This window comes from Impatiens glandulifera, chromosome 2 (assembly GCF_907164915.1).
Source record: "Impatiens glandulifera chromosome 2, dImpGla2.1, whole genome shotgun sequence".
NCBI lineage: Eukaryota > Viridiplantae > Streptophyta > Magnoliopsida > Ericales > Balsaminaceae > Impatiens > Impatiens glandulifera.
In genome coordinates, this window is record NC_061863.1 from 29483322 (window position 1) to 29555410 (window position 72089).

General features: G+C 32.3%; 3 protein-coding genes across 3 annotated transcripts in view; all 3 read left to right on the forward strand.

Annotated features, from left to right (window-relative positions):
• LOC124924555 overlaps positions 1-306 on the forward strand; it is a 1660-nt gene extending 1354 nt beyond the window's left edge. The window contains exon 2 of the mRNA XM_047464575.1: positions 1-306. This exon is cut by the window's left edge and continues 366 nt beyond it. Within this exon, the coding sequence (XP_047320531.1) occupies positions 1-306 (306 nt within the window).
• A 38667-nt stretch (positions 307-38973) lies between these two features.
• LOC124924556 (keratin, type I cytoskeletal 9-like) lies at positions 38974-39690 on the forward strand. The gene has a single exon (XM_047464576.1). The coding sequence runs from the start codon at positions 38974-38976 to the stop codon at positions 39688-39690; it is 717 nt and encodes a 238-aa protein (XP_047320532.1).
• Positions 39691-42115: 2425 nt separating this feature from the next.
• LOC124924557 (protein SHI RELATED SEQUENCE 3-like) lies at positions 42116-45800 on the forward strand. Its single transcript, XM_047464577.1, has 2 exons — positions 42116-42359; positions 45364-45800. The coding sequence occupies exons 1-2, from the start codon at positions 42116-42118 to the stop codon at positions 45798-45800; spliced, it is 681 nt and encodes a 226-aa protein (XP_047320533.1).
• Positions 45801-72089: the final 26289 nt, after the last annotated feature.

Sequence of the window (72089 nt, forward strand, 5' to 3'; positions counted from 1 at the left end):
ATTCCATATATATTCGCCAAAACAATCACTCCCGGTGAGAGGGTAAGGTATCCTAATTTCAACTTCGAAGGCCCCCTCCAACCAATGACATACAAACGGTTTCCACACCCCAAAGTGAAAACCGCTGCTGCTAAGGTTGGAGAAGTCCCGCGGGCAACAGAGAGCGGGGACTGTGGGGTCTTCACGCTAATGTACATGGAACACTTGACCGCTAATCAACCCGTGCATAATGTGACCTCAGAAAATATGGGATTTTTTAGGCAGAAGATGGCTGTCCGGTTATTCCATCAGATTATGGAACCTTAAACATTATTATTTGTAAATTGGATAACTTATTTTGATGTATTGTAAACCTTGATGAATATGTTGGAAGTTGGATTATGTATTGTAAATTATTTTGTGTAAATTGATGTATTGTAAATTCGCAAAGTACTCTTCGTTTCGCAAAGTACTCTTCGTTTCGCTAAGTCCATCCCGTTTCGTTAAGTCCCTCCCGTTTCGCAAAGTACTCTACGTTTCGCTAAGTGCCCTCCCATCAGATTGATTATATTTTCCATCTGTTTCTTTAGCAACCTTAATTCATTTCTCAATTGAGATTGGTTTGGTCGGTGGATGGATATATTTGAAATCAAGATTGAACAATTTTGTAATTTGTTAAGGTTGAATTCAAAGATTTATAACGATGGGATTAAGTAGAACAAGGATTATATAATGCCAATTGACAATATTTTAAACAAGCATTAAACCTCAATTAACAACATACCAGTACCATAGTTCAATTAACAACATATATTACAACATAGTATCTATCAAGCTAAAGGTTCATATTGTTGAGATGATGAGTCATGCTGCTTAGATGATGAGTCATGCTGCTTAGATGATGAAGCTCGTGCAGTAGATGGTGCAGGCATCACTGCTTTGCACGTTGCCCTATTATGTCCAAGCCCATCACATGAGCTGCATCGTCTCGGGATCTTACGGACCTCACCCTGGGATGACCTACGCTTTGTTTGTGGCCTGCCTTTCTTAACCTTCACATTTGGTTTAAGACATGAACGTTGCTTGATATTTTCGGGAACATCCCAATTTTCTTCATCACCGGGAGGATAACATGTCTCGGCATATGAATTTATCCAACACTCAGTTGTGTAATACCTGTGTGTAGGGAAAATATAACGAATTATTAATTGGTTAAACAGAATGAACACGTGAGCTAGATATTAATACCTTGAACAGAAGTCATAAGAAACCAAATTCCGACTACGGGCAGCAGCCATTGCATGCGTACAAGGAAGACCCGAAACTTCGAATACTCTACAAGTGCAGTTCATGTCTTTCAAATTGACTTTGAAATGGGACTGATTGTCATGCACATAAAACTCGAATCGGTTAAGCGATTGGACTGTATAGAATCTGGCCTTCTCGAATCCCTCACGTAACACCTTCTCATAATTTGGAGATAAAACTTCTTCGTGATTAGACGCTCTTTCTCTTCTATCGTTAAACCATTGTTGTATTGTGAATCTTAAATACTCAGCCATTTCTGAAATGGGATACTTTCTGGCTTCCCTGCTCTGACTATTGAAACTCTCAGCATAATTGCTTGTCAGTTGATTGTATCGCTTACCGGGAAAAAATGCTCTACTCCATCTTGGGAACCCAATTTCTTCCAAATAGGCAGCAATCCTGTGATCTTTAACCTTGATTTTCTCAAACCACCGATTAAATTCGTGGACAGTGTATGCCCTTGAAGCCGAATCAAACTCCGCATGACACTTATCACTTTTAAATTTGGCCACAATATTCATCTTTATGTGATATGTGCACGCGCCGTGGTCTGCTTCTGGGAAAACAGCGCACAAGGCATTAGCGATGCTTGGGTGTCTGTCGGATACGAAGACGAGATCATCAACTAATCCAATTGCGTCTCTCAGTTTTTGCATGAAATAAGTCCAGGAGTTATTATTCTCTGAATCAACAACGCCGAATGCGACAGGATATAGTTGCTCATTCGCATCCAATGCAATAGCCACCAATAATTGACCACCCACCTTGTGCTTAAGAAAACTAGCATCAACACATAATACAGGACGGCAAAAGGATTTGAAACCCCTAATTGAGAGGCCTAGGGACATGAACATATACTTGAAGTGACCGAGCTCGTCTGTCTGTATGTCGGTTATGGTACCAGGATTACACTTCTCCAACATGTAAAGGTATGATGGCAGTATTCCATAAGAATCCTCTACCGTTCCTCGCACCGCTATTAAAGCATTTTCCCTTGCCCTCCATGCCTTATTATAAGTCAAAAATATCCCATAAGTTGTCTGCATGTCTTCAATTATTTTCTTAGGCAAGTGGTTATGATGATGGTCCATGTACTTGCTCTTCACGCACTGCCCAATAACCCATGCTGGTGTTTGCATTTTTTTCTTGGGCCTCGACAAAGTTGAGCATGAGTGTTGATGCTCAAATGTCCGGATCTCAAACATCTTAGAAAACTTACCTTTCACAGCCCGCAAGCTCCACTTGCATGTCTCATCCAAACATTTGAGTTCCCAAAGATTTTTCCTTGACTTCTCCACTTTGAATTCAAAATGATTGGCCATCGCATATTTATATAGAGCAAGTTGAAGTTCTTTTTTATTTTCAAAGAACAAACCGACTTCCAATACGGTTTCACTAGTTAATGCCATCGCAAATGTGGGGTCTGGCGGTGATGTGTCTGTCGGGTCTGTCGATGGTGTACCCATTGAAGATCTTCTTGCACTAGATGGTGTACCCATTGATGATCTTCTTGCACTTGTTGGTGTACCATTTGATGCCTTTCTTGCACTAGTTGGTGTACCCAATGATGATCTTCTTGCACTTGGTTGTATAGGTATTGATGCTTTCTCACCACTATTAACATGCAAGTCCTGAGTAAGTGGGATGTGAGGCAAAGAGGTTTCTCCGGCTTCATTTTGACTTTCAACAAAGAATTCCAAGGGTACAACAGGTGGAACAAATTTCTGAGTAAGTTGTGGTGGTAGTATACTTTCTTGAGTTGGGTATGTAAGTAGTGGTATCTTTTCTTTAGTAAACGCTGACTTCTCCACTACAGATACACACAATGGTGACACTGTTCGACCCAAAATCAAGCGTGATAGATATGTGTTCAAATCCCCATCATTATCAATAAAAACAGGTTTTGGATTTCTGATATTCGGAATATCATACTTCACTTGGAGCACTAAATCGTATGCTGATAACTGGAGATTAAGTCTATCGTAGAGTATATCAAGTAATTCAGCATAACGAGTATTTTGGGGTAGATCAAATGTTTTGATTGAAGATGCATCAAAATACAGTATTCCATCAGCATCAAGTTTCCACTCTCCATTATAGAAAACGAAAACTTCAGCTGCAATATAAAAACATGATTTGATTTAGAGACGTATAATTAATACTTCGCGAATCGAAAGGCACTTAGCGAAACGGGAAGGGCTTCGCGAATCGTAAGGCACTTAGCGAAACGGGAAGGGCTTCGCGAATCGTAAGGCACTTAGCGAAACGGGAAGGGCTTCGCGAATCGTAAGGCACTTAGCGAAACGGGAGGTAAACCCTAACCAATCTCAGAAACCGAACATCAATAAAACATGCTTCAAATAGACGTACCTATTGGAACAGTGCTCGTGCACGTCGTCGAGCTCATAGTGGATTTCGAATGAACTTCGCCGCCGAGATCTCCGCCGAGTTCGTCGCCGCCGCCGGAGATTAGAGAGAAGGAGGAGAAGAGCGGGAAGAGAGAGAAGGAGAAGAAAAGAAATGAAAAAAAGTACGGAGGTTATATTAAATAGTAAGGGCAATCTGGACATTTCACATATCGTCACTTCGCGAAACGCTAAGTGACTTAGCGTTTCGCGACGAGGGCAAAATCGTCCAAAAAAAATAAAATCACCACGAGCGCAATTAAATTATCAAAATTCCACCAGGTCAAATAACCCGGTTTGCAAGGTCAATTCGTCAAATTTCCCCAAGGATGGACAGGTTTCTAAAACAGTAATATGTTGTAAGACCAAAAATAATCAATTTTCATAAAACTATTAATCCAATAGAATTAATATTATTTAATATTCTCTACACATTACGGGAAACTCATATCTATTTTTACATTAGTTTATATTTGAGAATTGTCTCTAAAGTGCGTTACTGCTTTGTAATCACTATTTTTATATTCAATGGACAGCCTATTTTATAATAAAAATTAATTTGATATTAAATGGAAAAAAAAGCTACGTAGCTCTTTCCAATACATAAAACAAATGACCTCAAGGTTGCTAACCCCATGTTTGATTTGTTTTAAATATTGGTCAAATGTGTAATATCTAGATGACTCTATAAAGAAGGATCGACATTAATATTTATAGGTATGCAAAGAGGAGTTTTTCCGACAGAAGTGTAACAGGAAAAACCCTTAGTTACGTTTAAAATGAAAAAAAAGAAAAACCCTAGTTCCTAGTTAGGCTAAAAATTACTCTCTCATGTCACTTTCTAAGTCACAGCCCAAAACCCTGTTGAGAGAAAATGTATTTATATACTTAATATCTTCGCCAAGTGTTAACTCATGTAAACCAATGATCCTCTCCATTAACGTTTTCTTTGTCCTTCCCTTTGTTAATTAATTATGATAATATTATGGAGTTATGATTGGATCTGTGATAGAAGAGTATAGCTAGATGTTTACTGTATCTCTCTTGAACTTGTCATAAATTCCTCCCGCATTTTCTGTCTGAAATTAGGGTATGCACTGTTCTTCGTGATGAGGGAGATCATGTTTTCTTTGCAAAACTTTTATAAAATTAAACACTATAAAAAAACATTCTCTCACCTTGTTTATTAATTTATTTGTGTTCCAGAATTATAGAAACTTATTGTTTTTTTTTTTGTTTTTTTTATAACCAATGTAATTTATAAACTTTTTGTTTTATTTTAAAACCAATTATGTTAGTATTCATTCGTTTTGAGGATTCCAATGACGATCAGTAGTGTTCTTCTTTTGGTGGCTTTTACTCTCAATTCTCGTTCTCTCTCTAGTGTGATCTGGAAATTTGTCATATGGCTAACCATGCCTAAAATGAATAGGTAAAGTCTTTAAATAACCTTGTGCAAGGGAATTCTTGGAAGGTTGAGATTCAGGAACTAGTAACTCCTTAAATGAGTTAGACATGTCTAATTTTCTCCACTCATTCGAATATTGGCTGAGTTCTAACTTGTATGTAACCGACCATTCTACACATTGATCATTGAATCATGAAAAATGGAAGTTTAGTCCAAGTTACACATTTTTAAAGTCAAGCCTTTTTTTTATATTGGTTTTCAGTTGTTGTTCAAACTGAGACTTAAAATGGCTATAACTTTTGACTCATATTACCATTAAGGCTGAGAAATGGTGCATTGGAAATGTATTAAGGTTGGCTAAATATTTCGTTTTCCCCAAGAAGTTCGAGATAGGACGCAAGTTCATGAAATTCGCGATGGCACATCATTCGTCTTGAAATGAACAGTTTTTCATACGGGCAACCTAGTGTGGGTTGTAAATTGAGCCGTGAGTTTTACTTGTTATCAATAGAAATTCAAATCAAAGAAATTTCTAATGATAGCTCACTAGCACCAAATGCTCAAGTGAGTCAAAAGATATAAATTTTCAAAGTAACATTAAACTTTAGTTCGCTCTAGGATTGAAGTTGGTGCACTATGACATCAATTTTATTTTATTTATACTTTAAAATTTTTTTATAAATAAATGATTATGTAACATTTAGTTTTAATATTTTGTATTTTTTTACTTTTTTAAATGTTCTTAAAAATATATTCGATTTAACCATTGGAATTAAATTGTATATCCATTTTTTTTTTCTAAAAGGTCAAATTTATTTATATTTTGAGTCAATTAAATATAATTTTATTAATAATATCAAATGTAAATAGAAGTAATACGAGATTAAATAAAATCTTTAGATAAATAATATAATAAATTAATTATTAAATAATACATTTATAATCTTTAGGTTTAAAATTAATGTATAAATGATTTTGCAGGTTCAAAATCAAACAAGACACTGGTTAAGATAACTAAAGCCAACGGGATGCAATTTGTTCATATTTCCCTGTTGGCCGAAATCGAATAGAAGAGATGACATACTATCTCCGTCTCTTAGAGTACCTAAGTTAGGAGGGGAGCAAAAGATGTACGTTGTCACCTTGAATAATCAAAATCGAAAGAACTATTGATTTCGGGAAGCAAAATCGAAGATAGATTGTAGAGAGAAGAGGATAGTGTGGGAACTGAGAATGAAAGTTCGCGGCTAGGTTGGAGTAGAGCGGCTATGATGATTTCCCATACGGTAACTCTAGATTTAGAATATAATTTGTAACTCATCTCTAATCATTGAATGATCTATGGTTCAATTTAATTTAAGTGTACTTTAATTGATTATATGTTCCAAATTCTACTTGTTATTTTGATTCATATTTTTCGATTTTAAATTGACGAAAGACACTGTATTCGTTAACCAAGCCAAAGTTAATCTTACAGTTTGTCATTGTTATGTTCTTAATTTTGGTTCACTATAGGGTCTGAGATGTATAATTTTAGGTCATTATATGACTATCTAATTAAGAAATTTCTGAAATTTCATATATAATATATAACATTTAGATTGAATTTATCAATGTATTTATAATTTTGATGTAATTGACTCAACAAGTCTATGTCGTCCAGGCCGCCTACAAAGAAGCCTACAAAGAAGAATATGATTGAGGCTGAAGCAAAAAAATTTGAGTTCTACTTACTTGGATAATCTGCTACCACCGAATGATTTGGTGCCTGCGGTAGCACTTCTTGAGGCGCGCTCCCTCTTGAGCAGAAGCTAATATGGTTGAGGATGAAACATGTGTACTCGTTTTTTTACGGTCCACATATGCTACTTCTTTTTTGATTTTCCAATTATGATTTCCATTTAATTATTTTTAGAAGGCACCGTAATTAAGGGAGGTTCGCAACACATAAATTATAGTCTTTTTAATTAACCTGCACAAGTTTTAGGTTGACACACACGAATGTATCGACATAAAGAAACTAGGAATAAATAATAGTATTTGTTTTAAAGGTTTGGTGCTTGGTTGAAAATAGGAAAGGACCTTAGTGTTATATCTCATGTGCCCACCACAAATGATAGTTTCTACTACAAATATTTAGTCATTTATTATTACAAGATTTTTGTTAAGTCAAAATCATTAATCAAGTTAGTGTTAATTAACTATCAGCATAAAAACTTAATTGTGTCAATTTAATCCTGTGCAGATTAAAGAAAACCAGAAAGAAAAAGCTTCCGATATTTTACAAGATCGTCATTTTGTATTTTTTTAAATCGGTATTTTGTGAGGACGCGTCCGGTTATTTGCAAGTTCAGTTTTATACTGAAGCGTATCCGGTAGTTTATGAATTCAGTATTTTCTTGTAAGCACAAGTCCAGTTCTATCTTCCGTTATTATATAACTTCGGTTACATAAGAAGCACGTCCGGTATTTTATTGAAATTGGTTTTTCAATAAAATTGGTATTTCATTGGAGCGCGTCCGGTACTTTACCTTTTCGGTGATACATTAGAACGCTTTGGTATTATCAGAAGACAACTTTACATGTCTCCAGTATTTGTTTCTATTTTTGTGCAAAGACTGATGAAGATGTTTTTGAAGCAGCAGAGCTATGCTAAAAGAACCAAAGACAAGTCAAAACTTATGAGATATACGTTCCTCGGAAATCATAATTCCATTAATAAACATCTTGACTTATTATCATCCAAGTACAGACAAGATCAAAGAGGATCCTCCCTGATGTAATTTTCTAGAACTCAACCAATCAAGATTAAGACATATGTCTTACGAAGTAGATATATCCGCTGAGCAGCAAATATGTCCATTGACATCTTTCTACTTAAGAAGAAAAATGACAACCGGATTAACATTACTTTTGAGATAACAAGCTTTACGAATCCTTGAACTATCAAATGTTATTCACAACTCTCTCAGGCTCTCAAAGTTTCACAAGCTTTCAAGTGTTTTAGAGTGTCAAAAGTGTATTACAATACTAGTTATTCTATGTGAATTGGTTAGCATTGTAAGTTGACAGAATTTGTTTCTGTTTAACAGAATGTGTGTGCTAGGAGTTCGTAAATAGGTAGTAACTAAGTCCTAGTTGTTCAACTAGGTTTTTACAAGTGTTGTATTGAACCAAATCTTCTAGTGAATATCCTTCTCAAGGTTGAGAAGAAAGGTGACGTAGGAGCTTTTACTCCGAACATCCATAAATATCTTTTATATCATGTGTTCCTTTCTATCGCACCATTTTCATTCCATTGTGTTGCATCAAGTTGAAAACAAACATTTTCGCACTTGAACCCCGTTCAAGAGTTTGTGACGACTTACGAAGAATAGAAACTAATATTAACTTCTAACAGAGTTAATATCAAACAAAGTGTGTGTAAGCGTTCACCATAGTTAGACCCTAGTCTCTGTCGTTGATCCCGATACAGTTTTGATCAATTGTTGATTTTGATAGTTTTAGGTTAAAACAATCAAAAAAGGAGAAATTGCTAAGAAATAAATAACGGGCTTTGATAATTTATTCTAAACAATCAAAGAGGGAGAAATTGTTAGATTAAAGTAGCTAATTAACTTAGGATAATTAGCCAACGATTATAAAATTACCATGTTTTGAATATTTAGTTTTAATAATCAAAAAGGAAGAAATTGTTAAGTCAAAATAGTTAATCAATTGTTAGTATTAATTAACTATCATCATATAAATAAGAACTTAATTTTGTCAATTTAATCCTGTGCAGATTAAAGAAAACCGAAAAGAAAAAGCTTCCGGTATTTTACAAGATCAACATTTTGTATTTTTGCAAATTGGCATTTTATGAGGACGCGTCTGGTTATTTGTAGGTTCAGTTTTATACTGAAGCGTATCCGGTAGTTTATGAATTCGTTATTTTCTTGTAAGCACGAGTCCGATTTTATCTTCCGGTATTATATAACTTCGGTTATATAAGAAGCGCGTCCGGTATTTTATTGAAATCGTTTTTTCAATAAAATCGGTATTTCATTGGAGAGCATCCGATACTTTATATTAGGATCGGGATCGTCGAAGGAGACTGGGGTCTCGCTAGGGTGAACGCTTACACAACACGCCGATTGATACTAATATTTTTAGAGGTTAATATCAGTCTCAATACTACACAAGTTGTCACAAACTCTTGAACCGAGTTCTAGTGCAGAACTGTTTGTTTCAACTTGAAGCAACACAAGAACGGTTTAGACAGAAATAAGAGGACACGAAGTAAAAGAAAAACACAACACAAGATTTATGGATGTTCAGAGATAAAGCTCCTACGTCACCCCTTCTTCTCAAACTTTGAGAAGGATATTCACTCAGAATATTCAACCAGTTTACAATACGTCGAAAAACTGAGGCTTATTTACTGCTCGTTTTCGACTTCTTACTACGCTCACTCTGTTGAACATAAACATATTCTGTCAACTTACAACACTTACTACTTACACAGAATAGATGAACTTGTAATACACGTGAGATTCTAATACACACTGATTTGAAAGTTTAAGCAATATGTGAGCAAAGATGGTTCGAAAGTTCTTACAAAGTCTTAGTTTAAGAGGTTCTTGTAAGATTGTAGCGTTGTCAAATGTGGTTTTCCAGTTTAGCTGAGTTCTCTTAAATAAGTATATGATAACGGTCATATTCTTCTTCTTCAACGAATATATTTCCTTGATGGTACATCATCTCTTGGATCTGATTGGTTCAGGATCGTTGTGGTACATTCTTGGGACATCTTCTGATCTTGTTTGATAATAAGTCAACATAGCCATTAAATGAGTTAATGATTTCCGAGGAGTAGATCATCATGCAGATTTGTCTTCTAATGATTTGGATATATGGGGTAATGTGAGGGATATCTGCTCTAAAAAGGTTGTGTTGGACTTATACCAAAATGGCAATCTGATATTCTATTTCCTAAAAGTATTTCATCAAACTTATATTAAAATGGCAATGGAGCAGTTTGATCATGTGAAGGCAGCATTCTATAATTACCAGAAATATTCTGTGTTGCACTAAAAGGGAAACTGCCGATTGCTCTTAGAATAGATCTTTCTTAGCATAAAACCGGTTCCGCCTCCTAGGATCTGACTGATTAAATTACCGATCATTTTACTAATTTACCCTTTTAGTAAAATGGCCGGTTAAGTTACCTTTGCATAGATATTACCGATTCCCCTTCTCAAGGTAGAAACCAGTTGAATAACCGATATTTGTGTCTTGTATAATAATCGAGATTTTTATCGAAATATTTACCGGATAGATATTTTACCGAAATAATTACCGGACAGATATTTTATCGAAATAATTACCGGACAAATATTTTACCGAAATAATTACCAGACAAATATTTTACCGAAATAATTACCGGACATATATTTTACCGAAATAATTACCAGACAGATATTTTACCGAAATAATTACTAGATAAATTACCGGTTATTCTTTAAGAGTAATTGATCGATTTTACCGATCTTACTGAGCGGTGAAACCGAATTCTTCTATCTAATCGATCATGTAGCCGATTAAAGAATTGATTGCGCAGCCTTTGTGAAACCGAAGATATTACTAGTTAAACTGCTGGTAGTTTTACCGATTCCGCTTCATAAAGTATATTCGATATTTTTACTGGTCAGTTGATTGAGCGGTAAAACTGATTTCTCATTACCGAACCGAACATGCTATTGATTCTGTTTCTTGTATAGAAGGCCGAATATAAATCCAATTCGATATAACCAATTTGCGCCGTCTTTATAACATCGATCAACCGAGCTGAGCGGTAAAACCAATTTCCATTACCGAACCGAGCATGTAACCAATTGTTCCTCTTTGACAAATATCCGAGCATCATACAGATTTGTAAGAACAAAGGAGTAGAATTCCGGTTTCGATTTTACCGATTTATGAACTTCTTGATTTTCCGGTTTCTTTTTATCCTACACAAATGATGAATTTGGTTAAGTTATTTAAATAGTTAATTACCTACTAATTGACTATCTAATATATCTAACAATTTCTCTCTTTTTGATTATTTAAGTTAAATATTTAAAACCTTGTAATTGTTGGGCGCTTAAATTAATTTTTCTTTCTAACACTTTACCATTTCAGTGATACATTAGAACGCTTCTGGTATTATCAGAAGACAATTTTACATGTCTCCAGTATTTGTTTTAAGTTTTGTGCAAAGACCGATGAAGATCTTTTGACGGCAGTAGAACTATGCTAAAAGAACCAAAGACAAGTCAAAACTTTTGAGATATACGTTCCTCGAAAATCATAATTCCATAAATGAACATCTTGACTTATTATCATCAAATTCATACAAGATGAAAGAGGATCCTCCCTAATGTACTTTTCTGGAACTCAACCAATCAAGATTAAGATAAATCTATTACAAAGAAGATATATTCGTTGAGCAGCAAATATGTCCGATGACATCTGCCTACATAAGAAGAAAAAGGACAACCGGATTAACATCACTTTTGAGACAACAAGCTTTACGAATCATTGAACTATCAATTGTTATTCAAAACTCTCTCAAGCTCTCAAAGTTTCACAAGCTTTCAAGTGTGTTAGAGTGTCAAAAGTGTATTACAACATTAGTTATTCTGTGTGAGTTTGTTACATTGTAAGCTGGCATAAGTTGTTTTTGTTCAACAGAGTGTGTGTGCTAGGAGTTTGAAAACAGGCAGTAACTAAGTCATGATTGTTCGACTGAGTTTGTACAAGTGTTGTATTGAACCAAATTTTCTAGTGAATATCATTCTCAAGGTTGAGAAGAATGGGTGACGTAGGAGCTTTTACTCCGAACATCCATAAACATCTTTTGTATCATGTGTTCCTTTCTATCGCACCATTTTAATCCTGTTGTTTTTCTTCAAGTCGAAAACAAACATTTCCGCACTTGAACCTCGTTCAAGAGTTTGTAATAACTTCCAAAGAATAGAAACGGATATTAACTTCTAACAGAGTTAATATCAAACGAAGAGTGTGTAAGCGTTCAACATAGTTAGACCCTATTCTCTATCGTTGATCCCGATACTAACCACTTTTAATTAATGAAGGGTTATCATCTTATCCACATGTGACTTAGTTTGCTATATATTCCTTACATGAAATATATCGGATTGTTCTCCGATTTGTTTCTAGGACATTCGTCTACATTATAGTCATGTTGCCTAAATTAAATCGTAGATACGACGGAATAGGTTAAACCTCGAACAATTCTTAAAATTTAGATGAATACACAAAAATGTAAAGGTTTAATTTTAAGATCTTGTATAGATTTTGTTTATAATTTTTATAACTACCAAACAGAAGTGTTACATATCCTACAAGTGGGTAAAAATAATAAAATTTCGTCAAATAGGTCTAAATATTAATATTTCTTTCCAACCTGTAGAGAAAAATATGGTGAGTCGTTTTATATTTTTTTTTACAATTTAATAAATACCTAGAAACTTTAAATATTCAAAAGAAGCAAAATAAAATAAAAAATTAAACAAATTGGTCCTATATTTCTAATCAAATTAAATAGCTGGACAATGTAGTTAAAGTTGAATTAGGCAGGGCCACACGAGTTGATGATTTAGAAAAGTCTCACAAGGTTTGGATCCAATCACAAGACTTACATTACATGTATAAATATTTTCGTTTCCTCTCCTTGTAGTATGTAGAAAATCTTACAACTGGAGGGTCATTTAATGATTCCTCTCCCCACCATTGTCAAACTAATTTTATTTTTTTTACTTTCTCTGTTTTCTTACAACCTATTTTCTTTACTGGTAACCAATATAACATAAGCATCCTACATGGCATGTGAATTCCTAAAATCAAAATATATTGCACACATCTAATTCTTGTTACAAATTCAGTGAATCAATTCTCGGACTCATTATTGTTAGGGGTGTGCAAATGGGTTCAACCTAAATTAAATCTGGTCAACTCATTATCCAACCCATATTAATGAATAATATGGGTTTGGTAACCCAAACTTATAAATTTTAGTTTGTAACACATTTCTTTACGTTTTTTACTCGTTTAATATTTACCACATTTTTGTCCTAGTTAACACATTTTGATCCATTAAACAATTATTGATTCGTTTCACCTAATTTAATACGTTTTTGACTTATTCAATACGTTTTTAACTCGTTTAACTAATATTAATTCGTTTGACCTATTTTGACTCGCTTAATACGTTTTTATTTTTAATAAGTATATAACTTGTTTTAATCAATTTCACACGTTTTTGGCACGTTTAACACGTTTTTGCACGCTTAACACGTTTTTGCACGCTTAACACGTTTTAATACGTTTAACACGTGTTTAACATATTTAATACATTTTTAACATGTTTAAATTGTTTTTTACATGTTTAATAAGTTTTTCATGTTTTGGCACGTTTAACGCATTTTTGACATTTTTAACACATTTTGGCACGTTTAACACGTTTTTGACACGTTTAACACGTTTTGAACGTTTAACACGTTTTGCACGTTTAACTCGTTTTGGCACGTTCAACACTTTTTTTATAAGTTTAACACGTTTAACACATTTTTGACACGTTTAACACATTTTGGTAAATTAATCATGTTTTGGCACATTCAACACGATTTATCACGTTTGACACATTTTGGCATGTTTAACACACTTTTGTCCGTATAACACATTTGTGACATCTTTAACATTTTCGGTCCGTTTAATTTGTTTTTTCCTCTATCTAATATGTCTTTGATATTATTATACGTTTTTTTCATCCGTTTAACATAATTTTTGATTTTTTTTAAATTCTTTATTATTTTAATTACTAAATTAGTTGAAAAAATAATAGGTGAGATTAATATGAATTATTTAAATAATATTTAAATTATTCATTTAAATAATGTCTTGAATATGGTAAATACTATTAATTTCCAAAAACAAATTAATTCATTAAAATAATAGTGATATGTTAGTTTTGTATGGCTATATTATAATTAATAAATATATTATTAATGAGAATTAATTTTTTAAATTATTTTCCATTTGACTGTAATAGAGATTAACGTAGTAAAATCAAAAGAATATATTAGAGATGAAATATGGTTAATTTATATTGGACTGATAAGAGAAAATTAAATTAAATTTATTTAATTTGGGTAATTTGGATAACTTTAATCTAACTCAAATTAAACCCAACTCATACTCAATTCAACCCAAATTAACTTACTCAAATTAATATTTTGATTTTGGGTTAAGGTTAAGGTTCGGGTTTGGGTCAACCCAAGATATGCTTGCCCTAATTATCGAGGAAATTTGATGAAATGACCCTGATAATGGGTGTAATTCGAAAAAAGGCTCACGCCTCATAAATCTTGCAAAAATGCCTTTTTGCCCTACGAAATGTCCATCTTGCCCCTCTCGCGCCCACTTACTGCTGATGAACGTGAATTACCACATACGCGCTTCATCTAAAATGCGTGAGTTTATAAACGTGTTTTAGATGAATCGTGTTTGTGGTAATTTGCGTAAATTCATTATACGCATTTTACCACAATCTCGTTTAATGTAAAACGCGTTTATGAACTCACGCGTTTTTTATGAAACGCGATAGTGGTAATTCGCGTATTTCATTGTATATAAACTTAATTTTACCTAATTTAAAAAAAACATTTTTATTCACGACTTCCCCTCTCTCTCTCCACGACTCTACTCTCCAACCCACGAAACCATATCCCTTCCGCACGCTCCTTTTGACACGACCACGACCAGCAGCTGAAGACCCACGACTCTTTGTTCTCAAATGGGTATGTTTATTTTATGTTATTTGATTTGATGATTTCTTTGTTAGTGATTATGAACACTAGGTTGGTTATAGTATAACTAAGTTATATTCTTAGTTACTGATTCGATAACTCCTGAATGTGAATGAATATTATATGATGAACAAAGACATATATCACTCACACATATTTTGCTCACTCACGCGTCATACTCACTAAGGAGGAGTTTCCTATTAGTTGTCATAGAAATACATTGTGCCAAGAATTGTCCACAATTTTGTTTCAATGGACCTATTGGATAGGGGGTTTCTGTCTATTAGATCCATTACAACAAACTTCTAGGAAAGTTGCTGCATTGGATTTCCATGAAACCCTAGCAGGAAACTCCTCAATTATGGTTTACGCCATCTTAAAAAAGTAACAACCGAAGTAAGTAAAAATCGTGTGTGAAACAACAACATAACATTACAATACGCGTATATTTATTGTTGAACTGTTTTCAATTGTAGCTCAAGTAATTCTTTACATTGATGGAGAGTGGAAAATTATTGATGGTGTTACTCATTTTGTTCCAAAGTCAAACAGAGGTTTGAATGTTCCCCGAAATTCTACATATGCCCAATTAGTTGATATAATATATTATGCTACTAATGTTGATAAATCTAGATATGATTTATTGCTTCAAGACAAGTATAATACTCCGGATATGGATTTCAAATTTTATTATATAACTGATATCAAACAAGATATGGATGTGGACTTATTTTTACATGAAGAAATGCCAGTCCACAATCGCACTCCACTATGTGTATCTTTACTAGAGAATTCACTACCTATAAACCCAACAAACCCAACTCTAGAAAGTGTAGTGGTTCCAAAAATTGATGATCCTGACATTTTCCCGAAGTTTCAGCAGTAGGAGGTTATCTTTGAAACTCAAAATGACATTGAAGAAGAACCATGTTTGCGTCTGAATGAGGGGTTGATGACTGGGTTCCTATTACCCAACCAAGAAGTGCTTGAGTTGCTAGTACCAATCCAAGAAGTTTTTGGTTTCCTAGTACCAATCCAAGCAATGCGTGGGTTACTAGGACCTGACCAAGCGACAGTGATTGGGTTGCTAGTAACATACCAAGCAGTGAAAATCCGATACCTGAGACATTAACTTGCGAAATCAAAGTCAGTTCGTTATTTGAGAATAAAAAAGAATTTCAACTTAGGTTACATAAATATGCGATGCTAATCATTTTGAATTCAATGTGTAGAAGTCAAAAAAAGATATTTGGTATGTGAAATATTTGGATCAGAATAGCAAGTGGAGATTGCATGATGTGAAAGAAAAATCGTCGGAAATGTTTGAGATTTAGAAATTTAAAAAATATCTTACATGTTCAATTGTGACGAGGCGAGAGAATGAAAGGCAAGCACCATCATGGGTTATTGGGGAATGCATGAAGAGCAAGTACATGGGCCATCACCATGACCACATACCTAAGAAAATAATCGAAGACATTCAGATCAGTTATGGAATAAAATGAGTTATAATAAGGCTCGGAGGTCCAAGGAAAAGGCCTCAATGGTAGTGCAAGAAACTGTAGAAGATTCCTATGGTAAATTGCTATCATACATGTACATGTTGGAGATGAATAATCTGGGTATCATAACAGATATCCAGACGGATGAGCACGACCATTCCAAGTATATGTTTATGTCCCTAGGCCTCTCAATTAGGAGTTTCAGAATCTGTTGTCGTCATGTATTGTGCGTCGATATCAGTTTTCTTCAGCACAAGGTTGGAGGTCAACTATTAGTGGCTATAGCATTGGATGCAAATGAGAAACTATATATTGTTTCTTTTGGCGTCGTTGATTTAGAGAATAATAACTCTTGGACATATTTAATGCAACAACTAAGAGTGTCAATTGGATTAGTCCCGGATCTCATCTTCTTATCCGATAGACACCCAAGTATTGCCAATGCATTGTACTTAATTTTTCCAGAAGCATATCATGGTGCATGCACATACCTTATCAAGATTAATATTATGGCCAATTTTAAAACTGATCACTACCACAAAGAGTTTGAATTGGCTTCTCATGCATACACCGTCTCAATGTTTAATCTGTATTTTAACAAGATCATGATTAAGGACCCTCGTATAGATGTTTATTTGGTAGATATTGGAATGGAGAGATAGAGTCGTGTCTTTTTCCCCGGGAAACGATACAATCAAATGACAAGCAATTAGGTCGAGAGATTTAATCGTCAGATCATGGAAGTTAGAAAGTATCACATAACAACATTAGTTGAATATTTAAGATTCACAATACAAGAATTGTTTCATAATAAAAGAGTAAAAGCGGACAATCATAAAGAACGTTTATCTCAATATTATGAAAAGTTCTTACGTGAGCAAGCTAAGAAGTCCAGACTGTATAACGTCAATCCACTTAACTAATTCGAGTTTTATGTGCATGACAGTGAATCTGATTTTAAAGTTTACTTACACAAAATGACTTTTAGTTGTAGGGTATTTGATGTATCTGGTCTTCCTTATACTCATGCCCTGGTTGCTGCCCTTACCCGAAAATTGGATCCCTATGACTTCTACTCAAGGTAACAATTAATCACATGTTTAATCATTATCTTTAATCTATCTAATAATTTCTCACATGTTTAATCGTTATCTTTTTAAGGTATTACTCAGCTGAAATTTGGTTGAATGCATATGGGGAGACATGTTATACAGATTTTCATCAAAACGCTTGGGATCTTCCTGAAAATATCAAGAAACGAGTGTGCCTAAACCACATGTTAAGGTGAAAAAAGGGAGGCCAACAACAAATTGTATGTCATCCCAAGGTGAGCCTCGTAAGGTCCGGAGACGATGTAGCTCATGTGGTGGTCAAGGTCATAACAAGGCAACACACAAATTAGTGATGCTTGAACCATCTAATACAATATTATCATCTAAGAAGAATCAACCCTCATCTCAGGAAGCATGTTGAATAATTATATTTTCTTGTGTGGCATTTCCCTAAAAAAAGGTTGTATGAATAATTGTGTTGTATGAAATTAATGCCGTTGAATAATTGTATTGTATGAAACATGATAATTATATTTTCATGTGTCACATTTCCTTAAGATAATGAATTGTAATCTATAATGAAGAATACCTCATCAGTGAGCCACTTAGCTTTCATCAGCATTTTATCGAAGAATCTATAGCTTGTAGTGCTAGTAGTGAGCACCAGATTTTTATATTTACTTCTTTTCCACAACTCTTTCATCACCTCTTCTATAGTTTCCGGGTCAAATTTCACCATAGGATCAACCTTGATTGGATCTTTGACTCAATTTTTTCCAGCAAGGTCGGTGTAAAGACTAAGTAGTATTCTTGACCTCGACTTCTTTCTCTTATATGGGACCTTGATTGGATCGTTCACTTTCACCACATCATCCTCCACCTTCTTCTTGTCCTTATTCTACACTTGTCTTCCTTCTTGTCAACCTTATTCTTTTCCAAATTCTCCACAAACACATCATCCTCCACCTTCATCTTCTGCACATTCTCCACATCATCCTCAACCTGCTTCTTCTACACCTTCTCCAAATTCTTCATCTACACCACCACATCCACCTTCTTCTGCACTTTCTCTAAATTCTTCACAAACACATCATCCTCCACGTACTTCTTTTGCACCTTATTCAAATTCTTCTTTTGCACCACCACATCCACCTTCTTCTTCTACACATTCTCCAAATTCTCCACAAACACATCATCCTCCACCTTCTACTTGTCTTCCTTTTTTTTCCACCTTCTCATTCACCACAAACACAACATTCTTCACACCATACTTGAATTATACAAAATGCTTGAATTAAACAAAATGTTTGAATTATACAAAATGTTTAAATTATACATAATGCTTGAATTATACAAAATGTGTGAATTATACATACCTCATTCTTCTCACCATCACATCATCCTCAACCTTCTACTTGTCTTCCTTATTCTCCACCTTCTCATTCACCACAAACACATCATCATTCTCACCATTCTCATTCTTGAATTAGACAAAAAGTTTGATTATATAAAATACTTGAATTAGACAAAATGCTTGAATTAGACCAAAAAATTGAATTATAATAAATGCTTGAATTAAACAAAATGCTTGAATTAGACAAAATGCTTGAACTATAAAAAATGCTTGAATTAGACAAAAAGCTTGAATTAGACAAAAGGTTTGAATTATATAAAACGCATGAATTGTACATACCTCATTCTTCTCACCATTAAGCATATCATTATCCACATCCTCATTAAACTTTTGCACATCATCAGTCTCATCCTTGAATTATACAAAATGCATACAAAATGCTTGAATTATACAAAATGCGTGAACTGTAAATACCTCATTCTTCTCACAATTAAACACATCATCCTCATCCTTATCTTTATCATTCACCTTATCCTTGAATTATACGTAATGCTTGAATTAGACAAAATGGTTGAATTATACAAAATGTTTGAATTAGACAAAATCCGTGAATTATACCTACCTCATTCTTCAGCACATCCTCCACCATATCATTCAACTTTTGCACATCCCCCCTCCACCACATCATTCAATTTCTGCACATCCTCCTCCACATCATTCAACTTTTTCACATCCACCACTACATCATTCAACTTCATCAGATCCTCCTCCACATCCTCAATCTTCTCATTCAACTTCTGTACATCATCAATACAATATTAAAAATTTTAAAAAAATGCGTGAATTAGACAAAATACGTGAATAGTACATACCTCATTCTTATCACCATTCACATCTTCCTCCTCCCTCATCTCATTCACCAGACAATCAACACATTCACCTTCTCCAAATCTTCCTCATTCACCAGATCCTCATCCTTGTCCACATTTACCTTCTCCAAATCTTCCTCATCCTCCACATCCTCATTCACCTTCTTGTCGTTCTTCTTTTTCTCCACGAGAAAATCCAATTCCATGTCTACCTCCTCAATCTTATGTGAATTGTACAAAAAATTAGACATAAAGATTTAACCTAGTGTGGCTCCTGCTCTATTCCTCTTCCTACTCTGTTTCACATTCTTCTTCTTTTTCTTATTCAATCTTCTCCTGCTCTGTCACTCCTCTAGTGTGGATGATAATATGTTAAAATATTCTTGTATTTGGTTCAAAACCTCTTTTGTGAGATTTATTTAAGTTTTTAGTTCATTTACCTCCTTCGTTAGTTGATCCAATCTACATTCATTCCAAGGAACCGTTGATGTTAAAATCATTTGAGGGTCATAATCATCATGGAGATCTGTTGATGCTTGAGTCATTTGAGAGCCATCATCATCTACTTGAGTCCCGATGGCGCTCTCGATAGAATAAAAGTTGTTGGGGGTAGGGATAATGGTTCTTTTCTTCTTGGAAGGTTTTGTAGGAACAGAATGAGTGCTGGGGTGAGTAATTTGTCTTTTCTTCCTCATGGCAGGTTTAGGAGTACTACATCTTCAATCTCTTTATGTTTCCTCCTTCTGGAATCAAATTCAAATAAGAAATCATACAAATTACCTCCCATATCTTCAAACTCTTCCCCATCATATAAGATCTTATCCTCTCTAGATAATTCCATCTTCTTGACAATCTTACTTTACAGGGCAGTGTGAAGATTAGAGGCAGTTCTCTTCCTGCTAGATTTGTATTGTATTAACCTTGGGAAGACAGGCTCATGCGCTTGCAACATCATATTCCTTGCAATTTTGGGGACAAACGTTTTGATAACCTCATAGGTCCACACTTGTAAGGCTAGTGCGAACCCACATACAGTATAAGAAATATGGACCTTCTTGTATTTCTTCTTCTTCCCCATGGCTTTCTTCTTGTCCAGATATATCGACCTGAAGTGTTCTAGGTCACGACCTGAAGTGTTATAGGTCCCTGTTCAAACCCTTCAGGGTTGCTCTCAAGGACAACTTTCCCCATGGAAATTGGAGGAAAGTGTCAATATCCTCGACCATGCGGAGGAGTTTAATATTTATTATCCTCCTTGGGTCAAGGGCGAAAAGATAATGACAAACTAGGTATACCAGCCCCAATTTCCATGTATTTTCCTTATCAGAGTAGGACACAAATCTTGAGTGAATGTCTCCTGTTCTAACAATCATATTACTTTTAAAATATTTTACAACCAAAGGTGGACATTCTTCAAATTGATTGAAAATGGTTTTCACTTCAAGGAATCTCCCAAAATTGAGGCCTATGACCAAGGTAAACTCCTTCATCCCGAAGCACACCTCCTCTCCATTCATGAGGAACTTCATCTGCATAGAATTTGAGTTGCTCTTCTTAAGGAGCATCTGATGTATTATCGTTCCTTAGAACCATAGTGACGTGGATCATTTGAATACAAATTGAAATTGGGTTTGATTAGTCTTTTCCATTAGATCCATTGCAGCAAACTTGGTGGCAATATATCAATGGTAACAGAGAGAGGATGATCAGATAAATTTGGAAATTGTATTACGGTTGAGTACATGATTTACAAGTGACATATTGAGCTCTTAAAAGACCTAGACAATGTTATATTTTTCCTAAGCAAGCCGAAACAAACCTCCGAGCTTCTCCCTAGTAGAGGTTGAAGACGCCAATGGCGGTTTTCTAAAGACCAGATCTTAGAAGTTGTAATCTCTCCCTAGAGTAGGTATTGGACCAAACTATGCTATGGTTAAAACCTTGGCTTCTATAGTACAGACTAAGAATAGTTATTTAACTGCAATCAAAATAAAAGGACACTTTTGGGAGCTGGTTAGATCTACTTGTGGTGACTGACCAAAATTCGTTACCACAGTTGCCAATCTATGGTTATAGACTTCAACTTGATAGGTAGTTCATCACATATGATTCATTGTAGGCAAAGTTCTTGATAGTTAAAGTTTTAGTTCATTTAGCTAGGCCAGCAAGTAGTCAAGCGCATTTCTAGGGTTAATGGAGAAGAGTGACGTGATTTGGTTTGTGTTGGCCTGTAGCTTAGTCTCTAGTGGTTCTTTTGATATATCATGAGCCTCAGTTGGTGTCCTATACGTCGTGATCGATTTGGTCGAATGTGTTCGAAAGATGCTTGTTGGGATTATTTGAAAATAAAATGGAAATTACATACTGCTTGTATATCAAATGGAATAATAATAGCATGCCAATTAGTGATCCAAGACATTTGATGATTCCTAGGGCTCTTTTGGTTATTGACTTTGCAATATATGTGGTTAGCTCCAAGGATCGAACCCAGGATTTAGGGTTGCGGGGCTTAAAAAAAATTAAAATTCTGAATAAAACAACTAAATAAAGATAAGTTTTTACCATTTTTTTATAAAGATAAATAAAACAGTGAATTTTATTAAAAATTTAAACAAATTAACGGTATTGTAAAATTTGAAAAAAAAAAATCAAAACACAAAAATATTAATATTAAAAAATATTTTATTATTAATAATAATATAATTACATATATATATATTGTTTATTTTTATATTATTATTATTATTTTATACATATATATTTGATTATTATTATATCATATATATATATATATAATAAAGTGCAATTGCGACAGTATTTACTGTCGCTATTGGTTTGATTACTGTCACTAAAGGTCAATAGCCACAGGAAATGCACCTGTGGCTAAGTGTCGCTATTGATTCCGTAGCTAAAATATGGCTACAGGAATAAGTACTGTGGCTAAAGGATTGGCCACAGATATAAATTACTGTGGCTAAAAAGTGGCTAAGGGAATAAATTACTGTCGCTAAAAAATGGCTAAGGGCATAATTTACTGTGGCTAAAAGGGTAGAATCATCCCCATATATATATTAATACTCGTTTTTAACAAATTTATTATGAACCTGAATAAGAATAAATAAAATTAATACTAAAATAGATCATTTATAATATCAAAACAAACAAATATAACATTTTAATCAAATACAAATATTATTTATCAATCTTAAAAATGCATACAAAATATATCAAATATAAATTTGAACTCATAGAACATAAAACTCTCAAACGTTTATCAAAATATCATTTTATTAAAACCATCCAAGTAGTCCCTGTCAAAGAAAATAAATCATAATATAAATTAGTTCATACTCATTCATCAATTTAATGTGCAAATGAAATGGACCAGCTTTTCATCAATGTCTTTAACTTGAATGAATTATATTTAACTAATAGGCTCAATCTAGTTAAGGAAGTCAAGTAATTGACATTCACTATATATTATTTTATGTCTCTCTAAATGCATGAAGGTTGGTGTTGTTCTTGCAATTGATCAACATGTCACAAATAAACAAAGCAATGAAGGACATGTGCAAGTCTCAAATTCTAATTGAACAATTTGCAAGTTTTCTAGGTACTCTAACTCGTTCATGTGATTGCGACAAAAGATTAAATTGTTTTTTATTTAAATTGCAACTATAATATTAACCATGAGATACTACTAAAAACTGGAATCTCAACATTAACATGTCATACAACAAGCCATACAACTGAAGACTATCACTATATTAACCTTAAGAGACAAAGAGAATTTGTCTGAAACCAGTTAAAAATTTTGGAAGCCAGCTCAAGGAAATGATAGAAATATGAAGTTAGAAACAAATGAAAGATACATTACCTTCTACAATAGCTTTTTCCTCTTGATGATGATGATAGCTGTATCATTTCACTGTCCATAACTACAAGACAATAACACAAATTTGTAAATATGAACCTTCATTATCCAGTTTCTTAATAAACCAGACACCAATCAATAACCCCATTGAATTTCAGAAATCCATGTTTGAAACTTGCAATTATACAAAATAACTAAAATAAAAGCGAGAAGTGTCTATAACTAGTAATAAACATGATTTAAATGTTGTTGGTAGTAAGTTAGATAATTGTCTATGGTCTATAAGAGGTAACATCAAACTAGTAGAAGATTGAAAAATGAAATTATCTAGACTTAGAGGAAAAAAAACAGTCTCGAATTATGCAATTGTTTTATCTTGGTTATTTTAAATTATTAATGACAGTCTTAGTTGACATTAATCAAGAATCCTTAGTTAATAATGAATCAAATTTAATGATTGTTTAATAAGTCAAGTCACATAAAAAAATAATAGCTAGCCAATATGTTAAAGAGAAGAAGAAGATGACCAAAAGTTAGATAATAAGAGTTAAAAAAATACATACTGGATGTGTGCAGGGTAATATCAATTCCAATGATTCCTTTGAGTAAAATAGAATACCAATGAGACTTTGAAACTTGAGTTTAGCTCCAACAGTCAATTGCAGCTTGTGAATATGCAAAACAAAAACATTGAGATAAGTTTTTTTAGATAACAACTAATTGTATTAATCACAACTCAACATTAGCTATAATAGAGAAATAAATGAATTTAGTAGGTTTGTTACAAATTAATAACTATTATTCTAGAATTTCAACAACTAAATTTAATTCACTAGTCTAGATTATATCAATAAATTATATTTCCAATAATAAAATTATAGTATCAAATTTCTATAAATAAATTTAAAATAAGAACTTTAACAATTTAAAATTTTTACTATAAATAAATGATATTTATATATACAGAAGGAAGGTTTACTATTAAGTATATATTATTAATTAGCATAATTGAACCTAAATTATAAATAAAAAAGTTAATGATAACATCAATGATTTGAATGCAACTGTAAATGTACCAGCGATTAAGAATTCATATCAAAATTATTAACAACTATATATAAAGAATGTAATTACTGTTTCGAAATTAAGCATAACAAAAATAACAGAATTACTATCAAATAAAGTTCATTTTAAGTTATTCTAAGTTTGGATTTTAAAAGCCTCCAAATTTTAATCTAAAAAGATAATACAATAACATATTATGTTAATTAAGAAAATATATCTTTTGTACATAATCATGTTGTCTATCAAAAACAACTTTAAATAAGTAAGTAGTAGCTACTGAGACAACAAATCCTAATCCTAAACCCTCTCTATATTATATTAAAGCTATAATTATTGTGCTAACCATGGAATGATGATAGGTAAATTGAGAATTTAGTCAAGGGTACAACACATACAAGTAAATAGACACCAACTAAATAACATCTTCAAATAAGTATTCAAATTGAACAAACTTTGTTTCTTACAAAGACCCTAATGAAATCAAGTCTACCAGTACTAACAAATAATAACATATAACAATTGTTAAGTGTAATTGAACTAACTGAAAGACAAATATGATTGAGTAAAGATTGTTTATACCAAAACCCTATATATACCCAACTTTATACTCTATCAAGTTCAAAATTTATCATCATTGTTAATAAATAAGCCAATGTTCAATATATAAGAAACAAGTCATAGAAGTACAGGGGTAGGATTTGATGATAAACAATTTCAGATATTCTTCTTCCTTTCAATTCAATTCATTTCTTCTGTCTGAATCTTTCATCTCTCTGTCTTACTCTCTTAGTAATGATAACTAAGGTCTCGTTTGATCTTTGGGTTTTTGGGATAAAACCCAGGTTTTATCTCAAAACCCAACAATCCCATCATAAATCAAATCAATCATTTTATTAATTAAAATACCTAAATTACCCTTACTTAAATATTTTATTTTATATTAATAAAAAATAATATATATATATATATATCTTATTCTATTTTATTACATTATAAAATTTATTTTCATATAAATTAAATTAATAAATTATTTCATTTAAAAAAATTATATTAAATATAAATAAAATTATAACCTACTATATTATCTAAAATACCATTAAAATTTTAAATAGTTTAAATAAATAATTATATTAGAAAATAAAGTGAAATATATTTAAATAAAAATATTAATTAATTTATAAATATATTTCATTTAAATTAAATATTTATAAAGAAATTTATTTAATTTTTTTAATATAAACTAACTTTAAATTATTATTCTAAATAAATATTCGAATATACTTGTTTGAATTTTAGATATTATCTCATAACATTAATTTAATGTAAAAATTTTATATTAATTATATTAAATAAAAATAAATATACAATATAAATAAGATTATAATAAACTATATTATTTGATGTAATATTTAAATTATAATAGTAATTATTTATAAAATTTTTATTTATTTAAATTTTTATTTATATATTAATAAAAGTTAATATTAATATATTTATAGTTTTTTAATATTTATTTATATTTTAAAATTTTATTTAATATAAATTAAATTATTTCATATAAAAAATATTATTAATTATAATATATATATATATATATATATATATATATATATATATATATATATATATATATATATATATATATATATATAAAGAGAGAGGAGATGTAAGAGGGGGAGAGATATGAGATAGAAAGGGTAAAATAGGAACAAAATTTAAAAACCTAGATTTTTAACCCATTTCATCAAACAAGGGTTATTTGGAAAAAACCCAATATTTATCCAAATAACCCATTCATCAAACAAGCTATAAGAGTGTTTACTGATTTCTACCATTCACAAATGGAACCAGATGAATTAATATTCTGTAAATCCAAAACTTCAAATCAAACCTGGATTTCCAAACCCATAAAGGCATCCTTAATAGAAGACAAGAAATAGTTCGTATTAACATCCGAAAATCGATTAGATAAATCAATTATGTTCCCACGAAAGAAAAAATTATTAAGCAAACACATATGTCGAATAGAGAATCATAAACAACAAATCAATTTAGTCATTCATAATATCACCCACTTATATTATTAAATTTAGTGAAATCTAAATGACATATCCAAACCTATAATGATCTTTAGCTCATAGTATATATCTTGTATGAACATTCAAAAACAGTTGAAGGAGACAACTAATTGATTTCAGTTTTACAGTTTATTCAATAATCAACCATAAATGAATAAATGTATTTTACTAAACAATAAATCCAAAATATGGTTAGGTTCACCAATTTTAGGGAAATAGAAAATTTAACTTCCCACATACTTCTACTTCTGGATATGATAAATAAGAATTAAGCTGTGATTTGTATTAATTATTTAAGTTGTCATTAGTTTAAAATAGTTTTTGAATAAGACAAAGAAGAACACCATGTGGACATTTTGTCAAACACCTTGTGGACATTTTCTGAAACACCTTGTAGACATTTTGTCAAACACTTTGTGAACATATAATTGAAAAATATGAATAATCAACCATGGAAGAAACTAAAGAATATGAATAATCAAACTAAGAGAAAATTGAAGTTTATTTTTGTAAAGCAAACAAAATAACAAAATAAACAGAATGGACTTTATTTTTATATGACCAAGAAAATAGAAGAATAACAAACCTAATTATCATACCTTCAAAGTGATCTCTTCGTAAGAATGTAGAAGTATTTACTGAAAAAGAAACTATTCTAACAGAACGATCTCAACAGAACAAAATGTTGCCAGCTCCGACTGCATCTTCTAACCTTCAAAGTTTAATCAACAAACTGAACGAGAATCAAGAGATCGCACAAGTAAAAATCGACGATCGTTCAACGATAGATAGAGAATCAAGGAGATCACACTTTTTTTTTAACAGTTTGGAATTTTTGTCTGTTCTTCCTTCAATAACTCTAGATCGATTCGATAAAGAACAACAACTGATTTGTATCCTCTAAAACGACTGAAGTTTTTATTCTTAAGGAAGGTCAAATAAACCCCTAAACTTATATGTAAACATAAAATAAATCTGTAAGATTTACCAATGTAAATTTCATCTTATGTTTAATTAAGAATTATTCAAATTAAAATAATAAAAAAAACAATTTCTCACTTCTCTAAAGTATATTTTTCCAATTGATTGAATAATAAATAATTAATTACTCGAGGAAGGGATTATCCATTTATGCAATAGGATATTTTAATAAAATTAAAAGAAATAAAAATAAAATAAAAGTATTTTGATTAATAAATTTAATAATTGAATAATTATACATAAAATGTGATAGGGATGTTTTAATAAAAGTAAAAAAAAATATAAAATTCCACATAATATAATAAATGTGGCTATTGATACATGGTTAATGTAACTATTATTATTTGTTTACCAATAGCGACAGTAAAACAATACTACTGCTGATATTTTTTACTAGTGATATATATATATATATATATATATATATATATATTTGTTTTGTTTATTTTTATTATGTTATTATTATTATTTTCACTACACTTACAAATTAAAAAAAATGATAAGAATTTTTAAATTTTGGACTTTTTGTTGATATAACTTACTATGCCTACGGAAATAAAAAAAAGTTATTAGAATTTTGAAATAACAACCTTCTTTTAATATATCTACATGCAAATAAGAAAATAATTAGAATTTTAAAATTACCGACATTGTATTAATAAATCTTGAATGTTTAGAATTTTGAAATAACGATCTCTTTATAATCTATCTTGACTATAACTAGATAAATCAAGAAAATGATAATAATTTAGAAATTATTGACTTTTGCACATATATTTTGATTACATCTACGCAAATCAAAAAAATGATTAAAATTTTGAAATTATTTATTTTTTATTAATATATCTTGACAACTACGCAAATAAAAAAAAATATAAGATTTTGGAAGTTTTGACTTTTGGTTGATATAACTTGAATACACTTACGCAAATAAATCAAATGATTAGAATATTGAAATAACGTCATTCCCTTAATCTACCTTAACAATATCTACGCAAATCAAAAAAATAATAAGAAATTTGAAATTATCGACTTTATGTTGAAATATCTTGACTACACCTTCGCAAATAAAGAAAATATATAAAAACTTGAATTAACCACCATCTTTTAATCTATCTGGACTATATATACACAAATTAAGAAAATGATAAAATTTAAAAGTTACATACCTTCTAAATATAATTTGACTACACCTAAGCAAATTAATAAAATGATAAGAATTTTGAAATTATAGACTTTTTTTTTGATAATATATCTTGACTACACCTGCACAAATTAAGAAAATGATAAGAATTTTGAAATTATCTATTTTTTTTTATACACGTTGCGGTGACATAACCTTCTCTTATCATTGAGGTATGAAGATGGGTTGTAAAGTAAGGATAACAATTTGAAACCGTTCCACGGTAAACCGAACCGAATTTCCTCATTTAGGGCGGTTTTTATCTAGTTTGACCGGTAGTTGATTGGGGATGGGGCGAGAATAATATTTGTGTTACCCGCTCCGATTTCACTCTGATTATGCTTCAAATATTACATATAAACACAATTAAATATATAAAATCACTAATATATTTCTTTATAATAATATTAATAAAATTTGTTTATATAATATTATTAAATTTTTTTTAAGAGAATGTTGTATAAATCGTGTTATGTGGGATTCTCCTAAATGAAATGTGGCACAAATATTGTAGTAAAAAATCCCCTGAATAAAACTAAAAGACGCACGAACCGCCCAATGAAATCCCTAATGCCAAGAATCTAAATTAAAAATTAATGGTACCATTACAATGGGGAAATTTGACGAAATGACCCTATTGATGGCTCTAAATGCCTCCGTGGTCACCCGATAATTAAAATTGATCTGGTGACCACTTTATTATTTTTAGACGATATTATACTTTTCGTGTAACGCGAAGTAACTTCGCGTTTCGCGAAGTGGATTAGGTTTAATATAAATACTTAATTTTTTTAATTTCCTTTATTTCCTTTCTCTCTCTTCTCTCTCTGTTCTTGTTCGACGGCGACGACAGCTACGGCTAGGCCAACGTCAGCGGCGGCGAAAAACAAAGATAAGAAAACCCTATCCCTGAATCGATGTTTATAATACAGATTTATGCTCTTATTTCCATATCTTCATTTCAAACTCTAACCCTAACCCTAACCCTATATCGATTTATGTTCATGTTTCCAGTATCTTCATTTGAAAAACCTAAATCAATTTATGTTCTTATTTTCTATTATCTTCATTTCAAATGATTTATGTTGTTCTTAATCAAACCCTAACCTTAAATCAATTTAATATGTTCATATTGGTTCATATTGGTTCATATTTTTGTTCATCTTATTGTTCATATGTCGATGATGATATTTGCAGATCATATGCCTTTTTTGAAGAATCTAAATGTTTCCAATTAAAATTAATAAGATTTGTTTTGCTAACACAGCTTCTCTTCAAAACTATGTCTTTGTTGTTGATACATGGTCAAACGAGATAGATTACCTATAAAGAAAATAAAAAAATTTGTACTTCGCGTTTCTCTAAGGACTTCGCGTTTCTCTAGGACTTTACGTTTCGCTAAGGACTTCGCGTTTCGCTAGGGACTTCACATTTCGTTAGGAAAGTTGAAGAGGTGCGCATAGGATGTCGAAGAGGCGCGCGTTTCTGCACGCGCTATACCTTACATTTTAAAAAAATCATTTCTGCATGTGAACATTTCATTTATTCTATCCCTCGAGTCATCTCTCTCTAACTGTCTCTTCACTGAACTCCTCCCTGCCAAGGCTGATCCTTTCTGCCCGTCTTCTCGTCCGTCATTAATCTCAGGTTTTTTTAGTTTTTCGGTTGTTGCTTGTCTTTTTATGGTTTTTTGTTTATGGGTTTTGGTTTTTGCATGTTAAGTTTTAGGGTTTTTGCTTGTCTATTTCTGGTTATTGGTTTAGGTTTAGGGTTTTTGCTCGTCTTATGTTAAGTTAAGTTTAATGTTCATGGTTTCTCAATGGGCATATCCCTTATTAGGGTTTTAGGAAGTACTTCCCGATTCGCTAAGTACTTCCCAATTCACTAAGTATCTCGCGTTTCGCTAAGTACCTCACGTTAAGCTAAGTACCTCGCGTTTCGCTAAGTACTTAGCGTTTCGTTAAGTACTTATGGTTTGCGATGGTTTATGTATTTGTTCTTATATTTTTGTTGTTGTTCCTTTTGTAGATGGAAGAAACCACAATTACTGAGTTTCCTGGTCGGATTTCTTGGAAAAGCGCCCTCTTCCTGAAGAAGATTGTTATGAAGTTTGAGGAAATGGATCTTGTGGAAAAGGTTTATAATACACAATTCAGATATATATTCGCAGCCCCAGTGTTGCAGTTCTCAAGAACTATTGTACATCACATGTTTCTTAGGAGAGTAAGCTCGAACTCCAAGGAGATAACTTTCAATGTCAATTGGCAACAAGTTGTATTTGGTATTAAGGAGTACGCCTTGGTCACAAGCCTAAACTTTGACAGGTTTCCTAAGGTGAACGAAGAAGAATGGCAAGGTTGTCCACCTCTCTCGGTAAAATATTTTAAAGGGAAGTCGAGTGTACGAATGCAAGAGGTGGAGACTGCTTTTTTGAAATGCAAAAATAAGGAAGATGCGTGGAAGATGGGGCTGATATGCCTGATTTGCTAGTACCTATTTTCATATGACCCAAGGAGGGTGGTATTTCCAAAAATCCTCTACATGGTGGATGACGAGGAAACTTTCCTCCGATTTCCATGGGGGGAGGTCACCTTTAAAGCCACCCTTAAGGGTTTGAACAAGAACATGAAACATCTCAGTCACCAATATTATGATAATAAGAAAAAGAGTGATGATCCTTATGCTCCTTTTGCTTATAACATTTATGGGTTTGTACTGACATTTCAAGTGTGGACATATGAGGTCTTCAAAGGCTTTGTCCCTAAATTTTCCAGAAAGAATCAGCTTAATGATCCTCTTCGCCCAAGGTTATTAGTCTATCATTCCAAATGGAAGAATACCTTGATCGAGATAAAGTGTGCCCTTGAGACCACGGATCTGACTGAGATGGAAGAGTCCTCCATGGAGAAGAGGTTATATAGTGGTGTGGACTTTGAACAAATAGACGAGTCAACTGATCAATTTTTGAGGGATTTACAGAAGGGAAGATAGTCAAAGAGGATTTTGATGAAGAGAAAAGTGAACATGACGATGAAGATGAAGAACCTACTCTCAAACCTTCCACTAGGAAGAGAAAAGTTGAAGCCTCTCTCAAAGAAGCAATAAACCTGAAGAGGAAGCTTGCTTATGAATCGAGTCCTCCCACCAACATTCCTAGTCCCCCCATCGCGATGTCAACTTCTATATTACCTCCAACATCTTCTGTTGGATGTAAATGTGAAGAGCTGAAGGAGGAGGTAAAAGCGCTGAAGGAGGAACTCATCAAAAAGGTGAAGGAGGAGCTCAAAGAGATGAAAACAGCTTACGAAGAAACTCAAGCACATCACCAGTCTTTTATTAAAAAGTTGGTTGTCATTATGTCCGAACTGTTATTTTTCAAATCCAACCAAAGAAAGGCTATTGTAATATCCAGAATAGATAATATGGAGGAGGAGAAGAAGAAGAGAAAAGTGGACAAGAAGGAGAAGACTGAGGTAATATAATAAAACTTAGTATTTCGCGAAGTGCTTAGCGAAACGCGAAGTGCTTAGCGTTTCGCTAAGTACTTAGTCAATTGTTGTTCAATGTTGTTCTATTTTTGCATGATGGGAAGGCGGAGGAGATGAAACTGAGGTAATTTATACTTAGCGAAGTAAAATATTGTTTCGGGAAGTAAACGTTGACCACAATGTTGTTCTATTTTTGAAGGAGATGAAGACGAATGAGATGGAGTTGAAGGATGGGAAGGTGGAGGAGAGTGTAGATGTGAAGGTTGAGAATGATGGGAAGGTGGATGCTGTGGAGATGTTGCTCTCCGATATGATGCAACAAATAATTAAGAATAAGAAGGATAAGGTCAAGGTTGAGAAGGATAAGGTCAATGTTGAAAAGGATGGGAAGGTGGACGATGATGATGAATTCCAATTATATAACACTCCACCTAAAGGAGTTGTGAAAAAAAAAAGAGTGAGAAAGCACAAAAAAAAAGATGAAGACTATACCACCCCTTCATTGTCAAAACAGGAAAAGACAAATGATCCATTAACTGTCAATCCCCTTCAAAAATTTTATGATGAGATGCTGGTTCAATTAGATAATTGGTTGAAAGATCCAGCCACCAATGATTAGAAAAAAGTCTTTGTATACTTGTGAAGCAGCGAAGAAGTTGTTTGTTAGAGTTCTAACAAAGTTCACATGGCTTAAAGATCATGTAAGTCGTGAAATTCATAATTCATTAATGTTATTCTAAGTTGTTTTTTAATGTTGTTTGATATATACTGCATTTTTTCCCATTTCATAGGAAGTCGACGCATTTTGTCACTTGTTGCAAAAAAGGATTGCGCTATATCCCAAGACAAATAAACATTCTAAAGTAACAATAGGGGATTGCTTATTAGCAGATAAGATGAGGTGAGAGTATCCGCGTTACGCTAGGGACTTTACGTTTCGCTAAGTAGTTAGCGTTTCGCTAAGTATTGATCAGTACACAGATACACATGATACAAGAAACATACTACAACTTATCCCAAACATACTACAACTTATCCCAAACATACTACACTGTTTAAGTTCAATTAACAAAGGAACACTACAACGTATCACCACAATCATTCTAAAGGCTCATACTGTTGAGATGATGGCTCGTGCTGTTGAGATGATGACTCATGATGCTTAGATGATGATGCTTTTACAGTAGATGGTGCAAGCATGACTTCTTTGCATGTTGCTCTATTATGTCCTAGTCCAACACATGAGCTGCATCGTCTCAGGACCTTACGGACCTCACCTTGGGATGACTTACGCTTTGTTTGTGGGCGCCCTTTCTTAACTTTACGAGGTGGTTTTATACACACGCGTTCCTTGATCATTTCATGAATATCCCAATCGTCTTCATCACCAGCAGGGTAACATGTCTCCGCATATGCATTCATCCAAGATTCTGTTGTGTAATACCTGTCAGCATGGAAAATAAAACGATTAAACAATTTGTTAAATAGATTGAACATGTGAGCTGAATAATACCCTGAACAAAAGTCATAAAAATCCAAATTGCGGTGACGGGCAGCAACCATTGCATGCGTACAAGGAAGACCGGAAATTTCAAATACCCTACAAGTGAAGTTCATGTCTTTCAAATTGACTTTAAAATGCGACCGATTGTCATGCACATAAAACTCGAATCGGTTAAGCGATGATACTATATAGAATCTGGCCTTCTCGAATCCCTCACGTAATAACTTTTCATAAGTTGGAGATAAAACTTCTTGGTGGTTGGACACTTTTTCTCTTCTATCATTAAACCAATGTTGTATTGTCAATCTTAAATACTTAGCCATTGCGGATATGGGGTACTTTCTAGCTTCCCTACTCTGACTATTAAAACTCTCAGCATAATTGTTTGTGAGTTGATTGTATCTCTTATCGGGGAAAAATGCTCTATTGCATCTTTGAAACCCAATTTCTTCCAAATAGGCAGCAATCCTATGATCTTGAACCTCGATCTTGTCAAAAAACCGATAAAAGTGGAGGATAGTGTACGCACGAGAAGCCATATCAAACTCCACATGACAATTATCAGTTTTGAATTTCGCCATAATATTCATCTTTATGTGATATGTGCACGCATCGTGGTCATATCACATAAAGATGAATATTATGCTTGGGTGTCTATTAGATACGAAGACGAGATCATCAACTAATCCAATTGTTTCTTTCAGTTTTTGCATAAAATAAGTCCAAGAGTTATTATTCTCTGAATCAACAACGCCGAATACGACATGATATAGTTACTCATTCACATCCAATGCAATAGCCACCAATAGTTGACCTCCTCCCACATTGTTCTTAAGAAAATTGGCATCAACGCACAATACGAGACGGCAAAAGGCTTTGAAACCCCTAATTGAGAGGCCTAGGGACATGAACATATACTTGAAGTGGTCGAGCTCGTCTACCTGGATGTTTGTTATGGTACCCGGATTATTCTTCTCCAACATGTAAAGGTATGATGGTAATTTTTCATAGGAATCCTCTCCCGTTCCTCGCACCGCCATTAAAGCCATTTCCCTTGCCCTCCAAGCCTTATTATAAGTCAAATATATCTCATAAGTTGACTACATGTCTTCATTTATTTTCTTAGGAAAGTGATTATGGGGATGGTCCATGTACTTACTCTTCACGCACTTCCCAATAACCCATGCTGGTGTTTGCATTTTTTTTCTAGACTCGACAAAACTGAGAATGAGTGTTGTTGGTCAAATTTCTGGATCTCAAACATCTCAGATAGTTTACCTTTCAAGGCACGTAATCTCCACTTGCATGTCTCATCCAAACATTTCACATACCAAAGATATTTTCTTGACTTCTCCACTTTCAATTCAAAATAATTAGTCACCGCATATTTATATAGCATCAGTTGTAGTTCTTTTTTATTTTCAAACAATACACTGACTTCCAATACGGTTTCAGTAGTTAATGCCATCACAAATGTCGGGTCTGTTGATGATATGTCTGTCGGGTCTGTCGGTGGTGTACCCAATGATGATCTTCTTGCACTAGATGGTATACCCATTGATGATCTTCTTTCACTAGTTGGTGTACCCATTGATTCTCTTCTTGCACTAGTTGGTGTACCCGTTGATGCTCTTCTTACACTAGTTGGTGTAGGTAGTGATGCATGCAAGTCCTGAGTAAGTGGGATGTGAGGCAAAGAGTTATCTCCGGCTTCATTACATTCAACAGAGACATCCGAGGGTACAACTTCTGGTACAATATTTTGAGTAAGTGGTGGTAGTATACTTTCTTGATTTGGGTATGTAAGTAGTGGTATCTTTTCTTTAGTAAACGGTGACTTCTCTACTACAGAGACACACAATGGTGACATAGTTTGACCCATAATCAAGCGTGATAAATGTGTTCAAATCCTCACTTCATCAGTAAAAACAGGTCTAGGATTTGTGATATTCGGAATATCATATTTGACTTGCAGCACTAAATCATATATAGATTTCTGCACGTTAAGTCTATCATATAAGTTATCATCTAATTCTGCATACCGAGTACTTTGGGGTAAATCCAATGTTTTAATTGTAGAGACATCAAAATACAATAGTTCATCAGCATCAAATTCCACTCTCCATTATAGAAAACGAAAACTCCGTCTGCAATAAAAAACATGATTTAGAAATGGGATAATTAATATTGTGAAATGGAAGGCCTTCGCGAAACAGGAAGGACTTCGCGAAACAGGAAGACCTTCGCGAAACGGGAAGGACTTTCACGAAACGGGAAGGGCTTCGCGAAACGGGAAGCGCTTCGCAAAACGGGAAGGGCTTCGCGAAACGGGAAGTGTCATCGGATAAAATCCTAAACAACATAATGATTCGAATATGCAGAAACGAATAATAATAAACTTCAAGTATCATAGGATAAACGTACCATGAGGAACAATGCTTGTCGTGGAGCTCATTATCGCCATCGATCGCTGCCGCTGCCGCCGCAGCCGGCCAGTTTATAGAGAAGGAGGAGAAGAGCGGGAAGAGAGAGAAGGAGAAGAAAAGAAATGTAAAAAAAGGGCTAGGTTATATTAAATAGTAAGGGTATTCTAGACTTTTCACACTGTTCCACTTCGCGAAATGCGAAGTCTCTTCGCGTTACGCGAAAAGGGTAATTTCTTCCAAAAAATTAAAGTGGTCACCAGAGCTATATAAATTTTTCGTTGACCATTGAGGCAAATACCTTCATCAATAGGGTCATTTCGTCAAATTTCCCTTACAATGTAAGAAAAAATTTGGTGTGCTAATTTTTTAATATCTTATTTTTACACATATTTGAACAGGATACTTAAAAAAAATAAATTAAAAATAAAAATTTATCAGCATTTTTTCATGAAAACTCTTATAGAGATCATAAACTGTTAAGTCAAATTATTTTGATCAACGTTATTTTATTGATGTATTAATAAAACTTTGATTAAGAATGAAGCTAAGCCGTATAATTTCTTTTGTGCAGGTGCATCAAAATATGCTAAGTTAGACTTAGTTTGAAACAGGCTAATTAGATGCGCTGCCAGTTAGACGTGCAGTCTAACATATACGTAGTTAGACGTGCCGTCTAACAGATACGTAATTAGAAGTGCAGTCTAACAGATACATAGTTAGACGTGCAGTCTAACAGATACGTAGTTAGACATGCATTCTAACAGCTACATAGTTAGACGTGCAGTCTAACAGATACGTAGTTAGACGTGTAGTCTAACATATACGTAGTTAGACGTGTAGTCTAACAAATACGTAGTTAGACGTACAGTCTAATAGATACGTAGTTAGACGTACAATTTAACAGATACGTAGTTAGACGTGCAGTCTAACTCCATTGGACTTGGTGGTCTAATGGATCTCGCTTAGACGTAGGGCGTCTAAATTCATTTAGACTTGGCAGTCTAATGGAGCACGTCTAATGCCTCTCTTCAGTAGTTGCTTGAAGTTAGCATTCGTCTGTTTCTGTTCCTATGTTGGAACTTTCTTCCGGGCCAACTGTTGAGCCAGTTGGTCCAAATGTTGAAAATATTAATAGGATTCTGTCTCCTGTCTGTCCAAATGAATTTGTAGCTACTGAAGCTACTGTTTCTGCCGAAACAGAGCAAGGTATGGTTATTACCCCTGTTGTTGTTGTAACATCTGAATAGACTCCCATTATGCCAAATGTCGAGTCGCCTGTATCCAAAAATGCTCCAGAAAAGTCCATTGTCGTTGGAAAATGAGTCCAATCTAACGCTTTGGCATGAAATTTTTCCAAGCCTTTAACTCCTCACGAAATTATGAGAGCCACCAGGGGTGCTGCTGGCATAACTATCGGTGAACTAAGGCCAACTCCAAAACCTGTTGAGGTTATTGGAAAAGGCAAGGCTATCGCAACCGAATCAAATGAGGAAATTTTAGAGGCATCTTGTATTGTCAACTTAATGATGGATTAGGCCAACGTGAAAGCTATTGCGAAGATTAACATCTTCGATACATGGGTTATGAATAGAGTGTCCAACAAATATGATCAAATTATCAAAGGAAAAGGTGTAAGTGAGAAATGGTTGAAGTTGGTCAACATCGAGAAACGAGTCCTGAAATGGGCTAAAACCTCTGAGGTCTATGAAGCTCTCAAGAGGAAAGAACTAGTTAAAGCCAATCTCAGAGGTCGAGCTCTTTTTCCTATGCTCGAAGCAAGAAAAGCAAACTTTAATCCAATGGAAAGAAATGTCGATGCAGAAATAAATACCTTAAAGAAACTTGACGAAATCATGCAAATTTATATCTCAACTGTCCTCAAATATGTTCATGAAGCCGACTATTCGGGGGTGAATCCATTTGGTAATTCTTCAGATGACGACGAGCCGATGCAAATCTATGAAGATAATGACTTAATCTTGCTAGAAGATGAGCAAGTTGTTGCTCACTTTATTGAACTGGGAAATGCGTCGGTTGAAGAAAATTGTCTTCTGGATTTGTCTACTATTGATTAGACTCAGAATCTTGTTCAACCTGATCCAATCATTGAAGAGGAGGAGAATAATGCCGAACTTATTCAAACAAAAGTTCAAGAAACAAATTCGCTAGTATCCCCTGTTTTTAAAATAGAGAAGTCTCCATTGAAGGAGGCTGAAGCTAATCAGCCTATTGAAGCACGATCTGAGGGGGAACCCTCAAAAGAAAAAGTATCTGATAAGAGTTCTTCCGCTGTGGGGGAACAAGACAATGATGATAAGTCGTCAGAAGAAGTACTGTTATCACAATTCTTTATTACAACTCACCATCTCCTCGATCATCTCCTGAAGTAACAACTGCGAATATCTATGAAAATGTCGTTGATCTACCTCTTCACTCCGATGGACCTTTTGAACAAATTTATAAGGTGTGTGAAGACATTCTCGGAGATGAAGAAAAATCTAAGGATGATTTTGAGGCAGATGAACCAGAGCAGTCTTTGCAGGTTCATACTCATGTTAGTCCCATTCAAACCGTTCCTTCTAACTCTCACGAAGTTTCATCTAATGAAGAAACCTCCTTAGAGGGGAAAAGATGTTAAAGTCTATGGCAGAGATGATAAGCACTGTTCAAAAGAAGATGTTGGATATGCAATCCAAAATGATGAGTATCGAAAAGGGTCAAAGATCAAACAAGAAAGAATTACATTCTCTTCTTGAAACTCAGAAAGAAATGGAGAAGACCATGAAGAGGAACACTTATGAGATTAACATGCTCAACAACACCTATTCCATATTTGAAAAGAACTTCTTCAAACGGCAGTCCGAAAGGTTTGATTGTGAAAGGGAATTTAACATTGATCTTCATCAAGAAGTTATGGCTGGAATGAATCTTGTTCAAGGTCAAATGGTTGAGTTAACTAATCATATGAATAGAGTTGATGCTGAACATATGGAACAAGCTGATTCATTTTCCAGATCAATTCAAGTCGTGGAAAATGTTGAAGATGTCGCTGATAAAGAGAAAAGCCTTATTGCCCTTCACGATGATAATGTTAAAAAGGGGGAAGGAAGCTCAAGAGGAAGTGGAAGTAGTAGCTTAAGAGGAGGTGCTTTGACAGGCACCAGATCTAAAAGAAAAGTTGTTGATGAAGGAGGATGCAGACTAAACAAAAGAGGTGGAGGTCGCGGTGGTGACCGAGGTGGCGGAAGTGGTGGAAGAGGTGGCCGTAATCCCAGTGGTGGTCGTGCTCTCCCGCAATTTCACAATCTTCTGACTGGTGATGGGTTTGCTGATCCAAACGTGAAAAGGGAAGAACAATAATCTCTTTTTTTTTAAATTACTTTTGTTGGCTTTTGAACTTGGTTTTTGGAATTTGGTTTTTAGTAATTACACCTGAAGTTTGCGAATTAATATCAATCTTACTTTAATTTGATGGGTGCTCATCTTATTAATTGTGCAAAGTTTTAACATCATCAAAAAGGGAAATTGTTAGGTCAAATTATTTTGATCAATGTTAGTTTAATGATGTATTAATAAAACTTTGATTAAGAATGAAGCTAAGCCGTCTAATTGCTTTTGTGCTGGTGCATCAAAATATGTTAAGTTAGACTTAGTTTGAAACAGACTAATTAGACGCGCTGCTAGTTAGACGTGCAATCTAACAGATACGTAGTTAGACGTGCAGTCTAACAGATACATAGTTAGACGTGCAGTCTAACAGATACGAAGTTAGACGTGCAGTCTAACAGATACGTAGTTAGACGTGCAGTCTAACATATACATAGTTAGACGTGCAGTCTAACAGATACGTAGTTAGACGTGCAGTCTAACAGATACGTAGTTAGACGTGCAGTCTAACAGATACGTAGTTAGACGTGCAATCTAACAGATACGTAGTTAGACGTGCAGTCTAACAGATACGTAGTTAGACGTGCAGTCTAACAGATACGTAGTTAGAGGCGCAGTCTAACAGATACGTAGTTAGACGTGCAGTCTAACTGATACGTAGTTAGACATGTAGTCTAACAGATACGTAGTTAGACGTGCAGTCTAACTCCATTAGACTTGTTGGTTTAATGGATCTCGCTATTAGACGTAGGGCGTCTAACTTCCTTAGACTTGGCAGTCTAATGGAGCACGTCTAATGTCTCGCTTCAGTAGTTGCTTGAAGTTAGCATTCGTCCACCCACGATAAACTAGCTGTATGCTACTCCTGCTACACTTATCTTTGCAATCCAGTACGACAGCTATTTGTACCCAATGAAAGAATGCCACGTACGCGAATTTTCCTCCACTACTTATTTAGTAATGGACAGTTTCAGAAGAATATTCGGCGCACTACCAGTTCGGTACGGCCACGATCCTTGTGCACAGAGTCTGCTGTACTCTTATACTATGGAGACTTTCCAATGTCGTTTGTCACGTGTCTATCTAGAAGATTCGACCGTTGGTGTTTATCTTCTATATATAGATCTTCAAGGACAATAGTCGAGATGTTAGTTACCAGAATTATTAGCGAACAACAAGTTTTACGAGCGTACTAATTTTCTTTAGCTTTACTCATACTCTTGAACTTTCTGATCTATACATCTTCAAGTTCGAGAGAGAATCAAAATCTGTCTAGCTGAGTGAAAATCTTAAACATAATTTAAGTCGAACATAGGTTGTTCTGTTCAACAGTTAGCCAGTTAGTAAATTGTATTTGATTCAAAGAAGTATAGTGAATCATTCCGGTGGTTAGAAGAAGGGGTGACGTAGGAGAGTTTGTTCCGAACATCCATAAACAAATTATTGTGTCATTACATTCTGTCTTCTCTTCTTTAATTGGTTCTTAGCTTTAAACTTGAGCAAACGTTTCCGCACTTGAATCGCTTCAAGAGTTTGCAAGGTTTGTGAAGAATAGAAAATGATATTAATCCCTAACAAGATTTCTATCAAATCGTTTTCCAGAAGTTGTCAACAATAGTTAGACCCTGTCTCTATTGATTACACCGATCCTATCATAAACTAAAAAATATTTTTAAATCGGCTCATTTATATTTATAGCCCTAATTACTTTTTAACCATATAAACCCTACATAATTAACATTCATAACCCAAACTAAAAAAAATATTTAAAAATAATACGAAATAACCCATAACCGACAATGCTCAACTAAATGTGCAAGAAATGGAAAGCAACCACACCAACACATGAGACAAAGCAAGTCTAATAAAAAGAGTCTACAAATCTGTCTTGGTCTGGAGTGGACAGTCCATTTTCTCAAAGATTTCTTAATTGAATTTAAACTTAGATACTTTTTCATGTCTTTTTAAGTTTTTCTTTAGCTTGTTTAACTCAATGTAATCTAGAGTCAAAGTAGATATGAGTTTAAAAGTTTGCCAATAATAATTTAGAATTACAGTATTATTCAAGTAAAGAAGATATAGAAGAAGAAAGGTGATGAACAGTTGATCTTTCTCTCACATAAAAATAAGATTTATCTCTTTTTTTCATTTTTCCACTTTGGGTATAGAGAACAGTTGAATCCAAAAGTACTGACGCATGACAAAGACCGAGGTGTAAAATTTCGTCTTCAAACTCCTTTACTGACCTAAAAATTGAAAGTACTCTTCTTGAATCTAAACCTGACCTAATTGTATTAATGGTTCCCTACTAGACATATCCGAGAGAGCTGAGAGAGAGAGAAAGAGAGATCTAGGAGAGGAGCTGAAGACAAAGGAGAAAGAATTGATTAGCATAATAATGATGAGAGCTGGGAGCTCCTCATCGGCATCTAGATGCCAGGAATGCGGGAATCAGGCGAAGAGAGATTGCGAGTACATGAGATGCAGGACTTGTTGCAAAAGTAGAGGGTTTCAGTGCTCAACCCATATCAATAGCACTTGGATCCCTCTCTCTCTTCGCCGTCCGAGGGAGTACTACTTTCATCATCCCCATACAACACGCCATAACCAACCATTCAATCTCTCTTCTTCCACTTCACCAGGTAACTAAACATGAACAATCGTTTCTCCCATATAGGGGATCCAAACTAATTAAGATTTTACAAACTGGTCATCATCATGTGTCTCCGCACAAGATTTGGTATCACTTATTGTTTAACGGCAGTTTGAAGTTCTGAAAGTATCACGTGTTTGAAACACAACAGAAATAAATAAAAATATGTTGCTAGATGTTCTCTTTAATTAGATGACAAACCCTAATTAAAGACATATATAGCGTACATAGTATACATCCTTCCTTTTCTAAAATTTAGCAATGAGAATAGAAAAAAACAAAAAAAAAAAAAGTTTAAAAGCTCTATTATAAGTTAACTCCATCAGAAATTAATATATGATAAATGATTACAAAAACATCTTTTATAACTCTATTGTATTTAATTATATATATTAATTTTTTGAACCAGGCTTTTATTTACAAAATTTAAAATTAATTATTTTATTTCCTTTTGTAAATGAAGGTTTAATTTTACTTATATTACCGTTATAATAAAATAAAAATTCAATTTAACAAGATTTGAGGTGTAAAAGTTATATATCATAATATCAAACATATCACTACTTAAGGAACATAACCACTGATATTCAAACTCAGACTTATCGAAAGGATTGTGAACATTTTCAGTGTACTGTCTTTCCATTTTGGCAATTTTATTGTTCATTGTTCATTGTATTTTTTTTTTAACTTTTGTGTGATTTAATTTCTCTTATATGTATGAACTTTTTGTTATTATTTTTTTTTGAACGATACGTATTTGATTGATTCAAATATTATTGAAGATAATAAATTTTTTATCAATACGATCTAACTAAAATATTGAAGCCCATTTTATAAGACGAATTAGTCTTACGTTATAAATATCTTAATAACTCAAACAACAAAACTGAACTCTAACAACCAGAAACAAAAAAACTACAATAACTGATATTAAGATTGGTTTATCATTCATCTTAGTTACGTCTCAAAAAAATTAAGAAAGAGCTGAAGTCAGCATGTATCTGATATTATTTATTTCAGATGTTTTAAATAATTCTATAATTTAGACATTGTTTATTCTGCTTTAGAAGTTTATTCTACTTTGATTTTTTGTCTTGTTCCTTTTTCAATCAAGTTATGTTATTGGTCTTTTTAAATCTTTTGAATTGTCTTAATAATATTTTCCAATCTAAACACTATTTTTTGTCCATTTAAAAGAGTTTAGGGATGAAATCCCTATCTAGTTCGGGAAGAATAGAAAAGACAATCAGTTTGTTGTGGCAATGCCATTTTTATTAACCTCTATTCTTCTTTATTTTCCATGTAATATTATCCAACATCCTTTGGTTCCACAATTTTTGGTCCCAACACCATAGGATTTGGTTGTTGGTAACAAGTTGAAATTTTCTGACCGGTATCATATTCCATGTTTCCTCTTTTTATCTTAACCTCCCTAGCAGTTCACTCCAAAGGTCCATTTTTTATAAGACCGGGTAATATAGTCCTCAAAGTTTGTTTTCAAACCTAGACAAAAAACTATAGGTGAGTATTTTGAATGGATTCTCCCTCTTTAAAATTTCTCAATCTAAACTCATTTTCTGGGAATTCTCTCGTCGGACACATAACTAGGAATCCGGTTTTTAAAAAGATGGAATAGGAGACTGTGAATCCTATAAGTCAGACCTTACATGGTGGTATTAATTATCTTGATTAATTCAATTTCTGTTCTACTAAAGATTTTCTACTGAATAGTGAAACTCAAGGATGGACTGATTTCTAAAACAGTAATATGTCGTAAGCCCAAAAATAATCAATTTTCATAAAACTATTAATCCAATAGTATTAATATTATTTAATATTCTCTACACATTACGGGAAAATCATATCTATTTTTACATTAGTTTATATTTGAGAATTGTCTCTCAAGTGCGTTATTGCTTTGTAATCACTATTTTTTGTTTCAATTGACAGCCTATTTTATAATAAAAATTAATTTGATATTAAATGGAAAAAAAAAACTACGTAGCTCTTTCCAATACATAAAACAAATGACCTCAAGGTTACTAATCCCATGTTTGATTTGTTTTAAATATTGGTCAAATGTGTAATATCTAGATGACTCTATAACGAAGGATCGACATTAATATTTATAGGTCTGCAAAGAGGAGTTTTTCCGACAGAAGTGCAACAGGAAAAACCCCTAGTTAGGTTTGAAATGAAAAAAAAAGAAAAACCCTAGTTCCTAGTTAGCTAAAAAAATACTCTCTCATGTCACTTTCTAAGTCACAGCCCAAAACCCTGTTGAGAGAAAATGTATTTATATACTTAATATCTTCGCCAAGTGTTAACTCATGTAAACCAATGATCCACTCCATTAACGTTTTCTTGTCTTTTCCTTTGTTAATTAATTATGATAATATTATGGAGTTATGATTGGATCTGTGATAGAAGAGTATAGCTAGATGTTTACTGTATCTCTCTTGGACTTGTCATAAATTCCTCCCGCATTTTCTGTCTTAAATTAGGGTTTGCACTGTTCTTCGTGATGAGGGAGATCATGTTCTCTTTGCAAAACTTTTATAAAAATAAAACAATATAAAAAAAACATTCTCTCACCTTGTTTATTAATTTTATTTGTGTTCCAGAATTATAGAAACTTATTGTTTGTTTTCTTGACAACTAATGTAATTTATAATGTCTTTGTTCTTTGTTTTATTTCAAAACCAATTATGTTAGTATTCATTTTTCACCTCAAATTTTATATATATATATCCTCTCATTTAAAATATAATTTTAAAAAGCTTGGAAACAATTAAACAAACCGGGGTGTCAATATAAATGACTTTTTTGTCCTACAATAATGTTTTCCTCAATAGTTATTACTTCTAGTCAACTTAAGAGGTTAAATAAGAACTGTAATATTTAGTCTATTAACACCTATTCTAGCCAATTGAACAAACTTAGTGAATTTTGTAAAATGATATTTCTAAATATGTTTTTTTTTATGTTTCTAGTGTTAGCCATGCAAACGGGTGATTTCCCATCTGAAGTGAACACAACCGCAACATTTAGATGTGTTAGAATGATGTTGGAAGATAACTTGGTCGATCAATGTGCGTACGAAACTACTGTGGACATTGGAGGGCACGTCTTTAAGGGACTTCTTTATGACCAAGGGCCAATGCAAGATGATGAAAAAAAGAATGATGAAGATCAAGATCAAGATGGATGCTTCACTAGTATTGGTCATGTTCATCGTTCCTCGGTCATCCAGCAGCAGTTTCAACATGAACAGGAACATCAACATCAATCTTCGACGTCTAACCTCAACATGACTAGTTCTCTTCCACCAGCAGCCATCAATTGTGACATGGTCTCATCCTCTCCATATCCATGCCCATTTTACCCCTTCATGCCGGGTATGCTCTACTTCCCCTGCCCCAAATCCTAAAAGGATATGATAAATTATCTCTCTCTCTTCATATATATCAACATTATTGTTGTACTAGTACTTTATAAAAGTGAGTTAATTATGTTGTTAAGGGAATAATAATGAAGAGATGTTTGCTTTAATTATAGTTAATGGAAGAATAAACAAAGACACGTTTAATGTTTAGCGAGACTCCATCTTCTGATACTTTTTCTTTATGATACTTGATTTTTATATATACATGATTTGCAATCGATATTTGGATAATGCTGAGAATCGATATTTGGATAATGCTGAGAACCTAAATCCGTATTTATTAACCATTTTAGTACCATCGCCATCAAATCCTATATGACGACTACTTTTACTGTTTTTATAGGGAATATTAATAAAAACCATTTTTATCGTTGTCATAGAGGACTCTATGATGACCACCCTTACCTTCATCCTATCTCCAACTTTCATTAGTTACCAAAGCATATCCCATTCATTATTCAAATATGCATTCTATAATTAATTACTACACATATTTTAAAAGACTTTAGTTTTTCCTTTTTCACCAAAGGATATTGTATCGTCTAAGAATTCCATTGCTTTAAAAATTAAGTTTTTTAAAACTAAATCAACATTTAGAAAAAAAAATCGGCACATAAATAGTCGCAACCTATTTTTTCCCACAAAATTAGGAAAATAAAATATTTAGCGTGTGTAAATGCTCTTTGTAAACAAATTCTTTTAAATGGTTCGGTGCTAACTACACATGAGAAAAAGTTTTGACGTGCCCGTCCTTGTCCTAAATAGACGGTCATTACTAACAAATGTTTGGCTATTTTTAAAAATATTTTTTACACTTTCATTCATGATTTGTTCACCCTCGATCTACAGATCTAGACTAAGCCCTACCCTATAAACTAAGGGTAAATCTTAAGTGTAATCTAAGGAAAAATAAAATAAATTAAATGCATTTTTTTTAATAATAAAGGGTAAATGTTACAAAATGGAAAAGAATTCCCAAATGAAAATTTTAAAATTTATAATCAAAAATTAATTTTTGTAACCATAAATAAATCAACTTTGTATACACTCAATATTTACACCCCGTAATTAAAATAAATATGTTCGATCTAATATGATGATCATACTTGATTATTGTACTGGGGAAGCAAAAATCAAAAGTACTTATCAAAATTGGCTCATAATGACCCATGCATAGTGGTCTAAATGCCAATTTCCTAAATTACTCGAGCGTCAAATATTTTTATACATTAAGAATGATCGATTTAAAAAAACATGAACTTTGAATATAATATTGTTGTTGGACAAAATCTACCAAACCACCAACTCGGGTCTTGTTTGTGTGTCCAAACACAATTTATCATACAAAGTCGAAATTTGGGAGACCTTATATATTCATATTAACTGGTTTGAAAAAATATGTATTTTGAGTATAATATTGTTACTTGCAATTTTGTACAGACGACTTTCAAAAGGGTAAAAAAGGTCAAAACCGAGTAGATGAGTCAAAGACGAGTCAACGGAAGTCAACAAATTTGACCACGCACCTTAAAAGGATTCAAAACGCAGACGCTGACGACATACAGATGCCAGGCGCGGATTATTTGAATAAAGACCAAATGTATGTGTTTGGCGCTTTGATTTGCTGAAGAAATCGTGCAAGGATCACCAACTTTGAAATATCATCCAGATCGCTATACTCAATAGAATTAGATAATATGGATGATTTGGAAAGTTTTAAGAGACCTCTACAATATCCGTTTGTATCCAAAATTGAGTCAATACTCTTAATCCGTTAAAATCGGTGGTACGAGATGATGTGACCAAGACGTAATCAAACCGGACATTCCTGTAGTGTATAATTCATAACTGAAGAAATAGTGCTTCATATTTGGATTGTGACCTACAGTTGGTAAGTTAAGACACAACCCGTTCGAATGGAATCAATCCTTTGTCTTCATTCGATGTCTAAGGTGGTCAATTCGACTTGACAATCCATTACAAGCTCACCCACTTCGGTCCTGGAGCAAACTGAAGTATGGTGTGACTTTGAAAAATCATATATTTGCACTCACTTAAAAATTTCGTGAAAATGAGATACCATTGGAAATATTTTTGAGTTGGATTTCTTTGATATCAAGTAGCACTCATGACTCGACATAAAGTCCATGCTAGGTCGCCCATACGCCAGATCGTTCCTTTCAAAACCCACAAGACTCCATCGAGAATTATAATGACCTACGGCTTGTCTCGGATTTTTTGGGAAAAATAAAACATTTTCCCTATCTTAATACATTTCTAATACACCTTGTCTCAACCTCAAAAGTGTCATGAGTCAAAAGTTATAGTAGTTTGAAGTCTCTGTTGATCAATATTTGTTGAAACTAAAAACTCAAAAGAAGCTTGACTTTGAAATTTTATAATTTAGTCCACATTTCATCATTTGACATGTTTCAAGTTAGAGAATGAAGGTGGACGGGTTACCTACATACAGGGCTTGGTCTCATTCAAAATGAGCCTAAACTAAGTCAGGGGTGACCCGTGGAGTGAGTTGATAGTTGAACCAACTCCAAAAATTAAATGTCTCAAATATACTATTGTTTAAAGGGTATGTAAAGACATTATCTTATTCAAATGAGGCATGGTTGATCATTTGCAAGGTTTTCTGTGTGTGTGTGAGAGAGAGAAAGGTAGCCAATGTAAGAACAAAGCAAATGTGATTCCAACGAGTGTTCGTCTTTTCTGTCGAGTTCGATTCTAGCTTTGATTCCTCTAGTTCTTTTGTTTCTTCGGGAAAACCTCTCTAGCCTAATCATGTTGTAATACATTGAAGACGTCGGTTCCGACGTTGAGTTGAACTTATTTTATTTGTTGATTAATTTATAATTTTTTATTAATTGATGAATTGTTGAATGATATTTGTATGTTTGGTTTACCTGCTAGAGTCTTAGGTAGATTGAGTCTAGTTCAAGGAAGATGCTAGGTCTTGGCTAGCCTCTTTTCTCAAATTCTCTTCTCGCCGGAATCATCATGTTTTGGTCACTAGATGAAGAACTGTCAGCCACTTCTTTAGAGGAGTTCAAAATCGCTTCCTCGTCATAATAAAGGCGCAATCAAAGATATAGACGGTGAGGAATACTCATGTTCTGTTCGTGGAGTGAATGTCTCGATGAATGACGAGTTACATTACACGAGGTAATCGTTGTTCGATTTCCAAATCTATAAGGAATCATCCTTTGATTCTTATGTTCTTCATTTCAATGTCTAAAATAATCTCCTAATGTCTCTAGTAGGTAAGTGAGCCTCCGTAGAGATGAGCTCCACGATTCCGAGGCAACGACGAGGTAGAACAATGATTTACCGGGAATTCAGAAGTCCAAATCATAAGAATAAATTTCGCATCTCGTTTTCAACGTTGGATTCCGATAGCATTCAGGCAACGGCTAGACGATGAAGAAGACGAACCTGATTCTGAGGCGAGCTCTACTGTGTAGTCTTTGTGAGCATCCATGGCATCGGGAACTGGCGAGGCAGAAGTAGACAACGAGGAAGAAGACAATGTTTTGTAGCCTTCTTCCTTTTTGTTATTTCTAATTCCTTGAAGTTTTGAGGTTGTAAGCACTAAAAATCTACACACCAATTATAAAATTAAAATAATTATTTTGAATTATTTTTGAATAAATAAATAAAAATAATTAACCTGAAGGCCAAAACCCAACTAAAACAATTAGTTAGATTAATTATTTTTATAATTAGAGACTAATTAATTAAGAAAAATGGCCAAAATAAATAATAAAATAATTTGGGATAAATGTTATATTCATTTTATCTTAAAATAATTATAAAAAAAATCAAGGGATTAAAATAAATAATTTAGGATGAAATGAGGTACCCATTTCATCCCCAAAACTACTTATTTAACTCTAAAAATATATATATAAAAAATAGCAAAATATTAGTCATATTTATTTTAATACTTTCTAAATATAAATAGATCAAAATTAAAGTCAAAAGGATGAAAGAAAAATTAATTTCAAACAAACACTTAAGCTTTTAAAATAAAACAAATCAGTAATCGGGTGTAGCCAAAACCCTGGAAGAAAGCTACAAACGAAACTGCGTCCATCAGATGGGCGCTAGATTTTCATCCAACACTCTAGATGCATTTATGTAGCCCGTTGCAACGAAGGAAACGTGCACGCGTGCCGCACCTGATCATCTAACTCCCCGTTTGTTGAATCTCTAACGGAACGCCAATAGACCGCTCCACGTTCGCGTTCTCACTCAAAACGGCGGTGTTTCGTCCTCCGACCATCGTCTCTAATGCGACGCCGGATGAATAACCATCCGCAACCATCTTTGATTTTTCAAAGATGTAATTTCGTCGCTTTTAGACAGATTGACTTAGTTCAAAGGCTGGAATGATTACACTACCACTGTGATCATTTCCCCTACACATCTAGGCATCAATTTTGCCTATTCCGCAGGTTGATCTAAGAACAACCAAAATGTCTTTAATGGCTTTATGTTAATTTAATCCACTTGGATGGATAAATCGACCTTGAACAACTATAAATAGTCTCCCTCAATATTTTTTAAGCCAAGAGATAACATCTCAAGCCCGGAATTAAAGAATTTCGAAAATCCTCCATTGAAGCTCAAAGATTTTGATTTTTCGAAAATTCTACATAAGGCATTAAAGCTTGGATCTAGGCATCTCAAAAGCTTCCCTAATGTCTAATGAGTGTTCTCAAATGCTTGGTAAGCTTCCAATATCCTTTAATTCATTTATAGTTCAAAAAAATGGGTTTGTTGTTCTTGGGCTAATCATTGAGAATCACAACGCAGAAAATATTCCAACATGATTGTAATAATGTTGGACAACCGTTTGGATCATGTTTGGTCCATTCCGATCATGTTTGATCAAAATCAAGTCAATTTATACATTATGATAATGTCTTAAATGTTCCTAGGAGCTTTGTGAAGCTACCCAGGTCTTGGATCGAAGAATATAAGTCTCCATCAAAATTGAAAAACCTACAATTTGGATGTCCTTGAGGACTGGTAGGTCCGACCGAGGATCTTCGGTCTAGACCAAGAGGTCCAACATAAAAACTTAACCAAGGACTAATAGGTCTGACCAATGTTCTTCATCGAGGACCGAGAGCTCTAACCAATGTTCTTCAGCTGAGACCAAGATGTCTGACCGTGGATTTTAACACCCGACCGAGAAATTAGATATATGATCGAGAACTTCTGAACCTAGGACCGAAGGTCTCCTCCTAGGACCAAGGGTCTCCACTCAGGACCAAGATGTTCGACCGAGAGGTCAAACCCAAGACCGATGAATCTCGACCTCGACCGAGAATTCCAAAACAAGGGACTGATGAACATAGCCCAAGGATAACCTAGGACTGGTGATTTTTACACCCCAACCCATGATCTCATCCAAAGACCAAGAGTCCTTAACACCTCTACTAAGGCTCCATAGCCTAGACCGATGGGTTCCGACCGAGGATCCTAGATCCCGACCGATGAAAATGAACTCAAGGCCTGTTTGGTTCCCTTTACGAAATTCTCAAATTATTTTTGTAATTTTGGAACATCAAAATATTTTCTAAAAATCTTGAAAAATTAGAAAATGCTTTCAACATATATTGGGGATGATTCCACAATTTTTTTTAACAAAGGCATGTTTGGGATTTATGTTTAAATTCTAATGTCTTTAAAATTTTATGTTCTTCAAGTATTTCTTGCCTAATCAATTCTATCTGTAATATGTATCATCATTTAAATATTGTTGTTACAATATTTTAAATAAATCTAAAATATATGCATCTCTAAAGTTGGAAGAAAAATTGATTAAAAAAACGTTATACAATCAATTTTTAAAAGCCAAATTTATAAGTAAAGACCGTTTTAAAACGGGAACAGATGATGAAGTGTAAAAGTTTTTTCCTGAGTATCACCAAACTACGAACTAAAAGAAACTCTGGCTCACTTTTATTGATTTTCAAAAATCAATTGGCGACTTTATTTCAAATAAATTATCTTTTAAATAAATTATTTTTAATTAATTTAAAATAACGAATTTCTTAAAAAAAACTATGATTAGATTAATACAAATAAAGAGTATTAAATATTGAACCCTAAAATTAATTATTTTTAATTAATTTAAAATAAGGAATTTTAAAAAAAAATCTGTGATTTGATTAATACAAATAAATGGTATTTAAAATTGAAGGCCATATTAATTATTTTTAATTAATTTTAAAAGCTGTCATGGATTATTTAAAAATATTTTAAAACAATGTTTTATTTTAAAAATAAGATTCTTGACACGGAAACCGAAATTTAAATTCTTGAACCTCTAGTTTTTCAAGAAAACCGAACAAAGGATTTTTCCAAGGGTTACAGAGGTGCATTCATTTAGGCCCTTGAACTTCTCAAACTTTTAAATATGCTTGGAAACTTTAATTCTTAATTAAATTTTCCCTTTAATTATTTTCCTTGTGCAATTTTGACCTCAAACTTTCATATTCGAATTATTTTCAATAAATTCGAATCAAATTGATCCTTGGACTATTGTTCATGTCCAATTACACCCTCAAACTTTATATTTATCTAATTTTGGATGTAAAGTTTCAATTTCTATTATTTTTGGAAATTTTCTTAGGGATTTTTTGGTTCCATTTACACCAAATAAAATTGTTTCTTCAAATGGAGCCTCTAAATGATTTTATAAAAATTCTAAAAATTCAAGGATGCTAAAAAATATCTCCCTAAAATATTTCAGAATTTTCGGAAAATTATTTTTTGGGAAAAACGACTTAGCGTCATTTCATTAAAAATTCTCAAAAATGGAGAAAAAAACATGAGTTTAAAAGATCATTCTAGACAGGTCTACAATCTGATACAATATCTTTCCATAACTAACAAGGAAAAAAGTTATTATTACCTTAATATTTTCATCAGCCAATAGACCCCAGCTGCGGCCTTCAGTTTGGAACAACTTTGTCTTGGAATAGTGAAATTTTTGAAATTTTTGCACAGAGTAACCATGAAACTTCGTGAATGGAGTGTTATTTTCTAGTTATGTGATCTCTCACTTTTCACAACCATTATTACATTGAAATGAATGAGAAAATGCACATTCTGACAACACATTTTGTTTTTTTTAACTAGGGTGTATAGGCGAGTTGTCGCACAACTTGACTAATCCCTACAGGAGGCTAGCACATAAACCTATCACAATGACCTCCCACTTGAATCTGGTGCTTTGAATGTAAATTGTGCTAAATACCTAAATGTAGTAAATCTTAGGCCAAGCCTCTTGCCCTTACCTGATTTTGGCACATGTCACCACAAGGACAATATCCAGGTGTGCATTCAACACTTAACAGAACATTAAGGCATCTCTCCCCACATGCACTATCTGGAAGATTTGCATCCCATTTTCAGTCACAGACAATGATATTCTCTTCTTTCATTAGCTTCTTGTTTCTCAACATTACATAGAGAAGTGTTATACTTAAAGGAGAAAGGTGAGTTGGATTTCTAATGAAAAATGCACAATGGAAACAATTTATTCATCTTGAAATAAATATCAAAGCATAATTCACATGCAAATAGTATCAAAATGACCTAAAACTGTCTATCCAAGACCAATCGTATAAATTAAAATCATGTAAGAGTATAAATTAAATGTCATCTTTCGACGTGGAGTTTTAAATTCTTGCAACTTACTCACGAGATGTCTTTGCTTTGCAACTCATTCACAAGATGGCTTTTTTTTACAGTAATTATGTTTAAACAAGAAACACTTTCTTTAGAAGAAAAAAAAATGAATAGCATAGAAGGTGATATTCCACTTCATCAAGTATGAGATGCACAAACAACTTCAAAGTTTAACAAAAATCCCATTACTAATTAAGATATCATAAATAATTGGAAACTATAAAATATAGTGTTTCGGGACTTACTTTCTTGCCAAAAGATTCATTTTGGGTGATGGTACTCTAAAAACATACATATAGAATTTTTAATTTTATTTTTAACCGTTTTAAGTTTATGGGCGGGTCAACCCAAAATTCGACCCAAATATCCATTTACTCTCACATATATATCCAAATTAACCACAGCTCTCGACCCGACAATCCGGACACTTTAAAAATTAAGCATCATTATATATATATATATATAAATTAGTTAGATAAAAAGTTGAACTTATATTGTTAAAATATTTTGCGTTCATCTAATTTGGTGTTGAATTTAAAATATAAATTGTTATTAGCCTAGTTTGTTAAAAGGTTGTACTTGTTTTTGTTATGTTGGAAGTTTAAAATATACCTATAGTATTTTTAATTTTATTTTTAACCTTTTTTAGTTTATAGGCGAGTCAACCCACAATCCGACTCAAGTATCCATTTACTCTCACATATGTATCCAAATTAACCACAGCTCTCGACCCGGTAATCTAAACACTTTAAAAATTAAGCATCATTATATATATATATATATATACTACTTAAAAAAAACCTAAGTGCGGGTGTTTTATTATATAATAATAATTAAATTTGACGCATTTGGCTTAATTTGACAAGTATATATAATAAAATTCATAAGTGTCAAATATTGAAAAAAAGAGAAGGTTAGTTTGACCCATTGACCGTTTATTTATCTTATCCTAGTCCATATTTTAGAAATAATAAAATTTTGGATAGTTATTTTTTTATATATTTATTCTAAATATTTACTAACACTTTAAAATTTCATATTCTTATTTCTCGTTTCAATATTTTTTAAGATACAATATTTATAATAATACATAAATTATAGTTAATATATAAATAAATTTTATTTATATAAGTTAAAATATAATGAATTATATATAAAATAATAAAAATTATATAATATTATTATTTATTTTAAAACTATATTTATACTATAATTATATATATATTATTAATTTCAATATAATTAATAATAAAAATTACTTATAAAATAAAAATTAAAATAACAATTTATATAAATATAAGGGTAAAATAACAATTTATATAAATATAAGGATAAAATATTATTTTATATTTCTTAATTTTAAATTAGTTTTAAACTATTTCAACAAATAAATGTATTTGTTAGATTTTATTTAAGGGCCTAAGGTTGTGACACATATTTATTTTTAGTTATTTATTTTATGTAGGATATAAAATAATGAAGTTATTCTATAATCGAATTTATACTTTTATATCACATGATCAACATGAGCCTTCTCAATCAATTAATGAGCATACTAATGAGTCTAATGTTACTGATAAAATATACATGGTTAGAATATAGCATATCAAAAAATGAATCATTTTGTTTTTGGTATTATCTTTTCAAACCTTTAAATAGAGAAAACGTAGATGATACATTTATAGGACATGAGTACAAAAATTGGAAAAGGACATTTTAAAAGATTCAATCGTCATATGAGAACTTCAAATAGTTGTCATAATGAAGCTAAAATTCAATTTGAATCATTTCAAGATCAAAGACATAGCGTGAGAAACATTTTGCGTACACATGGTCGTGATATAGAAATAAATTATCGCACCCGTTTAACGACAATGTTTGATGTAACACGCTTTCTATTGAGCCAAGGATTACCTTTTTGAGGACATGATGAGTCAAGTAGTTCATCAAATAAAGATAATTTTCTTGAATTGATTGATTGGTATATTCAACGTAATGAAAAGATTTTGTCTTCTTTTGTACCGACTCATGTACAAGAATAATTTAGTAATTGTGCTTATTAGTAAACTCTGTTATTTTTTTTATTTTTAATATTTATTATTTAAATATTCATTTTTCTCTCTCTTTCTTTTTTATTAATTAATTAATCTATTTATCTCCTTTTACTATTTTTTTTCTTTTTTTATTAATTAATTAATTAATCCATTTATCTCTTTTTACTATTTTTTTTTGTTATTTGAGTATTTTATTTTTATTTTTTTCTACTATTTTACTTTTTTTATATAACATAATATTATGTATAAAATAGTTAATTATTTACTATAATATTTAATTCTATTAAAAATTATAAATCATAAATCAAAGATTAAACATAAACACTATTAATTTCATATTTGTTTATATTAAGAAAAAAAAATCACAAACAAATTGTTAAATCTTTTTCACAAAATTAGAAGACATGTTACAATTAAACAAACCCTTCTCAAAACATTATAGTAGAACAAAATTAACAAAATAAATTGTTAAATCTTTTTCACAAAAGTAGAAGGCCTATTACAATAGAACAAACCCTTCACAAAACCTCCAAAAATAATTTCTCAATTAAATCTAAAAGATCTCAAATACAAACAAGTTGCCAAATCTAAATTCTCGTACATTATCAAATAAAGTGTTGTCAAATCTCAATTATCTCACAATATCAACTAACACTGTGTTGGTAAGGATTGCAATGTTTGACCATCAACTGTAGCAATCATTCGTCTTCTAGGCTATAAAATAGAGTACGCATTTGTAAATTACAACAAAAAAATAATTAAAACTGAACTTACATTTTCAATTGTGATCCCAACATTAGTTTGGTAAACTCCCATGCCTTCAAATTCTCTAGTTCTCCTCAAAATCTTAACAACACAAAACTTATTTCAAATACATATATGTTAAACTTATATAAACTATGTTAACAAAACAAAAATGTTGAATTTAACTTACAATATTATTTGTCGATAATGTTTGGCCTTGTTGTTTGCACCCTCTTTTATTGTGAGTACTTGAACCACAAACATTACAATGCATGATTCTCCCCTTTCTTGACATCTTTCCAAAGTTCTTTGGAGGTTCATCCCTATCTTTCCTTCTATTCTTTTTTGGTCGACCTGTCATTCTCTTAAAGATAGGTGGATGAATAATTGGAAGATTCGACGGAGGCCACATTCTCTCCCAATGAATTGGTTCCATGGTGTTAGCATATGATTTCACATACATGTTTTTCTTATACCAATAAGATACAAAATCTTCAATTCTCTTCCCAGAGTCATCAATTGCTCTCAAGGCATGTTTACATGGAATACCAGAAATGTTCCATTCTCTACAAGAACAAGAATTATTTCGAAGATTTACAACATGCTGCTCATCATTTAATGGTAGAGTTTGAACATAAACACTAAAGTGGGAGAATGATAACTAATCTTTGAAGTCGCAAATAGAGGATTGAACGAGCTTCTTTGGTTGAACAAACTTCTTTGGTTGAGCAAAACTTCTTTGAATCAGAAGAGAACTGATTAGAACTGATTGAGAAAGAAGATGAAAAGAGGGAAAAGAAAGAAGATGAAGAAAAGGTAGATGAAAAGGGGAAAAAGAAAGAAGATGAGAGAAAGAAGATGAGAGAAAGAAGATGAAAAGAGGTAAAATAAAGAAGATGAAAAGACAGAAAAAAATGTAATTATTAAAGAAGAAAAAGAGAGAAAAATGAATATATAAATAACAAATATTAAAAATTTTAAAAAAATTAACAAGAGTTTACTAACCGAGGCTAGGTGAGCCAATTTTTAAAAGTACATACACCTAAATGAATTTTTATTAGTTATACGTCTAATTGCGCTAGTTGTACAAGTACATACGGCTAATGAGCTTTTTTCCTATTATATATGTGTTACATTTAATTAAAAGTTAGTAAAATAATAATAATTTATGACTAAATTTTGTGGCAATTCTATTTAACTTATGTGTGGATAAATACTTATAAATTATGAATTTATAATCGGAGTTTCTAAGTAACTTCTTGAGTTCGATTTCTCGCTATATAATAGACCAGAGTATCTAAGCATGTTCATGTTCAAGTTCGGTGTGCCATATGGGCAATTAATGGTGGATGGAGCTGTATAAGATATGAAACTATCATGTATGGTTAGTAGGAAAGGAATTGAAAAGTTCTCTTGTAACTTAACCCTTAAGTTAACATGTTGCTTGATGGACAAGAAATGTAGTTTTCATTCTATTTAATTGGAAATTTAACCTATTTAACATGTTGATCCTTGTTTTGACTTTAACCGTGGTGGAACTCTTTTCAGTTTTTACTGTCAATAAATAAATAAAACACTCAATTTTGGTTGCATCAGTTTCTTTTTTGAAAAAGTAAGGATAAATCTAAGTTAGTATATATTATTATGTTTTATAATGAAAGAAAACAAATATAATACGGTACAAAAGTATCATTCTTTTTCATACTAATTTACTTTTTGTACCACCTAAATTAATATTATTCTCATATAAAAAAAATTCTGATATTGAATTCACACTGACTTTATTTATCAAATTTTGGAAAACTAAAAAGAAGTAACTATCGACTTTATTTATCAAAATTTGGAAAACTAAAAAGAAGTAACTAAAAATGGCAAGCGTAAATTATTGAGAAGAAATGAGGAGGTGAATTATATAAATTACATATTAAGCATAAATATGTCAACATCGACGTTGTTAAACTATGTTTGAGGAGTGTAATAAATTTAATTTGTATTTTTTTTGAGTTGTTTTTTAAAAATTGATATATGTTATTATAATGTTTATTGATCAATTTGTGAAAAAACTATCATAATTTTTTTTTTGTATAGATTGATTTTATTATAGTTTAGGTATATGTAAATTTTGTAATAAATTGAAGTAGTGGTAGAGTTTAATTTTATTATAAGAAAAAAATGTTAATTTATAATTTTATTGTTATACACAATACAGTAGTAGATGACAATTTTTTTAAATAATTTTCACTAAGAAAAAATGTTCAATTATAATTTTAATACAAAATAATTTCATGTTTTATTTTTGAAAATTTTAAATGTAATTTTATGGTGATTGTAATCAAATATCAATCAAAAAAATGTTCTAATATTCTATCAATTAAGTTTAAGAAATTAAATGATTTCAAAATATAAATATCCTAATACAATAACTCAAGTCCTCGAGTTCAGCTAGGTACTATCATTTAAAAAAAAAATCTTATTTCTTATAAAAAAAAACATTAATTTTTTATCTAAAAATTGTTCTTACTCTTTTATCACTTTTTCAAGAATGTGCCTAGCTATAAACAATAATGAATATTATTTTTTTTACATGTTATCAATTATTTTTTTTGAAAAATGATTTTAAAAAAATGGGATAACGGATTAAGCATATAACCCGCAAACACAATTAACCATTTAAGCAGGCACAGAACTTAACGTCTGACGGGCTCGAATTCAGGACCTTAGGGGTTAAAATATCTATCTCTTGTTACCGACATGTCATCGAAAAATTATATTATCGTAAATGATGTCTAATAAAATATATTTTAATTATATATATTAATAAATTTAATAAAAAAAATTATTTTTTTGTTCAAACTTTTTTTTTATTATATATATTTTCACATTATAGTTGTCATAATTATGACTATTAATTAATATAAAAAATAAATTTACGTGTATATTTATTAAAGTGGCTCAAAATTTATTTATTTTAATTATAAAATATAAATTAAGTAAATTGATACCAAAAAAAATAGTGTTATTCAACCAGTAACTCTATAAAATATTGAATTTTGAGTCAAAACAGTATTATTTGATAAGTCATTTTCAAAATAATTAATCTCTTAGAAAATACCAAAACCAAACAAAATTCTGGAAATAAAACTTATTGATCTGATAACTAGTTTTAAAATAAACTCATTTCTTAAGTAAATGAATCACTGACTTTTTTTTTTATAGAAAATAATTACACAAATTGAATATTATTCTTAATTAAAGTGTTTGAAAACGAGTGAAGTTTATTAAGAAAAAAAAAACATATTAATATATATATATAATTAAGGTACATATATATAAGATTTATTCACAATTATAAGTTTAATTAAAGTATCCCTAAATCAACCAACACACATATTTCTTCCATCAATTTGTCTTTTTTTTTTTCTTACAACTTGTTTGGTAGTATTTATCCTTTTATGCTTTGTTTGTGTCTAGATGTTCTTAGATAAAAATAAAAGACAAACAAGGGATAAGCATTATTTATTAGACATGTTTGGTTTTATCATTTAAAGATGATTTTTAAATTAGTCCTCAAGGTTTGACCTCTTATTTTCTGATTTTTTAAAATAAATAAGATAAAAAATTATATATATATATATATATATATATATATATATATATATATATATATATATATATATATATATATATATATATATATATATATATATACTTTTTTAGTAAATGTGAAAACTCAAATTCATTATCATGAGAGGAACATTGAGTTTTTGTTCTTTACCACTTAGTTATTTGTCATGTGATTAAGAATTCGAAATTAAATTTTATGATAATTTTTTTACTCCAAACATTTCTTTCAAATTGAATTATATATATATATATATATATATATATTTAATTTTTGAAAAAAAATAATTGTGTGGAAATAGAATTGATAATATATTATATTAAATTATTTAAATGTTAGATTTTTTAAACATCGTAAATTAGTGTTTTTTTAACTAATCCAGTACAATGATAGGATGAGTTCGATTCTCACTTAAATATTTTTAAATTAAAGTGAAAGATTATTACTCTATCGATATTAATTCTACCCATAAAAACTAAATTAACACCGCCTATAAGCAAAATATAGATCTAAAATATTCATGTAATTTTTAAATTAAATTTAATTCAGTAAATAATATAATTTTCCAATATTCATTAAATGCAAGTAATCATATATATTGATATTAAAGAGAGAAAATCAAATTTTCATTTGATTGTTTTTAGTTTAATATACTTGTACTAATAAATGGTAATATCTTTATTTTTTACATGTACTATTTATACTAATTAAGATAATATTATATGTTAAATTTCATTAAAAAATTAGTAAAATAATAATATTAATTTATGTGTAACATTATATATAAATAGGCTTTCACCATCTAATTAATTAATATGTGGATAAATACTTATAAATAAGGCTTTCATTTTCTTTGGATAAAGTAAGGCTAAAGCTAAGCTAGTATTATTCCCATAGAAAATAACTCAAATATTGTGTTTACACTGACTTTGTTTACCAAATTTTGGCAAAGAAAAAAAGGTGACTAAAAATGAAAAGTGGAAAAGAAAAATGGGGAAGATTAACTATTTAAATTTGATATTAATCATAAAAGCTAGACTTCTTAATACTTAATAGAGACTTCGTTGACTTGTGTTCTAAGAGTAACATTTCGTTTTTTAGTTGTTAATACTTAATAGAGACTTTGTTAATGATCAGTGTTCTAAGAGTAACAAATTTAATATGTATTTCGTTTATGAGTTGTTTTATAAGATTGATAGAGTGTAATTATAATGTTTATTGATTGTCTCATAATTTTATCGACAAATTGTAGTAACTCACGTTCTCATTATGAAGAGCTGAGTCTTCACGTCTAGATCATTTAAAAGTTTTCAGAATCGTATCATTTTTAATCGTTTTCAAATCTTCTTACTTTTAATTTTATAAAAAATTTTAAATTATACTCCCACTTAAGACCTCTCCTAATAATTCAACAACAAATTAATAAAATCTCAAAAATTAAGTTCACATTAGACAATTATAAATTTAAGGAGAAAAATAATACTATGTAAAACAATTTTAATGTTTTAATTTTTAAAATTATCAAGATCCTCGCAATTAAAGTTTGGACGAGTTATAGAAACTATGTTATTCATATTAAGAAATTACATAAATCTGAAACGAGAAATAAGTATATGAAATTTGAAAGTGTTGTAAATATTTAGAATAAATATATAAAAAAGAATAACTATCCAAAATTGTATTATTTCTAAAAATGGACTAGGATTAAATAAATAAACGGTCAATGGGTCAAACACTAGTAGAAAAAGAGGTATTAGTAAGGGCGAAAACCGTTACTGAAAGCATTGAACGCCGTTATTGAAACATAATTGTAACGGCAAATAAAACCGTTACAATCGTTACTAAAAAAATACGTTACAGAAACTTCACAGGTATCAATAACGGCGTTCGAAAACCGTTACTGATAGTTAAGGAACAACAGTAACGGTTCTAGCCGACTTAAAACCGTCACAGAAACAACACATGTATTAGTAACAGTTTTTGAAAACCGTTACTCATATTAAAGGAACTATAGTAACAGTTCTAGCCGGCTTAAAACCGTTACGGAAAGGCAGTGATATCTGTAACGGTTTTCGAAAACTGTTACTGATACCTGTGTTGTTTCTGTGATGGTTTTTTATTTGTTAAACCGTTACAGAAAATTTTAAAGTAACGGTATTTTAATTCATTTAACCGTTACTAAACCATAATCGTTTTTTTATTTTTTCTCCAATTTTTTACCATATAAAACCACAATAATAAATAACCAAAAACCAAAAAGCACAATCATCAATAACCAAAAACCAAAACCACAATCATTAATTCAAAACAATAATCATCCACAAACTACAATCCATCCACAAACTATAATTCATCCACAAACTATAATCATATCACAAACTACAATCATATCACAAACTACAATCATATCACAAACTACAATCATATCACAAATCCACAAAACCATTAATTAACGTACTTCAAATAACATTTCAACTAACCAGAATTCAAGTGGGAAAGCGACGATCAAGTGGAAGGAGCATCATCTCTAGTGGGAGGGGCATCATCTCTAGTGGGAGGGGCTGGTGGACGTTGAGCACCGGGAATCATGAATAATAAGAAGTTCATCATCTCCCTCATCTCAAGCATCTCATCCCGCATTCTATCACGCTCTACAAGTGATTGTTGTCTATCCCTTCGAGCTTCTTCATGTTCCATTTCACGCTGCATTTGTAATTCTTCGCGCTCCATTTCACGCTGCCTTTGTGCTTCCTCACGCTCCATCTGACGCTCGAGTAAGGCTTCTTCGCGCTCACTCTATAACTGAAGATTCTCCGCTTCACGCTCCTCTCGCATCTTTTGCATCTCCTCAAGTAAAACTCAATTTTCTTCACAGAAATGTTGCGTGTCACTGCGCGGTGTGCTAGAACCACCACGAGCATCAGCTCTAAAAGATCTAGGTGTGACACCGGATCCCAAACCCACAACTCGCCCATGTCCTTGAGACCCGAATGCGCACTCAGCCAACTACAATTCATTTCTATTCGGGTATTCTTCTATAGCAGTTCGCAAGACAGTCTACAAACACAAATTACATTTGATTACATACATAAAATAAATAAAATAAATAAAACTAATAAACACGACTTACCACTTTTTCTTGAATAATAGGGGAAACCTATGGATTTGGATCTTGCAGAGTTGGTTTCTTTGTATGAGTGTGCAGAAATAATTCCGCAAAATTAGGCGACGTACCGGTAGTCTTCTCCTGTAAAAATTTAATAATTAAAAAAAACGTAACAACATTATAAACTTTGTTATTCAATGATAAAACGAACCATTTGCTTCTCCAATTGAGAAAATGAGATGTTGCCCGCATGATTCTTGTACACAACACGCGACCTATTTTGCGCATTCACAGTACTTGTTTTCTACAAATAAGAAAACATTTGTGTTTAATGAATGATTAATGTAAGATCTCTTTATAAAAACTTTAATTTACCTTGAATTCCGGAGTGAGAAAGTGACGATCAAGAAGATAATGCCAATCACTTATTTCGATCTCGGGAGGGGGATTTGCCCTAATCGCTTGCTCGTTACCTTCACGAGTTTTAATGTACGTGGTGTTCCAATGACATCTCCATCTATCCCATAATTTATTTGCTTGAAATAAACCTTGTCTTAGATAGTTGTTGATGTCCTCCCCCACAGTCACGAAAGGATCCTAAATAGTCAACATTAAAATACGATTATAGATTGTGATGAATACATAATGGACTTAATAATATAAAAAGTTACCGTGATAGCCATCCATATGTGATCTAGCTGTGTAGAGCTCAGGTCCGACCAACGCAAAGTCCTATGAGGTAGTGCATTGGAGTCTCGAATGACACTCCTTATATGCCTCGACCAAGCTGTCCTATTCTCGCACATTGATTTACCATCTACCGGGTTAAATTGAAGAGTCATCTTTTGCCCCGCTTGCAATCTACCAACTGATTTATTTTTGTTCTTGCCCCGTCTCCTCCTCGAAATAGATCCTAAAATTAAACAAAAAATTATATAGGATCATAACAACTCACTTAAGCAAACACAAATACTTCCATCTTGCTCCTCAGACGGGGGTTGCGTCTCATCATTATCATCATCAAGGTTAGTGTTTGGTACACTATCAACATTCATGACATCATCAAGGTCCAAATCAATTTCCCCGATAGAGTTAAGTAATTGAAAAAGATATTCTGAATGCTCCTCGGTCCTTTGTACAAGGTCGTTTAACGCGCTGCTTAAACTCTTACCTTGCATTCTTTTAGGTGCCATGATAGCTGCAAATATTGAATGTAATGTTTATAAGAAAAATTTACAAGTAACCCTTCATAGAAAATAATTCAACCTTAATTAGAATAACAGGGATTTATTGGTGTCACAATTTTCCATTCAAGCCTTGATGCCATATTTGTAGAGTAAAAGATTTGTTGTGCTTGGCTTGCCATTATGAATGGTTCATTTAATTGAGTCTGTAGAATCCTGTTGATATTTATATTAACATAACCATACTTATCAACTTTAATGCCCCGATCTTTGTGATAAACATCAAACCATTTTCATTTGAAGAGAATCACTAATCTTCCACAAAAGAATATCACTTCTATGATTTCATTGATCACTCCATAGTAGTTAATAATCTCGGCCCCATTATTACCAACAACCAAAACCCCTCTATTTTGGGTGGTCAAGCTCTCGTCATATTTTTCAGTGTTAAACTTGTACCCATTTATTTTTCACGAGTTATATTTCTTTGCATACAATGTAGGCCCATGTCCTAAAATCTTAAGATTCGTTGTCCTATCAAATTGATCGGTTAATTGCTCCACCTATTAATTAGAAATTATTGTTAAACTATTTGTCATATACTAAAAAAATAAATTGTTGACACGATTACTTACTCTTTCTTGGAAATATCTAACATATTGTTTATCCCGAGCTTCATTGGAAATATTAGGAGGGCATGATTGAACGAAATCACTGCACAAATGATAGAGTAAATTATTACTTAAATCATACCTCATAATGAAATTAATGGACTTACTTATAATATTCTTCAGCTTCGCGACAATTTTTTAAGATGTACCAATGAGCACGCTCACGATCATCTGGTTGATATGTGTAGGCTATGCCATTAGATAAGTCTTCCATAGCGATGAATATGGAGAATGTTGTACTTGTATTTATCGATTCATATCGCGCACACATGCTCATACTCTCATTCAAATGGTAACTCTCGCTGATTGAACCTTCTGGAATGTTCCTGTTCTTAAGGTATTTCTTGAGTGTGCTCATATATTGTTCAACTGGATATATTCATCGATACTGAACCGGTCCACCAAGACAAGCTTCAAAAGCTAAATGAACTGGCAAGTGCACCATTATATCAAAAAAAGAAGGTGGAAAGATCTTCTCCAATTTGCAAGGTGTCAAGACAATGTCGTCATGTAATGTTTCTAATTTCCCGCGTTGTAAACTTTTTTGGCAAAGCAACCGAAAGAACCTTGCTAAATTCACCACAGCATCGTACACATCATCGGGAAGTAGGCCACGTGTAGCTAGTGGAAGGAGATATTGTAATAAAATGTGACAATCGTGACTCTTCAATCCTGAAATATTTTTCTCCTCCATGTTTACAGACGCCCCAATATTTGAAAACCGTCGGGCATTTTAATATCTTTCAAAAACTGGCATAAACGTTTCTTGTGTTCTGAGGACAATGCATAGGGGGCCGGCGGACACCAAAGAACACCATCAACTTCAACCGGATGTAAGGAATGTTTTATGTTCATTATGACTAAATTTTTCCTTACTTTAATTCCATCCTTGGTCTTTTCTTTGAAATTCATTAAAGTTCCCAACAAACTATCACATATATTCTTCTCAATATGCATTACATCCAAATTATGTCTCAACATCAAAGATTTCCAGTAAGGAAATTGAAAGAATATACTGAATTTGTTCCAATTATCACCTTGGGATTCATGTATAACTTTCGTTTTCTTAGGCAGATACTTTGTCAAACAAATTTCCTTTAGATCTCGTGCCTGCAATTGAATTTCAGAACCCGATAATAGTACAGGAGGACCTTTATGCTCAGTATGCCCGTCAAACGTATCGGTCTCTTTACGCCATCGATGATTAGACGGGAGGAATCGTCGATGATTCATGTAACACTCCTTCTGGAAATTTGTTAACCTCAAAGACGCAGTGTTCTAATTACAAGACGGACATGCCAATTTCCCTTTTGTACTCCATCCAGACAAATTTGCATATGCCGGGAAATCATTAATAGTCCACATAAGAGCTGCCCGTAAATTAAAATATTGTTTTCTGCTTGCATCGTATGTCTTCACACCGGTATTCCACAATTCTGTTAACTCTTCAATAAGTGGCTCAAGAAATACGTCAATACAATCATCGGGACTTTTTGGTCCTGGAATGAGCATTGAAAGAAGAAAATTGTTTTTGTCCATACATGTGGTAGGAGAGACGTTATAAGGGATCAGAATAACTGGCCAAATACTGTATGATGTTTTTTCGCTAGCAAAAGGTTGAAAACCATCACTTGCCAAACCAAGTCGCACATTTCGAGGTTCTGTTGAGAAATTTGGGTACAAGTTATCAAAGATCTTCCATGTCATTGAATTAGCAGGATGCCTCAACACATCATCTTCGGGATTGTTATCTTTATGCCAAGTCATGCGTGGAGCAGTTTTGGAACACATGTATAATCTTTGCAACCTTGGTTTTAATGGAAAATAGCGCAACGACTTATTGGGTATATACTTACCATTCACCTTCGTTCGAATTGCACAATTAGATTTATTGACATTCCACCTAGAAAGCCCACAAACTTTACATTGCTGCAAATCCTTATCCTCTTTACGAAAAATCATGCAATCATTCTTACACGCGTCAATTGTTTCGTATGAAAGGCCCATGTCTTTAATGAATTTCTTGCACTCATAATACAAATTCGGTAGTTGATTATGAATTGGCAGTATTTCCTCCTTCAATAAACTCAACAATAAATCAAATGACGTGTTTGTCCACTGACCTACATTCTTTATGTGAAGAAGTTTAAGAAGAGTTGAGGCTTTGAAAATGCGAGAACTTTCATACAAAGGTAGTTTCGAATCGTCCAATAATTTGTAAAACGTATTAGCATCATCAACGAGAGGCTCATTTTCACTCGGATATTCATTATCATTGTTGACATTAGGGTACAAATCAGTAATAATATCTTCCATTAGATGATCTTCAGCAATAATATCTTCCATTAGATTATCCTCACAAACTTCAACAGGTTCGTATTCCATGATATTAGTCTCGTTATTTGGTGGTTCATTGATCGGTTCGTCTTCAATTTCATCATCTGAATCATCTTCTTCCACATTCTCGGTAACAGCATTTACATTTTGACGTCCAATTGATCTCTTTTCACCGTGAAAATACCAAAAACCATAATTTTGTCTTATTCCGTATACAATCAGATGGGATCTAACCACACTCTTATTCTCATATACTCGATTTGCACACTTTACACAAGGACATGCAATCGATGATCTACCCGTAGACCTTTCAGCAAATTCTATGAATTTGTCTACCCCCTCACTATATTTAGGATCGGTACGAAGTATAGTCATCCATGTTTTGTCTGGGATTTCCATCTAACCTAACATACAAATTAATAAAACTTAATCTACCAATCCAATAATCTAACATACAATTAATCCAATAATCCAAACATGCAATAATCTAACATACAAATTAATCTAACTTAATCTACCAATCCAATAATCTAACATACAATTAATCTAATAATCCAAACATGCAATTATCTAACATACAAATTAATCTAACTTAATCTACCAATCCAATAATCTAACATACAATTAATCTAATAATCCAAACATGCAATAATCTAACATACAAATTAATCTAACTTAATCTATACCAATCCAATAATCTAACATACAATTAATCTAATAATCCAAACATGCCATAATCTAACATACAAATAATCTATCTTAATCTACCTAAATCCAATAATCTAACATTCAAATAATTTACCTAAATCTAATATCAAATAATCTAACTTAGCATTCAATATTATCTAACCTAACATACAAATTATCCACTAACCTAACATCAATAATCTACTAACAATCTAACATTGATTGTAAATAAGAACTAACCTGGATTTTGAAGTACAAACTACAATCCGCAGCAGCAAAGACAATGGCAAATTCAAACCCCGATAGAATTGAAATAGATGCAACCTGATTCAACAGTTCAAACGCAAAAAGTGATAATGAAAACCTGATTCAATAGTTCAACATATATAAGAAGTAACATGATTGAATACCTGATTATACCGTTCAAACGGTAGTGAAGAACGAATTCAACAGTTCAAACGGAGAAATTCGGAATTTCTGCAAACCAAAAATTGGATTATGTATCAATACACTCAATGTGAAAAGCATGGATACATTTAGGTAAAAATCTGAGATTATCATCAGCCTAAAATTCACAGAGACAAACACCTATAATCGATTTGTAATTGAAAACAGGGAGAGTGTCTATAAACGATTGAACAACTGTAAACATACTATATAAACATTGGGTGATAAAATTAGAAAATCGCCTAAATCATAATTTAGTTAACCAACTAATCATAATCCCATAGGTCATATTGTGAATCATCAACCTCACAATATTTGAACAAAAGAACATCCCACAACAACAACTTCTATACAGAAAATCATTCTATCAAACAATAACTCAACTAAATTGTTAAATATAAGGTCATGTAATCCCACAAACCAAAGTTAACAATCAACAAAGATTACAAGATCATAAAAGTTCGTCTTCAAAGACTGCATACCTAAATCAAGTGACAAATCGATGATCAGAAGGTATGAGAAAGAAAGTATGCCTGGAAAAAAGAAGATCATAAGAATCGATTAATCAGCAAACATCTAATATGAACAAATCTGAAAGTTAACTATTCTATTTAATACCCTAATCTGAAAGTTACAAACATCTAATGTGAATACCTAAATTCATCTAACTTTGACATAAACATATTTTAAATCCCCTGCCTTGCCTTCTCTTTTCGTTTTCTGTCCTTCACTATTTCAGTGAGTAAAAACCAAATGCTGTATGAAGTTTCTTTTCATTTTGATGTAGAAGAAACTCATATCAACCCTCTTTGTACAATCAATCTGTATTTCATTTCAATTAAATAATATTGGAAATACTTCTGTTTCTGGATATGAATTAGAATCCGAAAGATAAACTCTAAATAAATTTAAAATCCGACATAGTTCAATTTCCAAATGTGATCTCGTCGGGATTCACATCAAGATCAATGAAAAATACTAACCTAACACATTATCAGACTAACCTAATCAATTGCATGGGCACTAAAATATTCAGAAATCCGAAATGAGGAAAAAGAGAAGAACTTACCTGATTGATCGGAAGGCAACGGCGGAGGTGATCGGAATGTTGGCCGGCAGAAGAAGAGGAACAGACGGAACAGAAAAGTGGGAAGAAGAGGGAAGAAGAACTTACCTGATTGGGGCGGATGATTGGCTGAAGAAGAAAATGGGCGGAAGAAGAAGATCGGCGGAAGAAGAAGATGATAACCTGCGGCGACTTCAGACGGAAGAAGGAAAAGAAACGGGCGCGGAAGAAAACGGAAGAAGAAAATAAAAGAAAGAAAGGAAGAAGGAGGCGCGGGGTTTATTAATGAGTATTTGTAACGGTTATATAGAAAAACGTTACAAATACTAATAGAGAATTTGAAAAGACAGATACTCTATCTGTAACGGTTATAGAGAAAACCGTTACTAATAGATTATCTGTAACGGTTTTCATAAAAAACCGTTACATATATCCCTCACTAAAAGCTTTAACTGAAGCCTTATCTGTAACGGTTTTCTCTATAACCGTTACAGATACTAGTAGAGATGTTAAAAAGACCGCTCGCTTTCTGTAACGGTTTTCTTTATAACCGTTACAAATACTCTATCTGTAACGGTTTCCGTCAAAAACCGTTACAGATATCCCTCACTAAAAGCTTAACTGAAACCTTATCTGTAACGGTTTTCTCTATAACCGTTACAGATACTAGTAGAGATGTTGAAAAGACGGCTCGCTTTCTGTAACAGTTTTCTTTATAACCGTTACAGATATTCTATCTGTAACGGTTTTATTCCAAAACCGTTATAGATATCTCTCCTTATCTGTAACGGTTTATATAACCGTTACTGATGTACTGATAATTGTAACGGCTTAATTTAACCGTTACTGATAAAAAATATTAGTAAGGGCGTTCGAACGCCGTTACTAGGAGTCGTTATAGAAGACCTATTTTCTACTAGTGAAACTAACCTTCTCTTTTTTTTCAAAATTTGACACTTATGAATTTTATTATATATACTTGTCAAATTAAGCTAAATGCGTCAAATTTAATTATTATTATATAATAAAACACTCGTACTTGATTTTTTTTAAGTAGTATATATATAATATATATATATATAATGATGCTTAATTTTTAAAGTGTCCATATTGTCGGGTCGAGAGTTGTGGTTAATTTGGTTTCATATGTGAGAGTAAATAGATATTTGAGTCGGATTGTGGGTTAACTCGCCTATAAACTTAAAAAGGTTAAAAATAAAATTAAAAATACTATATGTATGTTTCGAACTTCCAACATAACAAAAACAAGTACAACCTTTTAACAAACTAGGCATAACAATTTATATTTTAAATTCAACACCAAATTAGATGAACGCGAGATATTTTAACAATATAAGTTCAACTTTTTCACTAACTAATTTATATATATATATAATTATGCTTAATTTTTAAACTGTCCGGATTGTCGGGTCTAGAGTTGTGGTTAATTTGGATATATATGTGAGAGTAAATGGATATTTGGGTCGGATTGTGGGTTGATCCGCCCATAAACTTAAAACGGTTAAAAATAAAATTAAAAATGCTATATGTATGTTCCTGGAGTACTATCTTTCATACATATCACCCAAAATAATCTTTTGGCAAGAAAGTAAGTCCCGAAACACTTTATTTTATAGTTTCCAATTATTTATGATTTCTTAATTAGTAATGGGATTTTGGTTAAACTTTGAAGTTGTTTGTGCATCTCATACTTGATGAAGTGGAATATCACCTTCTATTTTATTCATTTTTTTTTCTTTTAAAGAACGTGTTTCCTGTTTACACATAATTACTGTCAAGGAAAATGCCATCATGTGAATGAGTTGCAAAGCAAAGGCATTTCTTGATGTATGTTCAATTGCTAATTTTGTGAGTAAGTTGCAAAACTTTAAAACTCCACGTCGAAAGATGACATTTAATTTATACTCTTACATGATTTTAATTTATACTGTTGGTCTTGGATAGATAGTTTAAGGTCTTTTTGATACTATTTGCATGTGAGTTATGCTTTGATATTTATTTCAAGATGGATAAATTGTTTCCATTATGCATTTTTCATTAGAAATTCAACTCACCTTTCTTCTTTAAGTATAACACTTCTCTATGTAATGTTTAGGAATAAGAAGCTGATGAAAGAAGAGGATATTGCAAATGGGATTCAAATCTTCCAGATAGTGCATGTGGGGAGAGATGCCTTAATGTTCTGCTAAGTGTTGAATGCACACCTGACTATTGTCCTTGTGGTGACAATGTGCCAAAATTAGGTAAGGGCAAGAGGCTTGGTCTAATATTTACTACATTTAGGTCTTCGGCACAATTTACATTCAAAGCACCAGATTCAAGTGGGAGGTCATTGTGATAGGTTGCTGTGCTAGCCTCTTATAGGGATTAGTCGAGTTGTGCGACAACTCGCCTATACACCCTAGTTAAAAAAACAAAATGTATGCCTGGAAAAAAGAAGATCATAAGGATCGATTAATCAGTAAACATCTAATATGAACAAATCTGAAAGTTAACTATTTTATTTAATACCCTAATCTGAAAGTTACAAACATCTAATGTGAATACCTAAATTCATCTAACTTTGACATAAACATATTTTAAATCCCCTGCCTTGCCTTCTCTTTTCGTTTTCTGTCC

What these genes read in the sequence shown, in the direction of transcription:
- LOC124924556 (XM_047464576.1), top strand. Translation starts at nt 38,974, where the DNA reads ATGGCAGAGATGATAAGCACTGTTCAAAAGAAGATGTTGGATATGCAA.
- LOC124924557 (XM_047464577.1), top strand. Translation starts at nt 42,116, where the DNA reads ATGATGAGAGCTGGGAGCTCCTCATCGGCATCTAGATGCCAGGAATGC. An exon ending in CTCTTCTTCCACTTCACCAG is followed by an intron (nt 42,360 to 45,363) that starts GTAACTAAACAT and finishes TTATGTTTCTAG; the next exon opens with TGTTAGCCATGCAAACGGGT.